A 72,089-nucleotide genomic window follows, 5' to 3' on the forward strand; every position below is an offset into this window, starting at 1 on the left:
TCATTCCCAGCTCCGACTTCTAACTTCAGGCAAATGGAATGCACCATTACAGGTGCGTTTGAATGCTGCTGGGAAAAAATGTATTTGCCAAATTGTGCAGGGAAATTACGGGGCATCGAACACAGTTGGGAGGCCGCTCGGAGTTTGCTGGGATTGGTCGAATTTGGGTTAATTGGCGCGAACGCAACATCCCAAAATCCTGGAGGGATTGATTAGGTGCAGTGGCACTTATGTCTTTATATGCTCTACTTTTTGACAGAAATGTACACCAAAAGTGTCGTAAACACTGCCTGTGTATTAGTCCTTGTACTCATGTGATCAAGTAGTGTTGTCCCGATACCAATATTTTGGTACCGGTACCAAAATGTATTCCGATACTTTTTGGAAATTTTCTAAATAAAGGGGACCACAAAAAATGGCAATATTGGCTTTATTTTAACAAAAAAATCTAAGGGTACATTAAACATGTTTCTTATTGCAAGAGTGTCCTTAAATAAAATAGTGAACATACAAGACAACTTGTCTTTCAGTAGTAAATAAAAAAAAAAGGCTCTTAGTTTAGTCATTTATCATTCTATTATTTTGTCAACATCATGAAGGATATGTGGTAGAAAAATGATTATTAATCTACTTGTTCATTTACTGTTAAAGGCCTACTGAAATGATTTTTTTTAAATTTAAACGGGGATAGCAGATCCATTCTATGTGTCATACTTGATCATTTCGCGATACTGCCACATTTTTGCTGAAAGGATTTAGTAGAGAACATCGACGATAAAGTTTGCAACTGTTGGTCGCTGATAAAAGAAGCCTTGCCTGTACCTGAAGTAGCGTGACGTCACACGTTGAAAGACTCCTCGCATTTCCCCATTGTTTACAATGCAGCGAGAGCGATTCGGACCGAGAAAGCGACGATTACCCCATTAATTTGAGCGAGGATGAAAGATTTGTGGATGAGGAACGTGAGAGTGAAGGACTAGAGTGCAGTGCAGGATGTATCTTTTTTCGCTCTGACCGTAACTTAGGTACAAGGGCTCATTGATTCCACACTTTCTCCTTTTTCAATTGTGGATCACAGATTTGTATTTTAAACCACCTCGGATACTATATCCTCTTGAAAATGAGAGTCCAGAACGCCAAATGGACATTCACAGTGACTTTTATCTCCACAACATTACATCGGCGAAGCTCTTTAGCTACGGAGCTAACGTGATAGCACATCGGGCTTAAATGCAGATAGAAACAAAATAAATAAACCCCTGACTGGAAGGATAGACAGAAAATCTACAATACTATTAAACCATGGACCTGTAACTACACGGTTAATGCTTTCCAGGCTGGTGAAGCTTAACAATACTGCTGCTAACGACGCCATTGAAGCTAACTTAGCAACGGGACCTCACAGAGCTATGCTAAAAACATTAACTATCCACCTACGCCAGCCCTCATCTGCTCATCAACACCCGTGCTCACCTGCGTTCCAGCGATCGACGGAGCGACGATCATAGATGCGGTCGGTGGCCCGGAGACGGAGGAAGTCAAGGTGGGTCGGCGGCTAGCGCGTCTGCTATCCATCTCAAAGTCCTCCTGGTTGTGTTGCTGTAATCCGCCGTTAATACACCGATCCCACGTACAACTTTCTTCTGTGCAGTTTTCATTGTTCATTAAACAAATTGCAAAAGATTCACCAACACAGATGTCCAGAATACTGTGGAATTTTGAGATGAAAACAGAGCTTTTTGTATTGAATCCAACGGGTCCGAATACTTCCGTTTCAACGATTGACGTCACGCGCATACGTCATCATACATAGACGTTTTCAACCGGAAGTTTAGCGGGAAATTTAAAATTGCACTTTATAAGTTAAAGTATAAGTTGGCATGTGTTGCAATGTTAAGATTTCATCATTGATATATAAACTATCAGACTGCGTGGTCGGTAGTAGTGGGTTTCAGTAGGCCTTTAATATCTGCTTAATTTCTCTTTTAACATGTTTTATCTACACTTCAGTTAAAATGTAATAATCACTTATTCTTCTGTTGTTTGGATGATACCACAAATGTAGGTCTCAATCCGATACCGCGTCGTTAAAGGATCATACATTGGTCATATTCAAAGTCCTCATATCCAGGGACATATTTCCTGAGTTTATAAACATAATATACATTTTAAAAGAAGAAGCGGTATAGTACTGAATATGATTCATTAGTATTACTATACCAAAACCGGTATACCGTACAACCCTATATTTAAGTGACTCAGACTTTGCAAACATTTGTACCATTCGGTCTTTGTGGGACCTTTTGGATTGGAACAAAATACCACTGTTTTTGAATGTAAAAAACACTAAATTCTGATTAGTATTTATATCAACATGTTCATGTATTGTCGATGAGGTGCTGTGGGCAAATTAGGCTATCGTATATAAAAGTGCAACAAAACCAAAATGAAAGCATCGGAGCACATTACTGCAATGGGTTTGGAGAGTATGCACCAGGTGCCGACCATAAACTACCCAACATGACATTAGACACTGCAACGTGAACACCAACAAACGAGCTGCCGCATCAATTTACCATTGAGTGAATCGCAAATTTGCATAGCCCCCAGAAGTAATGTATCCACAGGTGCGAGAATTGATTTTTCATCACACCTGCAGTGTGCAAACACGAGCACTATAATTCTTTGGTTTGGATTCCTTAACTGTTGGCCATGCATCCCCGCTACCTGCTTCCCTTGGTGCCAGTTCAGATTTAATGGTCTCCCAAAAGCCTGACACTGATGATGAATTGGACTTATTTTCAGTGGTGATTTAAAATGAATACAACTGATGGGGCACCAGCTTCATAGAAGCCCTCTGTATACACTGTATACCGTGTATATATACACATACATAGCAGGTATGGAACAGAATATTAGAGATAACCTTACTGAGAGATTTGACTTTTATAACCCTTAAAATATAGTGTATGTCACGGGCCCCAAATTACATAATTTTTGAACGCAAAAATATAAGCATATGTTAGCATTAGTGGTTTAACACAGTGTTTCTTAACCATAGAGTCGGGACATATTGTTGGGCTGTGAGCGCCCCTGTGACGGTGCACTCTTATCACGCCGTCACTTGAGGACCGGTGTCGTGCAAAATTTTGTATCCCTAAAATATTTTGCATCCCCTGCCACGGGAGCGTGCATGGGGGCGGAGCTCTGTTCCTTGCTCAGACAGCGGCAGCACTTCCGTGTTATTAGCGATGTCAATGATACAAAATGTAGATTATTACGATCATGCTTTGATCGTCAAAAGTGTTGTTGGTGTAACAGGTGATATTCCGACCCGAATAAATGCTTTTGATCATCTGTACATTACGTGTTGTATTTGTATTCACATCGCTGCACAAGCTTCCCTATTGTATACGGTGTAATGCTGCAAAATGGTTGATCAGCCTACCTATTTTGTTAAAATTACATTAATAACATCCTGTAATTTGGTTTATTATTTATTTCATCTTCTGATAGATTACAAAATAACACCAATATAATGGGAACAAACACTACAGGGTAGACTCAATTCCATGTTAAAAAAACAACAAAAATACCCACATATTTAATGCCACAAAATGTGTCCCACTTATGTTTATTTTCCTCAAGCAATGTAATAACATCATGTGGATTATATGTACAGACTTGGCATTGTACAAAACTTGTGAATTTGGACTCATTTTATTAATGACAAAAATAGTTAGTAGGGGATACAAAATATTTCAGCATATTTCTGTGCTGCCATAAAATGTGTCCCCCTTCTATTTCCCTCAAATTATGTAGTAACATCGAGTGGTTTATTATGTACACTTTTAGTATAATTTCCAGCTAAATGTGTACATTTGGACTAATTGTATTAATTATAAAAAAGTTAGTAGGGGATGCAGAATATTTCATCTTATTCTGTGCTGCCATAAAATGTGTCCTCCTATTTCCCTCAAATTATGTACTAACTTAATGTGGTTTATTATGTACATATTTAGCATCATCAACAAAAAAACTGTGAATTTGGATACATTTTATTAATCACAAAAAAACATTTGTAGGGGATACATAATATTTCAGCTGACTTTTTTTGTATTTTTGTGATGTGATTCCCACACTTATAAAAAAATTATGAAAATGTTATTGTTGCATAAAAAAGATAGATCTTGTAGAAAAATACACTTTAAAATAGTTAGAACTTTAACAATGCCTCTCAAAAGTACCGAACAATAGTCATACAAACAATATCACTATTGCTTACAATTGGTTTTTGGGCAACAACACAAGTGAAATATAAATAAGAACAACAAACACATTGGCACAAAAGTTTAACAATCTATACATATTACTAGGAACTGGGGCTGTCAAAATAACAAGTTAATCACGTAATTACCGTATTTTCCGCACCATAGGACGCACTGGATTATAAGGCGCACTGGCGATGAATGGTCTATTTTTGATCTTTTTTTATAGTACCGGATTATAGTACCGGATTATAGGGTGCAATAAAAGAGTCATATTATTTTAATTTTTTTAAAATTGAAAACACTTCCTTGTGGTCTACATCAGTGTTTTTCAACCACTGTGCCGTGGCACACTAGTGTGCCGTAAGATACAGTGTGGTGTGTTATGGGTGATTATCTAATTTCACCTATTTGGGTTAAAAATATTTTTTGCAAACCAGTAATTTTAGTCTGCAAATTATGTTGAGTGCTGTCTAGAGCTCGGCAGAGTAACCGTGTAATACTCTTCCATATCAGTAGGTGGCAGCATTGCTTTGTAGATGTCGGAAACAGTGGGAGGCAGCGTGCAGGTAAAAAGGTGTCTAATGTTTAAACCAAAAATAAACAAAAGTTGAGTGCCCATAAGAAAAGGCATTGAAGCTTAGGGAAGGCTATGCAGAACGAAACTAAAACTGAACTGGCTACTATGTAAACAAAAACAGAATGCTGGACGACAGCAAAGACTTACTGTGGAGCAAACGTGGCGTCCACAATGTACATCCGAACATGACATGACAATCAACAATGTGCCCACAAAGAAGGATAAAAACAACTAAAATATTCTTGATTGCTGAAACAAAGTTGATGCGGGAAATATCGCTCGAAGGAAGACATAAAACTGCTACAGGAAAATACCAAAAAAAGAGAAAAAGCCACCAAAATAGAAGCACAAGACAAGAACTAAAACACTACACACAAGAAAACAGCGAGAACCTCAAAATAAGTCACGGCGTGATGTGACAGGTGGTGACGGTACACCTACTTTGAGATAAGAGCTGTAGTGATGCATGCTTGGTTATGGTTTAAAGTCATATCCAACAATTGCGACGACTTTCGAGTTTTGTTTTTTTAATGATTTCTGCTGGTGGTGTGCCTCCGGATTTTTTTACGCAAAAAATGTGCCCTGGCTCAAAAAAGGTTGAAAACACTTCCTTGTGGTCTACATAATGTGTAATGGTGGTTCTTTGGTCAAAATGTTGCATAGATGATGTTTTACGGCGCATCCTGAAGCGACTGTCAGAAAGCGGCTTGAAGATGGTCTGTAAACCATCATCTATGCAACATTTTGACCAAAGAACCACCATTACATGTTATGTAGACCACAAGGAAGTGTTTTCAATTTAGAAAAAAAAAAAAATATGACCCCTTTTAATGTGCCCTATAATCCGTAATCTTTTGTATGAAAAAAAACCTGACTAGACCAGCTCATCGGCAGTGCGCCTTATAATCCGGTGCGCCCTATGGTCCGGAAAATACGGTACTCATTTAGATTGCCAGTAATTGTCTTCAATAAAAGACACACTGAATGACTGAACACAACACAGTGTGTCGCTGCATTACGTACGTACTTAGGCGGGACAGGAAGTAGTTCCCACAAAACGCGTTTCATTTCGACAAAATCTCAATGATTTAGTTACTTTACACTGTATTCCTCTGAATATTATACATGATCTCAAATAACTTAAGTAGCACAAGTATCAATGTTTTGATTTTAGAATCGATATTAGAGCATAATATCTGGTATCAATATTTCAGTATCTAGCCGCATATCACTATATGACGGTGACAGTTCTCTTGGATTGGCTATGACCAAAAAACAGATGGTGTTTAAAGTGAATTCAGGAAAGAGGAAAGTTGCTGGGTCGTCTGTTCAATGCCCGCCACTAAGTGCCAAAAAGGTGAAACGTCACAACTGTGGAGAAGAGAAAGGCACGAGCGTTCCTTAACGGTTCTCTTATCGTTTCTTATTTTGAAAAAAAAAATGGTGGATTCGCCTCAATTTTGTTTAGTTTAGAACTAACATGAGCTTACAAAGCCTTAAGTGAATTCACATACGTAGCATAGAAGAAAAACATGTTAATATATATTTTTTTATGAATAAATATTCTCCTGTAGAATTAAAAAAATAAGTAATGTGGAAATTACACAAGAATGTAACATTTTGTAACATGTGATATTAACTTATTACATGCAAAGTGGTGGTGGTAAGCTACTTTCGTAGCCACAGCTGCCCTGGAGTAGACTGACGGAAGCGTGGCTGCCAATTTGCGCCTACGGCCCCTCCGACCACCACCTATCATTCATTCAACATTCATTCACCGGTGTGAGTGGCACCGGGGGCAAGGGTGAAGTGTCCTGCCCAAGGACACAACGGCATGGTAAGAGGCGGGGAGCGAACCTGCAACCCTCAGGTTTCTGACACGGGCGCTCTACCCACTATGCCATGCCGACTTAAGGCACGCCCCCTCCAGGTCCGTGCGGACTTGAGTGAGGACAGCCTGTCGTCACGTACACTTTTCCTTCATATAAATAGCGTGCCGGCCCAGTCACGTTTTAACATCTACGGCTTTTGGAGAGTGCACAACTGCACACACAACAAGAAGGAGACAAAGAAGAGACAGTCATGGCGACGACGAGTGACAGAGAATAGAACGAAGATGGACAATTCAACCCTAAACTCACTCCTTTCCTGCAAGTTAAATTTCACAGATGCTGCCTGTAATAGAGTAATCTAAGTTGTTTGTTGCCATCTCCTGGTGAATGTTGGGTATAATGTTCTCTGGTTACTTTTTGGTTGGCCAACGGTTTACGTTGTATTGCGCACCCTAACGGCAAGTGTGGGAGTCGGTTCAGAAGTATGAAGTAAAGAGACGTAACTTCATTACCTCGCCTGGTTATTGACGCCAACCCAGAATATTACACTGCCCATACCTATGCTCCTTCAAAGGCTGTGCTACTGGCTGCAAAGCATTGCACTTTCAAATACAACAATGAGTAGAGGAGTGTTATGTGTGTATATGTGTAAATAAATGAACACTGAAATTCAAGTATTTATTTTATTTATATGTATATATATATATATATATATATATATATATATATATATATATATATATACATATATATATATATATATATATATATATATATATATATATATATATATATATATATATATATATATATATATATAATAAAATACATACAGTATATATAGCTATAATTCACTGAAAGTCAAGTATTTATTTATTTTATATATATATATATATATATATATATATATATATATATATATATATATATATATAATAAAATACATACAGTATATATAGCTATAATTCACTGAAAGTCAAGTATTTATTTATTTTATATATATATATATATATATATATATATATATATATATATATAAGAAATACTTGAATTTCAGTCAAATCTAGCTATAAATATACTCCCCCCCCACCCCAACCCCACCTACCTCAACCCCCCCGAAATCTCCCGAATTCGGAGGTCTCAAGGTTGGCAAGTATGAAAGTGAGATATGTCAAGCCTTTATTGGTTCTAATTTTGATGATTGTGGCTTACAGTTTATGAAAACTTTGAATTTAAAATCTCAGAAGATGTAAGGTTTCAAAAAGTGTAAGCCAAGCTCATCAAAATGATATTAAAGGCTTGACATATCTCACGTTGCATGTACTGAGTTAATATCACATATTAGTTTCACATTTGAAGTTAATAATGGACTTTTACACCATATTCAAATTTTTGGAGTTCTAGCTGTATAATTTAATGACTGAGAGAAAATTTGGTGTCTGACTACAATTAAACATTCACCTACTGAAAATTAGGAGTGTGTACTGTAGCAAATAGACCACAAACTTAGTCGCTGCTCGGTGACATTTGTCTCGCGGCAGAACGTGAACTGGAGCGGGAATTGCTCGCCTCGGAGCCAGTCAGAATCTGTCTCTCGTCATGCTCATCTAAACGCGAAGGCATTTATTTTCATTTTGTGGCGTCTAAATCAAGTGTAAAAGTTATATGATATATTCGTGTTTGAGGACGTAGTATAAGCGGTCCAGAAATTGATTATGTATTTTTAAATCATCCATGTTTGTCTCAATATAGCTGTGATATTTTGCGAAACTCCGTATGGAACCATACTTACTTTAAAATTTAAGTGTAGCCGTATTTATTATTTATTTTTCAGCATTTGAAAGTAAAACCTTACATCTGATTTATCTTTTTCGTTCTATATTATGTTATAGTTGGACTCATGTCTTATTGTGTGTATTATTGTATTGTTAAGTGTTATTTTGATCTGTATACATTAATAAACTATGTGCTGAAACTCCACATAACATTTACATGTACATTTGAAAGTACGTGGACCTTGGGGTGTTGTGTTTTCCCGGAATGCACAGGAAAGTTGGCGCGGGCAAGGCGTGAAGGTAAGGACAGTATTACACTAACAAAAAGAACAAACGAAAAGCACGCACAAGGCGGAAGTACAAAAACTTGGCTAATGAAACAAAAACTTTGCACAAAGGCAATTAACTATGAACATGAAACAAAAACACTTACTGTGGCATGGCATGAAGCATGAATTATAGTAAACAGGAATCTCATGGGTAGCAGAGGTAGAAAGGATAATGTCACCAGGACGATCAACAGAAACAGACAGGCTTAAATAGCAGTGACATGATTAGTGACAGGTGCGCGAGTGCAAAGCGTGAGACAGGTGCGTGACATGAGGACAGGGGAAAACTAATAGGTAGTCATGGAAACAAAAACAATGGAGCGTAAACAGAAACTAAAGAGTCCAATAACTAAACAAAACAAAACATGACTAAAACAAAACATGATCACACAGACATGACAGAGCCCCTCCTTTAAGGACAGAGACTAGATGTCCAAACAAAAAAAAAATGAACAAGAGTCATGGGAGGGCGGGAGGGGGACATGGCGGTGGGTCGCCAGACCAAGTGGCCCCGAATCCACCGAGGCATAGTCATGTGGCGGCGGCGAGTGGAACGCCGCTGCAGCAGGCGAGGCGGGCGACCCGGGAACGGCCACATCCGTGGCCGACAAGGAAGTCGGCGCACTTGGCGTGGCGGACGACCAGGTAGCGGCCACTTCCGTGGCCGACGAGGAGGCGGGCGCGTCGTCATCGTGGCAGGCATGGAATTTGCGCGCGTCCTCGTCGTGGCAGGCGGCGGGTCTTGGCATGGCGGGTCTTGGCATAGGTCTGGGCTTGGGTCTTGGCGTCGTGGAGCTGCGACTGGCGGCACTTGGCGTTGTGGAGCTGCGAATAGCGGCACTTGGAGTCGTGGAGCTGCGACTGGCGGCACTTGGCGTCGTGGAGCTGCGACTGGCGGCACTTGGCGTCGTGGAGCTGCGACTGGCGGCACTTGGCGTTGTGGAGTTGCGACTGCCGGCACTTGGCGTCGTGAAGCTGCGACTGGCGGCACTTGGCGTTGTGAAGCTGCGACTGGCGGCACTTGGTGTCGTGAAGCTGCTACTGGAGGAACTTGGTGTGGAGCTGCTACTGGAGGAACTTGGCGTGGTGGAGCTTGGCATGGTGCGGCAGGACATGTTGCTAGCCTTGGAGCAGGGCGTGGAGCTAGCCGTGGCGTAGGTGCTAGCCTTGGTGCTGGTGCTAGCCTTGGTGCTGGTGCTAGCCTTGGCGCTGGTGATAGCCTTGGTGCTGGTGCTAGCCTTGGAGCTCGCCGTGGTGCTAGCCGTGGTGCAGCAACAGGTGCTAGCCTTGGAGCAGCTAGCCGTGGTGCTAGCCGTGGTGCATGTGGAGGTGGCCTAGCTGGGGGTTGCGGCCTGGCAGGCCGAAAGACCGGTGGCGGCGGCCGGGCCAGAGGTTGCGGCTTAGCCGGCCAAAAGACTGGTGGCGGCGGCCGGACTGGAGGCTGTGGCTTGGCAGGCCGAAGAACTGGTTGTGGCGGCCGTGACGATGCTGAGCGACCCCACCTGAACAGTTCCCAGCCCTAGCCCCCCCCTCAAGGAGCGGATACCAGACGCGCTCCCCACGGTCTGGAACCTTTTTTTGGGGTGGGTGGAGGGAGGTCAGGAGGGGGGCAGAATCCTCCCCTTTAAATTGTCCAAAAAGTATTATTATTTTTTTTTCTACCTGGGATTGAGTGGGCGAAAAAAAAGAAGAATTTTGTGATGTGGGCGGGGCTTGAGGCATGGGGGGGCGGGGCATGAAATTCAGATGGCTGTGACTGATTAGCTCTGATTTTTAGAAACATGTCCTGATAATGTTTAATCATGGTCTTTGAGTCTTTTGTTGGAGGTGGGTGATGAAAAGTAAAAGAGTTGAAAAAAAAAATCCTGGTCTGTGACGTCATCCTTGAGCTGCGGGGCTGGCAGCGGCCTGCTTCCGCCCGTAGTGGAAGGCCTCCCCGACGTCCCTCGTCTTGAGTGGCGCTTCCGTGGCTGAGGAGACGCGGCAAGATCGTCAGGGCACACAGAGCTCAATGGCACCAATTTACAGCCAGGACCCCAGACCAGGTCCTTACGCTCCACGGAGGAATAGCGCAGCGTCTCGGCCTCCATGGCGCGCAGCACCTCCCAAGAAGCCTCATCCAAACTGTCCAACTTTCTTGTGGAAAAACGTTTTTTGCTGGTGACATTCTGTCAAAACGTGGACTGTGAGGGTTTTGTTTTCCCGAGATACAAGTAAAGTTGGACTGGACAAGGCGTGAAGGTAAGGACATGTTTATTATTACACTAACAAAAAGAACAAAGGGAAAGCGCGCACAAAGCGGAAGTACAACAACTTGGCTAATGAAACAAAAACTTTGTACAAAGGCAATTAACTATGAACATGAAACAAAAACACTTACTGTGGCATGGCATGAAGCATGAACTATAGTAAACAGGAATCTCATGGGTAGCAAAGGTAGAAAGGATAATGTCACCAGGACGATCAACAGAAACAGACAGCCTTAAATAGCAGTGACATGGTTAGTGACAGGTGCGCGAGTGCAAAGCGTGAGACAGGTGCGTGACATGAGGACAGGTGAAAACTAATGGGTAGTCATGGAAACAAAAACAATGGAGTGTAAACAGAAACTAAAGAGTCCAATAACTAAACAAAACAAAACATAACTAGAACAAAACATGATCACACAGACATGACAGAGCCCCTCCTTTAAGGACAGAGACTAGATGTCCAAACAAAAAAAAAATGAACAAGAGTCAACATATTTTTAAAACATCAACTGCTATTTTGTGTGCAATGTGGAAATAGTGTCAAAGCGCTTTGAGTACCTTGAAGGTAGAAAAGCGCTATGCAAGTATAACCCATTTGTAGGGCTGAGGGATTATTTAAAACTTTAAAGCAATTACTCATATCTGTTAGTTATGATACAGTTTGTAGAGGATTTAATCATTATAAATGTGAGTAATTGCTTTAAAGTAATGTATTTGCTTTGTAAAGAGAATGTCTGCATAGTAATAAATTAAACAATTTAATAAATAACAGAAATATATCCTAATAACCTTTTAGTGCTGAAATCTACTGCATATTTAAAACCAATTTTGGAAGTAACAAAGTTGACCAGAGTGCACTACAAAGTAATCAAAGAGTAATACAAGTAGGTCACTGTATCATGATTACAAATACAAGATTTCTCTGAGCAGGAGATGAATCTGCAGACAGCAACACATACAGGTCTACTAAAAATAAATGTAAAAAACAACTTTTGCTTCATAATTTCATGTTTTGAAGCTTCTTTAAACTTAATTCAGACACCCTCTGTCCTCCTTTCTTCTTCTACTGTGTTGTACTTATATTGCCCAAGTCCAGTAAAACTTCTTCCGAGTAAACTTGTTATAAGCCACAGGCACGTTAAAACACTGCCTTTAGTTTGAAACCGTAAAAAAAAAGAAGCAAAACGGGGGGGGGGGGGGGGGGGGGGTCATGGCTGTCTTGTTTTTCTAATACTTTCTACAACTCTTATTTTTTTTGTGATAGAGTGATTGGAGCACATAGTTGTTTGTCACAAAAAACATTCATGAAGTTTGGTTCTTTTATGAATTTATTATGAGTCTACTGAAAATGTGACAACCATGCTTGACGGTAGGAGTGGTGTTCCTGGGATTGAAAGCCTCACCTTTTCACCTCCAAACATATTGCCACACAGAACTGTGGTCAGTTCTGACCACAGTTCCGTCCCACCTTCAAACACCTGAGATTGAAGGTGTTCCTTTAATCCCAGGAACACCAATCCTACCGTCAAGCATGGTGGTGGTAGTATTATGCTCTGGGCCTGTTTTGCTGCCAATGGAACTGGTGCTTTACAGAGAGTAAATGGGACAATGAAAAAGGAGGATTACCTCCAAATTCTTCAGGACAACCTAAAAATCATCAGCCCGGATGTTGGGTCTTGGGCACAGTAGGGTGTCCCAACAGGACAATGACCCCAACCACATGTCAAATGTGGTAAAGGAATGGCTAAATCAGGCTAGAATGAAGGTTTTAGAATGGCCTTCCCAAAGTCCTGACTTAAACGTGTGGACAATGCTGAAGAAACAAGTCCATGTCAGAAAACCAACAAATGTAGCTGAACTGAACCAAGCAACCAAGCATGCAACATGCAAAATGCAACATGCGCTAACTACAAGCACTTGTTGTTTGTAAAACAGGGTGTGTGTGATGCCTCAGTACAGTAGCACTGCGTAGAAGTGCTTGTAGTTAGCGCATGTTGCATTTTGCATGTTGCATGCTGCTTCTGCCTGCTACTGTCTGCTTTCAGCTACTGCCACCCGGTAGCCCTCCTTACAGGGGGTGAAAAGAGGAGCCGAGCGCGTAGAGCCTCCTCTTGCCGGTACACAACCTCTCCACCACCAAGACTACTACAGTGCCTCCGCGCGGCCACACACGGTAACTGGGACCTCGCGGTCTCAGGTTAAACTGTAGGGGATCTCGGAGCAGCAGTGGGCCCCAGAGGCGAGGTGTGCAGGCCCACCGGTGTGTGGACACGCCCTGGCATCAGCCAACCACTTCTCCCCACCTACGTCATCCCCCCTGCCCCCACCCGCTGCCTTGTGGTACTTTTGGGAGAAGGAAAGGCTATGGGAGTAAACCCAGACAGAAAATCAGGAGTGGAGCCCCTGAGGCGGCTGGGTGTCATTGCTGACCCCCTGCCGGCAGCTCCTGCAGCCAAACCAATGCCAGATGTATTGCCTTGCTTTCCTCTGGGCCACATCGTCACGGCCGAGAGGGAGATCTTGATGTCTGGGCAACCAAAGATCTCCATACTTTCTGCCCAGGCCTGCGCCACGGAGAGGTCACTCCAGCCTCCCTGACAAAGAGAGGAAACAACACGGAAGCTGGCAGTCTTAAGTTCCACCCGATTGCCGCCAGCTTCGATGGTGGGAGGAACCATTGACTAATGATTGGCCACCGCCCGCCTCAAGCCGGGCAGCCCCTGGTCAATTAGGTGCCAACCCGCCAGAGCCGGCATCATCCTGGTGGGGAATAGGGTAAAGCACGACTAGCAAACGTCAACAATTGCACCAAAGATAATCATAAAAAAAGCGAAAACTGTGAGAAAGAAAACGAAGATACCAGCTCTTTGAGTATCAAGCTAGAATGTCAGAACAATGCGCACAGGGCTCTCAGACAGCCTTGATCTCATTGATGACTCGCGCAAGACCGCTATCATTGACCGTGAGCTCCACCGACTTAATGTCGACATTGCTGCGCTCCATGAGACACGTCTTGCTGACTTTGGCTCTCTGAAGGAAAAACACTATACTTTCTTCTGGCAGGGAAAGAAGGCAGAGGAAACCCGGGAATATGGTGTGGGATTTGCAGTGAATAACACTCTGCTTCCCATGATGGACCCACCGACAGGAGGCTGAGCGGATCCTTGTAATCCACCTTTCTACCAGCAGCGGACCAGCAAACCTGGTGTGTGCTTATGCCCCGACCCTCTGCTCACCACCAGAGTCAAAAGACAAGTTCTACGAGGAGCTCGACGCGGCTGTCAAAACCATCCCAAAAAATGAGCATCTGCTCCTTCTAGGAGACTTCAATGCCAGGCTAGTGCCGACCACAAATCCTGGCCAGACTGCCTTGGTCACTTTGGAGTGGGGAGCATGAACGGAAATGGACGTCTGCTAGAGCTGTGCTGTTATCACAAGCTCTGCATCACAAACACCTTCTTCCAGACTAAACCTCTGCACCGGGTATCCTGGAGACACCCCAGATCTAAACATTGGCACCAGCTCGACCTCATCATCACGAGGCGAGAGGCCCTTAACGGCGTGTTTCTCACAAAGACGTTTCACAGTGCTGACTGCGACACGGACCACTCACTAGTCCTCAGCAAGGTCAAGCTTCGACCAAAACAGATCTATCACACCAGGCAGAAGGCCCGTCCACGCATCAATGCCAGCCGTTATACCAACCCGGCTGTCACACAACGCTTCCTCACCTCCTTTGACCAAGCACTCTGTGGACCATCAATCCGGCAAAGTGCTGTGGACAAATGGAAATGCTTGCGTGATACCATCTACGACCAAGCCATTGCAACATATGGGAAGAGAACGAAAATAAATGCAGACTGGTTTGAGGCTAGTGCTGCAGTGATGAAGCCAGTTATAGAGGCAAAGCGTACCGCTTTCCTCAAGCACAAGGGAAACCCCTCACAGAGGAACCTTGACGCCTTGAGAAAGGCCAAGAGCGAAGCCCAGTGAATGGCACGTAGCTGTGCCAACAACTACTGGCTCGAGCTCTCCTCAAACATACAAAGGGCCTCGGACACGGGAGATATCAGGGGCATGTATGAGGGGATAAAGCAAGCAACCGGCCATCAAGAAAACAGCACCACTGAAAGCCAAGTCTGATGGGAAGATGGGCCGAACACTACACGGAGATATATGCCACTGAGAGCATTGTGTCAGAGGAGGGTCTGAATGGAGTTGCAAACCTGCCTGTTATGAAGGAGCTTGACAAGGAACCCACGCAGGAAGAGCTCAGCAAAGCTATTGACAACCTCGCGTGCGGCAAGGCCCCAGGTGCTGACGGGATAACACCTGATGTCATAAAACCTGGGAAACCTTCCTTACTGCCACACCTTCACAATCTCCTCTGCCTCTGTTGGAAAGATGGAGCCGTCCCCCAGGATCTGCGTGACTCCAAGATTGTCACACTGTACAAGAACAAGGGAGACCGTAGTGACTGTAATAATTATCGCGGCATCTCCCTGCTTAACATTGTGGGGAAAGTCTTCGCTCGTGTCGCCCTTGCTAGACTCCACCTCCTTGCAGAACGTGTCTACCCTGAGTCACAATGTGGCTTTAGGGCAGCAAGATCCACAGTGGACATGATTTTCAACCTTTAGCAGCTGCAGGAGAAGTGCCGGGAACAGAGGAGACCCTTGTATCTCGCCTTTGTCGATCTCACTAAAGCATTCAACCTTGTCAGCAGAGATGGTCTCTTCAAGCTGCTTGCAAACATCGGCTGCCCCCCAAAACTCTTCGCCGTCATAAGATCGTTCCACGAAAACACACAGGGTTTCCGTCTGTTGGGAAGGAGGAACATCAGAGGCCTTTCCAATCTGCAGCGGCGTAAAACAGGGCTGCGTTCTTGCGCCGACCCTCTTTGGAATTTTCTTCTCCCTCGTTCTGTCTACTGCTTTCGGCACATGTTCTGAAGGTGTCTCCCTACACACTAGAGCTGATGGGAAACTTTTCAACCTTGCCCGTTTGCGCTCCAAGACCAAAGTGACCAGTGTCCTCCTGAGGGAAATGCTTTTTGCTGATGATGCAGCTCTAGCATTCCACAACGAGTCCGGGCTCCAGAGGCTGATGGACAGGCTTTCATCTGCCTAAAGAAGACCAATGTCATGGGCCAAGATGCTGAAACTCCACTCTCTATCTCCGTCGACAATCAGACTCTGAAATGTGTCAACACCTTTACATGCCTTGGATCCGCAATTCCTGTGACTTGTCACTCGACACAGAACGTGCCACCCGTCGTGCGACAGCCGCCACAGTGATGGCCAGGCTGTCCAAAAGAGTATGGTCGAACAACCAGCTATCCACGCGCACTAAACTCCAGGTCTACCAAGCCTGCGTCATTAGCACACTGATGTATGGCAGCGAGGCCTGGGCCACCTACACCAGACATGAGAAACAGCTAAACAGCTTCCACCTGCGCTGTCTTCGCCGCATCCTGGGAATGTCATGGCAGGACAAAGTTCCCAACATGGAAGTCCTGAATCGTGCTCACTCCACCAGCCTGTTCACCATGCTCAGTCAACGCCGCCTCAGATGGCTTGGCCATGTTCGCAGGATGGACCCCAGCCGGCTCCCCAGAGATGTCCTGTACGGAAGATTGTTAAAAGGCTCCAGACCCCTTGGTCGCCCCCGTCTGCGGATGTGTGCAAACGTGACATGAAACAGGCAGGCATCGACCACAACAACTGGGAGGAAGCTGCAAAAGACCGCAACGTTTGGAGGCAGACTGTTGCCACAGGAACCTGCCGTGCCGAGGAGAAGCACATCTCCTTGTTGCAGTTGAGGAGACAAAAGCGGAAACTGCGTGACGCGGGACCTGCTCCTGTGTCAGAACCCTCCCCATACGTCTGCGCCAACTGCACCAGAGACTGCCCCTCCAGAGTGGGGCTGTACAGCCACAGCCGCCGCTGCAAGAAATAACAAACTCCCTCAGGTGCAACCCATCGTCACTACTGATGGATGGATGCCTATACTATATATATATATATATATATATATATATAATATATATATTATATATATATATATATATATATATATATATATACACTACCGTTCAAAAGTTTGGGGTCACCCAAACAATTTTGTGGAATAGCCTTCATTTCTAAGAACAACAATAGACTGTCAAGTTTCAGATGAAAGTTTTCTTTTTCTGGCCATTTTGAGCGTTTAATTGACCCCACAAATGTGATGCCAGAAACTCAATCTGCTCAAAGGAAGGTCAGTTTTGTAGCTTCTGTAGCGAGCTAAACTGTTTTCAGATGTGTGAACATGATTGCACAAGGGTTTTCTAATCATCAATTAGCCTTCTGAGCCAATGAGCAAACACATTGTACCATTAGAACACTAGAGTGATAGTTGCTGGAAATGGGCTCTATACACCTATGTAGATATGCACCAAAAACCAGACATTTGCAGCTAGCATAGTCATTTACCACATTAGCATGTATAGAGTGTATTTCTTTAAAGTTAAGACTAGTTTAAAGTTATCTTCATTGAAAAGTACAGTGCTTTTCCTTCAAAAATAAGGACATTTCAATGTGACCCCAAACTTTTGAACGGTAGTGTATATATATATATATATATATACACTACCGTTCAAAAGTTTGGGCCAGTTATATATATATATATATATATATATATATATATATATATATATATATATATATATATATACATATATATATATATATATATATATATATATATATATATATATATATATATTATATATATATATATATATAAATATATACACTACCGTTCAAAAGTAACTGGCCCAAACTTTTGAACGGTAGTGTATATATATATATATATATATATATATATATATATATATATATATATATATATATATATATATATATATATATATATATATATATATATATATATATATATATATATACACTACCATTCAAAAGTTTGGGGTCACATTGAAATGTCCTTATTTTTTACTTCCACTTCTTTGTTTGTAATGTTAGGATAAGACAGACCAGAGGGTCTATACACACACACACACTCACACTATATATATATATATATATATATATATATATATATATATATATATATATATACATATATATATATATATATATATATATATATATATATATATATATATACATATATATATATATATATAGAACTAAGAAAATAAGAGGGCTACAAAATTATGGAGAATGAGTAAAAAAAAAGTCCAAAACTGTCCAAAATCGCCTCCTTCGTGCCGCAAATGGCCGTGGGGTTACCATTTGTTAATGACTGTGCCAGTTCGCACGGAACGTCCAGACTTGCTATATCTGACAACAGCCTCAAATCGTTTCAGGCTTGATAAATCATATCGCTAATTGATTATATTTGCATCTCATCCTCACATCAGCATATATTCTGCATGAACAGGAAGGAAAACAGGCTTAATGCATTCTTCTCGCTATTTTCCTCATTTAAGAGACACAATCCTAGCTGGTAGTCGATCAGCTTTACAGGCGCTATCAAGTTTTCACGTGTTTTAATACACTCAGACCTTTCGTAGATCAGTCCCAGAGTGTATATGCCCTGGTGAATCCTCCGAAATTAAAGCAGAAAGTCTACACTTCAATCACATTTGATGGTTTTATTTCAAATCCATTGTGGTGGCGTCCGCGTAATGCAAAATCATGTTACCAAAAAAGCAATAGGAGCCAAATACTCATCTCAGTTTAATACTTTCCCTGGCTCCAATTTGTATGCAGAATGCACCTGAGCAAAGACTATGGAGAGAAGTTTAATAATGGCAAGCGATGTAGTGCTATAAATGTGAGTGTTAATGACAGCGTTGTGTGTATCTAATAACAGGCATCATGAGAATAAACAATAGCAGAATGATGAAGGAAATGAAATTCCGATGCAAGAACTTCACGACCCAGAATTGCAGTTTGTTTGGCTAATGGGTTTTGTGCTGTTCATTTCAACTTGCTAATATTATTCCTCTAACCGTATACCGAGTCTGGCAATAGATGCTTTCCTCCGCTTGGCCTGTAAATATTTGTTTCTGATGCAAGATTGCGTGGCGACGCCAACAGTTATCACCCGTGAATCTTAAAGAGCCGTGTGAGAACCGAGCTTGCTGCGGTGGCCTAAGGGGGACCAGGAAATGTAATTATAATGGCTTGATTTATTTTAATGTAAACAACATTTTCAAGAGTTGCGAGGGATTGTTTGTTTATCCATTTTGTCCCCAGTGTCAGTAGTCATTGGGGGTGTAATTGAAGCTAAAGCTAGACGGCAGCCATTGGCGGTGCATGAATTATTCATCTACTATAAGTTACAGCTGATGAGATATCAATTAGATTTAAAATACAGACTCTGGGAGTTTGTTGTTGGTGTTGGGGAAGACGTCGCGGTGAAAGAAAAAATAAATAATTCTCAAGTGCAAATATTTCCGCATAGAAACAGTAGACCGAAGATCCTGAGTGAACATAGTTCACTCCCATAGTAAGCATCACGTCTCTGGCTTCCCTCCCACGTACTTGATCTCTCTGTGACTCTAGAAAGAGGTTCTGCAGCCTCCGAAGCAGAACCTCCAGGTTCTGTAACAGCTTCTTCCCTCAGGCCGTAAGACTCTTGAACGCATCCATCCATCCATCCATCTTCTTCCGCTTATCCGAGGTCGGGTCGCGGGGGCAGCAGCCTAAGCAGGGAAGCCCAGACTTCCCTCTCCCCAGCCACTTCGTCTAGCTCTTCCCGGGGGATCCCGAGGCGTTCCCAGGCCAGCCGGGAGACATAGTCTTCCCAACGTGTCCTGGGTCTTCCCCGTGGCCTCCTACCGGTCGGACGTGCCCTAAACACCTCCCTAGGGAGGCGTTCGGGTGGCATCCTGACCAGATGCCCGAACCACCTCATCTGGCTCCTCTCGATGTGGAGGAGCAGTGGCTTTACCTCTGTCATCCTCCCGGATGACAGAGCTTCTCACCCTATCTCTAAGGGAGAGACCCGCCACCCGGCGGAGGAAACTCATTTCGGCCGCTTGTACCCGTGATCTTGTCCTTTCGGTCATAACCCAAAGCTCATGACCATAGGTGAGGATGGGAACGTAGATCGACCGGTAAATTGAGAGCTTTGCCTTGCGGCTCAGCTCCTTCTTCACCACAACGGAACTCTTGAACGCATCATAATTAAATTATCCCCTCAACTCCCCCCAAAATGGATTAACTCGCTGGAATAAAAAAGACAATATAACATACATCCATAAACGTGGACGCATGTGAAAAAGTGCAATATATTTATCTGTACAGTAACCTATTTATTTATTTATATATGCACCTTATTGCTTTTTTATCCTGCACTACCATGAGCTTATGTAACGAAATTTCGTTCTTATCTGTACTGTAAAGTTCAAATTTTAAAGACAATAAAAAGGAAGTCTAAGTCTAAGTCAGGGGTCGGGAACCTTTTTGGCTGAGAGAGCCATGAAAGCCAAATATTTTAAAATGTATTTCCGTGAGAGCCATATAATATTTTTTAACACTGAATACAACCTTTGGCTCATAGGACTCCTGAGGCAGCAGACAGGTACCGACAGGCCAAGCGGTGTGCGGCTTCAGCGGTCGCGGAGGCAAAAACTCGGACATGGGAGGAGTTGGGGGAAGCCATGGAAAACGACTTCCGGGCGGCTTCAAAGCGATTCTGGACCACCATCCGCCACCTCAGGAAGGGGAAGCAGTGCACTATCAACACCGTGTATGGTGAGGATGGTGTTCTGCTGACCTCGACTGCGGATGTTGTGGATCGGTGGAGGGAATACTTCGAAGACCTCCTCAATCCCACCAACACGTCTACCTATGAGGAAGCAGTGCCTAGAGAATCTGTGGTGGGCTCTCCTATTTCTGGGGCTGAGGTGGCTGCGGTAGTTAAAAAGCTCCTCGGTGGCAAGGAGATCCGCCCGGAGTTCCTTAAGGCTCTGGATGCTGTGGGGCTGTCTTGGTTGACAAGACTCTGCAGCATCGCGTGGACATCGGGGGCGGTACCTCTGGATCGGCAGACCGGGGTTGTGGTTCCTCTCTTTAAGAAGGGGAACCGGTAAGGTCTATTCAGGTGTGCTGAGGAAGAGGCTACGCCGGATAGTCGAACCTCGGATTCAGGAGGAATAGTGTGGTTTTCGTCCTGGTCGTGGAACTGTGGACCAGCTCTACACTCTCGGCAGGGTCCTTGAGGGTGCATGGGAGTTTACATGTGCTTTGTGGACTTGGAGAAGGCATTCGACCGTGTCCCTCGGGAAGTCCTGTGGGGAGTGCTCAGAGAGTATGGGGTATCGGACCGTCTGATTGTGGCGGTCCGCTCCCTGTATGATCAGTGCCAGAGTTTGGTCCGCATTGCCGGCAGTAAGTCGGACACATTTCCAGTGAGGGTTGGACTCCGCCAAGGCTGCCCTTTGTCACAGATTCTGTTCATAACTTTTATGGACAGAATTTCTAGGCGCAGTCAAGGCATTGAGGGGATCTGGTTTGGTGGCTGCAGAATTAGGTCTCTGCTTTTTGCAGATGATGTGGTCCTGATGGCTTCATCTGGCCAGCTTCAGCTCTCACTGGATTGGTTCGCAGCTGAGTGTGAAGCGACTGGGATGAGAATCAGCACCTCCAAGTCCGAGTCCATGGTTCTCGCCCGGAAAAGGGTGGAGTGCCATCTCCAGGTTGCGGAGGAGACCCTGCCCCAAGTGGAGGAGTTTAAGTACCTCGGAGTCTTGTTCACGAGTGAGGGAAGAGTGGATCGTGAGATCGACAGGCGGATCGGTGCGGCGTCTTCAGTAATGCGGATGCTGTATCGATCCGTTGTGGTGAAGAAGGAGCTGAGCCGGAAGGCAAAGCTCTCAATTTACCGGTCGATCTACGTTCCCATCCTCACCTACGGTCATGAGCTTTGGGTTATGACCGAAAGGACAAGATCACGGGTACAAGCGGCCAAAATGACTTTCCTCCGCCGGGTGGCGGGGCTCTCCCTTAGAGATAGGGTGAGAAGCTCTGCCATCGGGGGGGAGCTCAAAGTAAAGCCGCTGCTCCTCCACATCGAGAGGAGCCAGATGAGGTGGTTCGGGCATCTGGTCAGGATGCCACCCGAACGCCTCCCTACGGAGGTGTTGAGGGCACGTCCGACCGGTAGGAGGCCACGGGGAAGACCCAGGACACGTTGGGAAGACTATGTCTCCCGGCTGGCCTGGGAACGCCTCGGGATCCCCCGGGAGGAGCTGGACGAAGTGGCTGGGGAGAGGGAAGTCTGGGTTTCCCTGCTTAGGCTGCTGCCCCCGCGACCCGACCTCGGATTAGTGGAAGAAGATGGATGGATGGATGGATGGATGGATAAATACAACTGGGCAAGGCAAGGCAAGGCAACTTTATTTGTATAGTACTTTTCATACACAAGGCAGATTCAAAGTGCTTCACAGACAACAAAGTGAAATGAAAGAAAATAAAACCAAAATTAAAATGCAGACAATAAAAATAAAAATAGATGCATGCATTTTTAAGTAAGACCAACATTTTTAGAGTATAATAAGTCTCTTATTCTTTTTGATAACATTGCTATTCTGAAGCTAACCAATAATAAATAAAATACTTCTTACCTTTAATGCGACTTCTTGAACAGGTGCGGTAGAAAACGGATGGATGGATTAAAATGCATGAGAATGTTTTATATTTTGAAGGATATATTTAACACTGTGATTACCAGCTGAATTATTCATTACTTATAGTGTTAAGCAATGTCAGCTAAGATTTATCTGAGAGCCAGATGCAGTCATCAAAAGAGCCACATCTGGCGCTAGAGCCATAGGTTCCCTACCCCTGGTCTAAGTCTTCCCTGTTCCAGTGTCTTATGTCCCTTGTGTCTTCCTGCAGTGCTTCCTGTGTCTTCTGTGATCGAGCTGTGTGCCTTGACTTCCCTTTTGGACTTTGGACTGCCTCCCTCGATCCTCTACCCCCTGCTTGGACACGGACCTTGTTGCTTCTCTCCAGCCCCCGACCGCTTGCTTGCCCACGGACTGCCTTCTTGCCTTGCCCCTTTTGGTCTGACGAAGGATTCATCAAACACACGCATACAACAAACTCTGGTAATATTCACATTAACTCTACACATCGTTTTGCACCAAACACTTAGAGTAGCATACACATCCCACACACTCATCAAAAGGTCAAATAAACCTGTTGAACTGATTCTTGCTTTGGTGTCGTCTCCTTCCCCCGCCGTACGTAATTTTTACCGCAAACGTATTCCTAGCACAGTGGCAGTAAGGGAAGCTAATTTTCAGTTACTTTCTAAAGACGAGCACAGTCTCCAATACCAGATTAAAGATATACAGATGCTAGATTTTACAAAGAAAATGTTGTTTGAAATTTTATGTTTTGTTTATGTTTTTATCACCATGGAGCAACAGGTGAAACATGAAAATTGCTCTGGCACTGGTTTATATTTCAAGATCGCTGAGTCGCTCATTTTCCTGTCAATCAAAAAGGGATTTCAATCCAATCATCATGCAGAAGTCGGGCTTCCAGGCAAGTCGAGGCCACGCCCACTTCCCCTCACACCATGGCAGCTTCCAATAGTATGTGAGCAGTTCCAGCTTTTAGCCACCCTTTGCTCTGATTACTGCTTTGCACTTTCTTAGCATTCTCTTGATGAGCTTCAAGAGGTAGTCACCTGAAATGGTTTTCACTTCACAGGTGTGCTTGAGGCTCATCGAGAGAATGCCAAGAGTGTGCAAAGCAGCAATCAGAGCAAAAGGTGGCTATTTTGAAGAAACTAGAATATAAAACATGTTTTCAGTTATTTCACCTTTTTTTGTGAAGTAAATAACTCCTCATGTGTTCATTCATAGTTTTGATGCCTTCAGTGAGGTGGGAGCTGTTGGCTTGTCTTTATCTTTGTTGAAGTGATGTTCACTTGGGGGTGGTGCTGCTTCAAATGGGTTAGCATGTTTGACCTGTTGGCAGAAGCATGCCTTACCGCTGCTGAACAATGTCGGCAAACCACCGTCCTCCATTGTTGTATCGCACCGCGCAGCCGAATTGTTCCCAAACGGGAGATCTTAACGAGGCAGGAGGGTCTTCCAGCTCTGGCTTTTACATGTTGTCCTAGCCCGGTCGTTGCTAGCATGCTGTGTGTTGTGCCTCAGTGTGCATTGTTTACACAACGTGCGCTACACTACTTAATATGTCGGTACACCTTCGAACCGAACTGAAGCCCCCGTACCGAAACGATTCGATACAATACACGTACCGTTACACGCCAAATATATATGTATATATATATATATATGTGTGTATATATATATATATATGTGTGTATATATATATATATATATATATATATATATATATATATATATATATATATATATATATATATATATATATATATATTAGGGCTGTTAATCTTTGGGTGTCCCACGATTCGATTCAATATTGATTCTTGGGGTCACGATTCGATTCAAAATCAATATTTTTTCAATTCAACACGATTCTTGATTCAAAAACTATTTTTTTCCCAATTCAAAAGGATTCTCTATTCATTCAATACATAGGATTTCAGCAGGATCTACCCCAGTCTGCTGACATGCAAGCAGAGTAGTAGATTTTATAATTGTAAAGGACAATGTTTTATCAACTGATTGCAATAATGTAAATTTGTTTTAACTATTAAATAAACCAAAAATATGACTTATTTTATCTTTGTGAAAATATTGGACACAGTGTGTTGTCAAGCTTATGAGATGCGATGCAAGTGTAAGCCACTGTGACTATTGTTCTTTTTTTTTTATTATTATAAATGTCTAATGATAATGTCAATGAGGGATTTTTAATCACTGCTATGTTGAAATTGTAACTAATATTGATACTGTTGTTGATAATATTCATTATTGTTTCACTACTTTTGGTTTGTTTTGTGTTGTGTTTGTGTCTCCTCTCAATTGCTCTGTTTATTTTAGTTCTGAGTGTTGCTGGGTCGGGTTTGGTTTTGGAATTGGATTGCATTGTTATGGTATTGCTGTGTATTGTTTTGTTGGATTGATTAATAATAACAAATAAAATAAATAAAATAAATAAAATAAATAAAATAAATATAAAAATCGATTTTTTTTAAATGAGAATCGATTCTGAATTGCACAACGTGAGAATTGCGGTTCGAATTCGACTCAATTTTTTCCCACACATATATATATATATATATATATATATATATATATAACGTGCGTTTTGTATGCATCACACCTTAAATCGGAATACTTTGTTTGGACATGCGCAGCACATACGTAAACGGAAGTAGAAGAAGAAGAAGCAGCAACTTCCGCTGTAAACAAACAAGGCTTTGTGCATTTCTGTTTGACCAACGTCACATTATTTATTCATTTATTTTTCCTTCTGTTTGCTAGTTTTCTTTTACCTCTCGTTTTAAAATAGAGCTGTTCTCTGCCGTGATATGTACGGGTTGCCGCGCGTCTTCATGTTACGACGTGCTGCGTACGTGCCCGGGGTTAGCAGTTAGCACTTGGAGTAGCTGTAAGGTTGTGAATAAAAAGCTTCTTTAGACAACAACTGGATCCCTTCTTTTATCGACACATGACACTCCAGACTGATACTTTTGTTTTTGTTAGTCTCATTTTAAAGCAACAAACTCAACAGCACATAACGCTATGTCTGTCTTGTTAAATGGGGGGAGACAGCAGCAAGACAATCGCTTCATTCCGAGACTTGTAAATTTAGCCCCCCTCCATCACCAAAGTATAGCTGAGGTCAAATACATGCGCAGTAAGGATCATTTTGGAATACGTGTTTACATACGCTCCAGTCTGAATGACTATCAGCATACACTTCGATCAGAATAAAATTTGGATCCGAACGTGTGTTTGGGTCTGAATATTCCGAATACCATGTTTACCTGAAGCATTTTTATTCTGGTTAGGCTTTTAATACGATTAATTGTGTCCATGTGCACATAGCTAATAAAGACTTTTCAAGGGGAAGTTTGTGTGCAAATGCCAGGAGTTTTTGATGAAGGCAACTTTGGCATTAGAAAATCTGAAAAATCAGTTATCTCAGTGTGAGGAAATGTTTTGCCAAGTTTTAAAGCGTCCCAGCTCGCAATCAAGCAAGCAGATGGTCGCCATCAAACCAACATAATCTATAATTTTCCTGCTGGGAGTGATTAATGTCACGGTTTATTTCAGTTCTTCAAGCAGAGATAGTATTTATGATACCCTCCCAAACTGTGTGTCCGTGTTTGCAACAGCTGTGTGTTTTGTTTGTTTTTTTGCTGTCAGTGGACATCACACCTGTTTTCTCATCTTCCTTGAAAATAAGCCATTTCCCAATAATTACATGGTGTCAGTCACAGTGTGACAAATGATATGTAATGGGATGTTCCTGCACAGGAACTCATCTCCAGCAGTCGGGGGTCTGTGGGACATTCAGCAGCGAGCCAGGAGATTGCTAGAAATACGCCTGGAGGAAATCACAGCTGATGAAAAAAGCTCCGGAGGGATGGATCATAGAGGATCAGTGTGCCTTTCAAGAAGGAGAAAATACATCTTCGGTGGCCCTATTATATGTTTTGAGGCACAATCAGAATATTATATAAACCAGAACTGTTGACCGTTCTTAAAATTAAAGAAGCTTAGAATGATTACTTTTAACTATTCAGTCCCTTTATATTTGCGCCATACCAAATGTCAAAATTCAACTAAACCCCGCGAATTATGTTCAGCCTTGAACTTTGTCAAATTACTGATACTTCCCTGCACTTTTTGGCCAATGAACGTCTTTTTTTTCTTCAAATAAATATGTCTCTGAACGGCGCCTTAAACGCACACGTCAACTGTCTAATCAAAACTTTTTTTAGTTTTTTGTGTGGACGAAACAGGGACAACAACATGTAACAATATACAACTCTTCATTGCTCAAACAGCACGATTGACGTCTGATTGTAACCCACTTCCTATACCTGTCTACGTGGAATATACAATACAAACATTGACTTCCTAGTAGGGTTGTACGGTATACCGGTATTAGTATAGTACCGCGATACTAATGAATCATATTCTGTACTATACCGCCTCTGAAAAGTACCGGTCCCCCACCCCCCGCGCCCTCGTCATCGTCACGTCGTGTCATTGCTGGTTTACGAGCAGAGGAGCATGTTCGGCGGCACACAATCACGGAGTACTTACAAGCAGACACAGTGTGTAGACAGAAAAGGGAGAATGGACGCATTTTGGCTTGAGAACTAACGATAAAGGTGAAAAGTTATAACACTGAAACGCCCACCGGAAGAGGTGCTTTAAGACATGGCTAGCTAGTTAGCGGCTAAAGTCCAGCCCCAGTCTGCAGTGTTTTAGCTACTTCTAAATCACTAATCCTCACCTCCATGGCGACAAAGTAAATTTCTTACAAGTATCATCACTGCAGAACGAGGAATAGCTAAACATGCTTCACTAAACACCGTAGCTCACCGGCGTCAAAATGTAAACAAACGCCATTTGGTGGATCTACACCTAACATCCACTGTAATGATACAAAGTACAGGCGCGTATAAAGTAGATACTACTATGATTACGTCAATATTTTTTGGCTTCACAACATCTTCTTTTGTTTTGTTTTTTATTTATATTATGTTTAAAAACTCAGGACATATGTCCCTCTGCACATGAGGACTTTGAATATGACCAATGTATGATCCTGTAACTACTTGGTATCGAATTGATACCGACATTTGTGGTATCATCCAAAACTAATGTAAAGTATCCAAACCACAGAAGAATAAATTATTTTAAATGATTTTATGATGAGGTGGCGACTTGTTCAGGGTGTACCCCGCCTTCCGCCCGAATGCAGCCTAGATAGGCTCCAGCGACCTCGAAAGGGACAAGCGGTAGAAAATGGATGAATGGATGGATTTTATGACATTTTAACAGAAGTGTAGATAGAACATGTTAAAAGAGAAAGTAAGCAGATATTAACAGTAAATGAACAAGTAGATTAATAATTTGTTTTCTACCACCTGTCCTTAATAATGTTGACAAAATAATAGAATGATAAATGACACAATATGTTACTGCATATGTCAGAAGACTAATTAGGAGCCTTTGTTTGTTTACTTACTAATAAAAGACAAGATGTCTTGTATGTTCACTATTTTATTTAAGGACAAACTTGCAATAAGAAACATATGTTTAATGTACCCTAAGATTTTATGTTAAAATAAAGCCAATAATGCGATTTTTTTGTGGTCCCCTTTATTTCGAAAAGTATCGAAAAGTACTGAAGAGTATCAAAATAATGTTGGTACCAGTACCAAAATATTGGTATTGGGACAACACTACTTCCTAGTTTACATGTATTTATATATTTATAAATAATTACATAATCTAGAAAGTATTCAAGTTTTGGTTATCCAGGGTAAGTCATTAAAGAACATATTGTTATTCTAAGTGTAATGATAATCTGTCACCCTTTTACCAACAAAAAAATTATATCTCTTTCAGCTATTTTTACATGAAAATGTTAGCATGTTAAGATGTTAGTTTTTGTTTTTGTTTTTTAGCAAATTTTGCAGATACACACCTTAGATCGGGGTCAGCAACCCGCGGCTCTTTAGGGCCGACCTAGTAGCTCCCTGGAGCATTTTTAGAAAATAATTGAAAATGGAAAAAGATGGGGGGAAAATACAAACAAACGCAACAGTTTGTTTACCTGTGAAATCTTCCACTCCTGCTTTGTCTCATTTTGTCCACCAAAAGTTTTACGCTGTGCGTGAAAGCAAAAAGGTGAACTTTGTTGATGTTATTGACTTGTTGGAGTGCTACTCAGGCATATTTGGTCAGAGCATGACTGCAAGCTAATTAATGCTAACATGTTATTTAGGCTAGCTGCATGTACATATTGCATCATTATGCCTTGTTTGTAGGTATATTTGAGCTCATTAAATATCATTTACTTTTATCCTCTTTGTATATTATTTAGTTTTGCATGTCTGATGACACATTATCTGTATGTAATATTGGCTGCATTTCAGATAGTTGTTTGTGTGCCATGTTGTTCCAGACCACAGCAAACATTACATAGCTTGACAAAGAATGTAGCAAATATATCGTAAGAAGACAGCTTGCCGTTTCCTTTAACTTGGACACACACATCTATACCTTTGGCCATTACAAGCCAGTAATTTAAGCAGTTATCTCACCTTCTGAGTAGCCTCTGATATACTAATGGTTTCTAATATTGTAAAAATGTGTAGAATAAATATAACATTTCAACATTTCTGTCAACAAAGATTTGCTTCTGCCTGCGACACATAATCATTTTGATAGTAGGCTATTATAGCTAATATAGACACTTACATCGTCTGTTGCCTTCATTATAAGACTTAAATACAGCTTTTAATTTTTTGCGGCTCCAGACAGATTTGTTTTTTGTATTTTTGGTCCAATATGGCTCTTTCAACGTTTTGGGTTGCCGACCCCTGCCTTAGAGTCAGATATTTTGTTACTTGACAATATCTTGCTCGCGCGCTAAGGGCCTAAATTTACTAAGATCCAAATACCTTGCGCTAAACAGCATGTGTAATCTATAAAATAGCGTGTACTATTAGTGGGTGTGTTGCGTGTGATTTGCTAACACTGCTTGTGTAATTGTAAAGTGGCAGACCGTCTTATTTAAATTAAGATTTTGCGTGTATTATACGGGGCGTCACCACGGAGACACTCCCATTTACTGCACATTCATTTTATAATGGTCCTACCTGTGGCCTTTTGCTATGTTTTCAAACAAGCAGGAGACATGTATAACTTTTTATGGGCATTTTAGAAGCAGTCCTGCAGAGCATCTACAATGAAACCACATTTTATTTTTATTTTTAGAGCTGAAGGTGCACTCATTGAAGAGAGGATACACTCAGTCTTCTGAAGATGTAAAAAAAATGCACACATAAATACGTTTTTTTCATATAAGAAATATTTAAATAATACTTATTCTATATGAAAAAAACAAACATTATTATTTTTTATTTTTTTGTCCTGTCCAGCTTCTCAGGCAAATCATATAGTTGATGTAGATGCCCATATCGGCTGTTCAGATTTACTTTACAAAAGAGAAGTGTAGGATTCTTCTCTTGTTGCCTTATTTGTATTTGACTTTATTAAATGTATTTATATTACCATTTGGTGCAGCCGGGCCGGAGCAGGAGGGGATAGAAAGAGAAAAAAAAGGAAGACAGAGGGGGGAATTGTGGGGACAAGAGGGGGATTAGACAGAGAGACAAAAACAACAACAGCAAACACAACAATAACAACAACAACAATAGAGCAACATCAGCAAATACGACATGTACAAATATGATGGTAAAAGTGATAGCAAATAAGCAGTTAGCGAAAAATCTAAAATAATACTGAAATGACAATGAGCATTATTACACTACAAATGGAGCAATACAAATAATAATAGAAATAGCGCTAATAATAATGAACAATACCAATAATTTACCTTTATTATCAACAATACAGCTGTTCAAATGCAACAATACATATACGTAATGATAACTAGAGATACGAAAGAATGCAGAAAAATGGAGGGGAAGAAAGAAAAGCAACTTATATTAACCTTGTAGATTGTTATAGGAACAATAGGTTAAGCTTTGTCAGTGTGCGATGTGTTATCCAGTTTACCCTAAGGCAACAACGTTAATATATGTTTGATGAAACGTGATTATGTGCATGAGTGTATGTATACTTGTATATGTACAGAATGTGTATATGCATGTTTGTACAGTGAATGTATATGTACAGTATGTGTATGTGTATGTTTGTACAATGAATGTGCGTGTGGATGTACGAACTTTGAGTATGTAGATATGTACTGTATTTGTGTATGTATGTGGGAGTGAAGGTACCTATGTATGTATGTATGTATTTATGTATGTATGTATGTATGTATGTATGTATGTATGTATATATATGTGAATCTGTATGTGCAATACATTTGACTCCCAGTGTGTGTGGGAGCCAGAGTACGGCCCAAGCCCCCAGAGAGCCCAACCCACAAACAGTAGGTGTGGCGCCCAGGGAACCAGGGACCACCGCCCCCACGCAGCCAGGCCGGCCAGCAACAGGAACCCCAGAGCCAGACCCACGCGCCGCCCGTAAGAGCCAGCAGCAGGCCGCAGACAGACGCACCCGGCAGAGGACAAGGCACGAGAAAAGCAGGGGACAGCCAGACCCCAAGCCAGCGAGAGACCACACCCCACACGGGCAGAAAGGCGGGACGCCCCGCCCGGGGGGCCCAGAGACTCCCCGCAACCGGACGGGAAGACAGCCCCCGCCCCACCGGCACCCAGGCCCCCACGAGCCCACTCCCCACCCCCGGAGAGCGCGGCGAGGCCCGCCCCCGGCCACCCTACCCAAATTGGCCGCTGCAGGACCACCCAGCGCGGGGCCACGGGAACCACCCCCCCCACCTGAAGGGACCCCAACGATGGAGATGGAACAACCAGCAACCGCCCTGTCGAGTTCCCCCCCTGAGGGAGGGGGAAAATAAAAAATAATATTAATAAAAAATTAAAAAAAATAAAAACTAAAAAACAATTAATAAAAAAACATTAAAAAAATTAATAAATACATTTAAAAAAAAATAAATAAATAAAAATAAAAATAATACAATTTAAAAAAAATAATTAAAAGAAGATCACGGACATGCTGACACATAAGGTCACTACCCCAGCAGCTGGCCGACTCGCAGCACCTCGGAATACCTTGCAGCACCAAGCTACCACAATAGACGCAGGGACTAGACCCAGCAGGCCCCAACCAAGACAGGCACCCGGAAAGGATAGACGGTGGGACACAGGAGCTCCAGACACGCAGTCCGGATGCAGTAGCCTGAGGCGCCGACCCCCGCCTGACAAGCAGGCCCAGAGCGTTCACCCAGAAATATACATACATACATATATACATATACATACACATACACATGTACGTGTACACATACACATACATACACACACATACATATATATACACATACACATATATATATATATATATATATATATATATATATACATACATACACATACACACATATACATACATAAACACACATGCATATATACATATACACACACACATCTATAAACACACACACACACATATATACATACATACACATACATACCTACATCCGACAAGCCAACAAACACGACAATAAACGAGTATGAGGCCGGCAAGTTCATCAGCCCCGAAAACCACCACGCGCGTGCGCTGCCACCAGTCACAACATCAGCCACCCCTCTGCACCAGACCCAGCAGCCACGAGCGCCCACACCACAAACAAACAGCAGCAGAAACAGCAGCTGCAATATCCCCAGACAGCCAGCACCACTCAATCACATCAAAGCGATCGCAAAAACTGCAACCACACGCCAACAGGATCACGGAGACCAGCCAGCGCCAGCCCGCCAGTCAGCCCAAACGCCAACATGCAAACAAGAGACACTAACACCTCCCCCACCAAAACACCCCACCACCCCAACCCAAACCCGCACAAACACACCACCACCCAAACAACCGAGACACAGCATCCAGACCAGACATGGGGGCCGCGCTGCCACCACATCAAGTCACCAACAGAGACCCAACAGCGCAGGGTCACACGGGCACACATTATTTTTTTAAATACCAAAGGACACCGAAACAAATTAATTATTTTGTTTTAATCAGCCACTTAAAGAGTACCAGTAGAGTGGGAAAACAGGTTGACATTATATGCTTATTTGTGTTTCGTCGTATTCATTAAACCATATCCAATTGTATTGACAATTCACAAAGTGTGTGAAAGACTGTTTAAACATCACAAAATGACACAAATGTTGTCGACCATTTTGGATATTCCGCTCCGAATACCTTTGGCTATTTTCGGAGATTGACATCACAGTAGTAACATTTCTGCACTCTGACAATGTCATCAGATCAGTCATACTAGAAATATGCAAAAAGTAGAAAGAGATGTGGTGTTTATCATTCACAATCCTTATGTAAGACAAGAACACACGTTTGGCTTTTTTATGCATTCGAAATCGTAAATGAATAGCTAACCATTGAGTCAACAGATTGAAGGTCCTCTATTGCGGCCATTACACCTGCTCTAAAAACATCCAGAAAGCGCCAACAATATTCCATCTACATGTGGTGACCTGAAAATTAACCAAATATGAGTGATACTGTTATTATAAGCGCTCACGCAGACGGTCTACTTTAGCAGCGCATTGAAAGCAGTGAGCTAATGCTAGCTTACGCTGCTATTGTTGACACACTGAGCCGGCCGCTGCTTCTGCTTCGTCTCAAACTTGCTGAAGGTAAATTTTAGATTATAATTCATGCATCTCACACCTGGTACAAGAAAAATGTGGCCATGGACCGACAGGCTGGTCGACTTTCTAATCCCAGAAGTGGCGAAAACGACACAAAAAGACGCTAGTTGTACCAACTTTAGTTTTTAACATTTTGTGAGAATTGTGATTGATTCTTCGTCCAAACAGAATTATTTGAGCGTTCCGTCGGTCAGCATCCCAGCGAGAGTGGAAATATTACAGTAAATGTTTGTTTTATTATGGTGTATTATGGTTAGTTTGTATGTTTAACACCTAACAATGCTGCTGATGTGATGTGTTTCAATGAAGCTGCATCGGTTTAGCAGTCAGCTTCAAAAACGTATTGCTCATCCTCTTTGGGTTCGGGCTCAAAAATATAACGTTCTGGAATATAATTTTTCCCAAAGGTAATCGTTGTTGGCTCTCACAAAGTCTCCTTGATTGGCATTGTTGTTGATGGGGAAGGGATCTGTGGTTCCTAAAGCTACATCACTGATCATGTGACTGGCTTTCTCACTATCACGTGAGATTGATACTGTTTGATCATATCTATTTAATTGCATTTGGCAGCATGGTGTAACAGTGGTTAGTGCGTGTGCCTCATTGTAAGAAGGTCTTGGGATCGATTCTCGGGCTCAGATAATATTGTTTTCCAATGATTTTGATAATAACACTACAAGTGGTCTACTTAAAACAGACGTTAGTGATCATTTGCCAGTTTTTACAATATATGATGAAACTACAAGAAGAACATGGAAGACAAAAGGACATTTCGAAGACTGTGCACAGAGAAGAGGATGACTGCTTTCAAAATTGAACTACAAAAGCAAGATTGGGACAATGTGTACAATGAAAAAGAGGTTGATGAAGCATATGAACATTACTTAAACAAGTTCATAATACTTTATGACGAATATTGTCTATGGAAAGAACTCAGTAGAAAGCAGAGAAAGAATAATCAACCATGGATGACAAAAGGATTAAAAATGCTTGTAAGAAGAAGAATACACTATATAGAACATTTATAGCATATCTCTCACAAAGTAAATTGTCATTCAAGACAGCTTTGAAGATACACCTATTGCAACTGCCCACATGATGTGAATTTTTAATACTGGTTTTAACTAGCTTTTTATCTTATGTTGTATTTTTCCATTGTATAATGTCTGGTAATGCATGTATTCTTTGTATTTTAATTTTGTATGCTCCTATATGGACCCCAGGAAGACTAGCAGTCGCCTTGGCGTCAGCTAATGGGGATCCATTCAATAAACAATAAACAATAAACAATAGCACAACGAACTACAGAGGCAGAAATTAAGTACAAAAAGTATAAAAACAAGCTAACAAACATACTACGATCATGTAGAAAATAATATTACAGTGAATTATTGGACAGGAACAAAAACAATATGAGAGCAACATGGGGCATCCTCAATAGCATTATTAAAAATGGCACTAAGAGGGATTACCCCCAATACTTCTTAGACGGAAATAAAAATAATGACAACATAAAGGAAGTAGTTGAAAGCTTCAATAATTACTTTGTAAATATTGGACCAAAATTGGAAGAAAGGATTCCAGACCCAGTTTCAATTGAGGACTATAATGATACCATAGAGCGAAATCCCAACTCCATGTTCCTCAGTAATGTGACACAAGAGGAAATAGTTATAATCGTGAAAAAATGCAAATCTAAGACTTCAGCTGATTGTAACGGAATTGATATGGAAACGATAAAAAAGGTTATTGAAGAGATCTCAGGACCTTTAATGTATATTAGTAACCTATCATTTCAAACAGGTAAATTTCCAAACAAAATGAAAATAGCTAAAGTTGCACCAATTTATAAGACTGGAGACAAACATCAATTTACAAATTATAGACCTGTTTCTTTACTTCCACCGATCCATCCATCCATCCATCCATCCATCCATCCATCCATCCATCCATCCATCTTCTTCCGCTTATCCGAGGTCGGGTCGCGGGAGCAGCAGCCTAAGCAGGGAAACTCAGACTTCCCTCTCGGGGGATCCCAAGGCGTTCCCAGGCCAGCCGGGAGACATAGTCTTCCCAACGTGTCCTGGGTCTTCCCCGTGGCCTCCTACCGGTCGGACGTGCCCTCAACACCTCCGTAGGGAGGCGTTCGGGTGGCATCCTGACCAGATGCCCGAACCACCTCATTTGGCTCCTCTCGATGTGGAGGAGCAGTGGCTTTAATTTGAGCTCCCCCCGGATGGCAGAGCTTCTCATCCTATCTCTAAGGGAGAGCCCCGCCACCCAGCGGAGGAAACTCATTTTGGCCGCTTGTACCCGTGATCTTGTCCTTTCGGTCATAACCCAAAGCTCATGACCATAGGTGAGGATGGGAACGTAGATCGACCGGTAAATTGAGAGCTTTGCCTTCCGGCTCAGCTTATTCTTCACCACAACGGATCGATACAGCGTCCGCATTACTGAAGACGCCGCACTGATCCGCCTGTCGATCTCACGATCCACTCTTCCCTCACTCGTGAACAAGACTCCGAGGTACTTGAACTCCTCCACTTGGGGCAGGGTCTCCTCCGCAACCCGGAGATGGCACTCCACCCTTTTCCGGGCGAGAACCATGGACTCAGACTTGGAGGTGCTGATTCTCATCCCAGTCGCTTCACACTCAGCTGCGAACCGATACAGCGAGAGCTGCAGATCCTGGCCAGATGAAGCCATCAGGACCACATCATCTGCAAAAAGCAGAGACATAATCCTGCAGCCACCAAACCAGATCCGCTCAACGCCTTGACTGTGCCTAGAAATTCTGTCCATAAAAGTTATGAACAGAATCGGTGACAAAGGGCAGTCTTGGCGGAGTCCAACCCTCACTGGAAATGTGTCCGACTTACTGCCGGCAATGCGGACCAAGCTCTGGCACTGATCATACAGGGAGCGGACCGCCAAAATCAGACAGTCCGATACCCCATATTCTCTGAGCATTCCCCACAGGACTTCCCGAGGGACACGGTCGAATGCGTTCTCCAAGTCCACAAAACACATGTAGACTGGTTGGGCAAACTCCCATGCACCCTCAAGGACCCTGCCGAGAGTCTAGAACTGGTCCACAGTTCCACGACCAGGACGAAAACCACACTGTTCCTCCTAAATCCGAGGTTCGACTATCCGGCGTAGCCTCCTCTCCAGTACACCTGAATAGACCTTACCGAGAAGGCTGAGGAGTGTGATCCCACGATAGTTAGAACACACCCTCCGGTTCCCCTTCTTAAAGAGAGGAACCACCACCCCGGTCTGCCAATCCAGAGGTACCGCCCCCGATGTCCATGCGATGCTGGAGAGTCTTGTCAACCAAGACAGCCCCACAGCATCCAGAGCCTTAAGGAACTCCGGGCGGATCTCATCCAGCCCCGGGGCCTTGCCACAGAGGAGCTTTTTAACTACCTCAGCAACCTCATCCCCAGAAATAGGAGAGTCTACCACCGATTCCCCAGGCACTGCTTCCTCATGGGACGACGTGTTGGTGGGATTGAGGAGGTCTTAGAAGTATTCCCTCCACCGATCCACAACATCCGCAGTCGAGGTCAGCAGAACACCATCCTCACCATACACGGTGTTGATAGTGCACTGCTCCCCTTCCTGAGGCGGCGGATGGTGGTCCAGAATCGCTTCGATGCCGTCCGGAAGTCGTTTTCCATGGCCTCCCCGAACTCCTCCCATGTCCGAGTTTTTGCCTCCGCGACTGCTGAAGCCGCACACCGCTTGGCCTGTCGGTACCTGTCCGATGCCTCAGGAGTCCTATGAGCCAAAAGAACCCGATAGGACTCCTTCTTCAGCTTGACGGCATCCCTCACCGCCGGTGTCCACCAACGGGTTCTAGGATTACCGCCACGACAGGTATCAACTACCTTGCGGCCACAGCTCCAATCAGCCGCCTCGACAATAGAGGCGCGGAACATGGTCCATTCGGACTCAATGTCCAGCACCTCCCTCGTGACATGTTCAAAGTTCTTCCGGAGGTGGGAATTGAAACTCTCTCTGACAGGAGACTCTGCCAGACGTTCCCAGCAAACCCTCACAATGCGCTTGGGCCTGCCAGGTCTGTCCGGCATCCTCCCCCACCATCGCAGCCAACTCACCACTCGGTAGAAAGCTCCGCCCCTCTCTTCACCCGAGTGACCAAAACATGAGGCCGCAAATCCGATGACACAACTACAAAGTCGATCATGGAACTGTGGCCTAGGGTGCCAAGTGCACATATGGACACCCTTATGTTTGAAATGGTGTTCGTTATGGACAAATTGTGACGGGCACAAAAGTCCAATAACAAAACACTGCTCGGGTTCAGATCCGGGCGGCCATTCTTCCCAATCACGCCTCTCCAGGTTTCACTGTCCCTGCCAACATGAGCATTGAAGTCGGATTGTTCCCTACTCTGCATCTGAGTCCCATTTTTGACCAAGCCTGACAAGTGCTGTATTGCACAATAACAAGGTCCCTTTAGGAACCGTTTAATTTAAAACGAGAGCTGCAGTGATCAATTGATTTAATCAATTAATGTGATAAGAAAAAAAGCTTTGATTTAAAGTTAAAGTACCACTGATAGTCACACACACACTAGGTGTGGTGAAATTACCCTCTGCATTTGACCCATCCCTTTGTACCACCCCTTGGGAGGTGAGGGGATCAGTGAGCAGCAGCGGTGGCCGCACTTGGTAATCATTTTGGTGACCAGTTGATCTGCCGTCTCTTTTCTGCTCTGCCCCCCTCCCCTGCGTGGAGAGGTTATTAGGTGACCACAGATGATGCGTTAGCTGTTCAAAGGCGGGACTTGGGGTGGACCACTCATATGTGCTTCAGTTGAGGACATCTCTGCGCTGCTGACTTGTCTCCACTCAAGATGATCTCCTGCTGGACCCACTATGGACTGGACTCTCACACTATTAACTACATCCACTCGACGTCCATTGCACCGGTCGCCCAGGGGGTGGGGGGTCCCAACATCTGTGGTCCCCAACAAGGTTTTTCATTGTTTCCCATTGGGTTGAGTTTTTTCTTGCCCTGATGTTGGATCTGAGTCGTTGTGGCTTGTGCAGCCCTTTGAGACACTTGTGATTTAGGGCTATATAAATTAACTTTGATTGATTGATTTAACCCTCAAATCCCACCCTTGATGCTGAGTGACAAGCAGGGTCCCATTTTAATAGTCTTTGGTATGACTCGGCCGGATATATGTATATATATATATATATATATATATATATATATATATATATATATATATATATATATATATATATATATATATATATATATATATATATATATATATATATAAATATATATATATATATATATATATATATATATATATATATATATATATATATATATTCCTTTGTTTTGATTAATCGTTTTGTAGGAGTGTAGGCAGAGAAACGACGGAGATTTATTCCTCTTTGGAGAGCCAAGTAACACTCCGTTTATTTTCAGAGAGAACAACCACAAACCTGTCGCACAGGTAATTACGTCAGCACCAGAGAGGTGTGTCTCAACACTTCAAAGTAAAAGCACCTATGCACCTATGCAAGTAAACATGGGCTAGAACGCAGTGAATTATAACCGTAATAATTAATAAGTGTCCTGTGTGTGAATATCCACCACACACGTCCCCCCAGAATTCACAAGAACTGGCCCAGTGAAACGACCAGGGACCCGAATGACCCGCCCAAAGCGATTCCGAAGCTCCTGGGCAGGCGGAGGGGGGTGAAGCGGGAGGGTGACAGCCGGCTGCTGACGGCGAGCAGACGTCGGTTGGCAGTGTGGGGGTCGACCGCGACGTGGTGCCTGAGCCACCTCAACTGAACGGCCCAAATCCAGGTGGGCTGGCTTCAGCCGGTCCACTGAGACGCGATCCAGTCTGCCCCCAATGTCAATGACAAATGTCTTATCCCCAGCCTCCACAACCCGATAAGGACCGTCGTATGGTGGTTGCAAGGGCCCCCTATGGGCATCGTGGCGGATGAACACATACCCCGCTGCTCGCAGGTCAGGGGGAATGTGCACCTGGGGCAAGCAGTGGTGCGAGGTTGGGACTGGTAGGAAGGTACGGGCAGTGTCCATGAGGCTACGCCGCTGGTCAGAAGCAGACCAGGGGACTGTAGTGCGGGGTATAAATTCACCTGGGACTCTGAGGGTCTGGCCATAAACTAACTCCGCTGAGGAAGACAGGAGGTCCTCCTTAGGCGCAGTTCTAATCCCCAGCATCACCCACGGGAGCTTGTCGACCCAGCCGTCGTCTGTGAGAGAAGCCTTAAGGGCGGCCTTCATGTCCCTGTGAAAACGTTCACACATGCCGTTTGCTTGAGGGTGGTATGCTGTAGTGCGGTGGAGTGAGACACCCAACTGACAGGCAACAGTGTTCCAGAGCTCGGAAGTAAACTGGGGGCCACGATCAGACGAAAGGTCAGATGGGGCACCATACCGGGCGACCCAGGTACCAATGAAGGCCCGGGCCACATCAGCTGATGTCGTTGCCGACAGTGGGACAACCTCCGGCCAACGGGTGGTCCGGTCCACCATAGTCAGAAGGTGAGTAAATCCCCTGGAGGGAGGAAGGGGTCCCACCAGGTCAACGTTGACGTGGTCAAAACGCCTTTCGGGAACTGCAAACTGCTCCAACGGGGCCTTAACATGGCGATGGATCTTAACGCGTTGGCATGCCACACAGGTCCTGACCCAGTCGCGAATGTCCTTCTTGAGGCCATGCCAGACAAACTTTGCTGCCACGAGACGCTGTGACGGCTTGCTGCCTGGGTGCGAGAGGCCATGTATGGCGTCGAAAACTTGCCATCTCCAGACCTGCGGCACCACAGGACGGGGCAGGTCCAGAGATACGTCGCAGAGCAGCGTTGTGCCGGCATCGCCGAACGGGACGTCCGCCAACTGGAGGCCAGTGACCGCTGTTCTGTACGCCTGAATGTCGGGGTCCGAAACTTGGTCCACAGCCATTCGGGCATAGTCTATTCCAAGGTGGACAGCACCAATGACCACACGGGAGAGGCAGTCAGCCACGGGATTGTCTTTTCCTGACACATGTTTAATGTCCGTGGTAAATTCAGAAATAAAAGCTAGGTGGTGCTGTTGCCTGGCAGACCATGGTTCCGACACCTTGGCCATGGCGAAGGTCAAAGGCTTGTGATCCACAAAGGCAGTGAACGGACGGGCTTCCAGCAGGAAACGGAAATGACGGATGGCTAAATACAGGGCGAGGAGTTCACGGTCAAAAGTGCTATATTTCTGCTCACTGGACCTAAGTTGGCGGCTGAAAAAAGCGAGAGGTTGCCAAACACTATTGACCAACTGCTGGAGAACAGCACCAACAGCATAGTCTGAGGCGTCCGTGGTCAGAGCAACAGGGGCGTCAGGCACCGGGTGAGCCAGCATAGTTGCGTCCGCGAGTGCATCCTTTGTAGCAGAGAAAGCTGCCAACATGTCCGTGGACCAAGAAAGGGCATGCTTAGAAGTTTTTTTTTACCCTTGAGAGCGCTGTATAGGGGGCGCATAAGGTCGGCAGCCCGAGGCACAAAACGGTGGTAAAAATTGACCATGCCGCAGAACTCTTGTAGAGCCTTGACAATGTGAGGCTGCGGAAGCCCCAACACTGCCTCCACCTTTGACGGCAGAGGAATCGCCCCTGCTGTAGTGATGTGGTGGCCCAGGAAATCCATGGAAGACAGTCCAAACTGGCATTTCGCTGGGTTGATGATCAAGCCGTGCTGCTGGAGACGACTGAAGAGAAGACGCAGGTGTGATAGGTGCTCTGCCTCAGACGTGCTGGCCACTAGGATATCGTCCAGGTAGACAAAAACGAATGACAAGTCACGCAGCACCGTGTCCATCAATCGCTGAAAGGTCTGGGCAGCATTTTTTAGTCCGAATGGCATCCGTAGAAACTCACAAAGCCCGAATGGGGTAATCACCGCTGTTTTGGGAATGTCCTGAGGCTGAACTGGTACCTGGTGATAGCCCCGGACGAGGTCCACTTTAGAAAAAATAGACGCACCCGCCAGGTGGGCAGAAAAGTCATGGATGTGTGGAATAGGGTACCGGTCCGGCGTAGTGACAGCATTAAGGCGTCGGTAGTCGCCGCACGGGCGCCAACCACCATTGGGCTTTGGCACCAGGTGAAGGGGGGAGGCCCAGGGACTGTTCGACCGGCGGACGATGCCAAGGCGTTCCATGGCGTCGAACTCAGCTCTTGCGATACTGAGCTTGTGTGGGTCAAGGCGCCGGGCTTTGGCGTGCACAGGCGGGCCATTGGTGGAGATGTAGTGCAACACACCATGTTTGGCGGAGGCGGAGGAGAAGGTAGGTGCGGTGATGTCTGAGAACTCCTTGAGGAGGTGAGAAAAGTCATCAGCGGGCGAGAGGGCACTGGACAGCTTCGTCGGGGCAGTGTCACTGTGTTCACAGGGAAATGAGCCGAATGTTTCAGCATGGACGAGGCGGCGGTTCCTCACATCCACTAGAAGCTTGTTGGCAAAAAAGAAATCAGCACCCAACAGGGGAGTGGACACCTTTGCTGACACAAAATCCCAGGTAAAACGCTGACCAGCAAAACTCATTGTCACAGTGCGTGTGCCAAAGGTGTGGATTGTGCTGCCATTTGCGGCCAGAAGGGGGGGGGGGCACACGGCCCTGCGCGAATGTCTGTGGCTGATGCTGGCAGCGCACTCATATGGGCACCTGTGTCACAAAGAAAGCGACGACCGGAGAGGGAGTCAGTAATAAACAGCAAGCCGCTGGTACGGCCGTCACCCACGGCTGCTAATAGGTGGCGGCCGGTGCGTTTCCCGACGCACTGAATGTACAGGGGGGAAGGCATTTCTTGGCTTTGTTGCCAAACTTGGCGTGGTAGAAACACAATCCTCCTGACTGCTTTGCACGTCGGGGCACAGTAGTGGTGGCAGAGATGGAGTATGGCTGGTGCATATGATCATCACTGGTGGCAGTAGACGTGGAAGGGGGCGTGGCTGCAAAACATTTCTTCCCAGCTGAGAAAAATTTGTCCGCCTCCCTGGCCAACTGGCGAAAATCAGTAATAGATGAATTTGCAAGTGCCAAACGAACCTGTTCTGGAAGCTGCTGCAGGAATAGTTCTTTGAAAAGAAAACACGGCTGATGGTCTCCCAGCAGAGCCAGCATGTGATCCATCAGCTCAGAAGGCTTACTGTCGCCGAGACCGGGAAGTGAGAGGAGTTGGCGCGCACGTTCGGATTCAGAAAGTCCAAAAGTCTCCAGTAGATGCGCCTTCAGAGCGGCGTATTTGTTGCGTGCAGGAGGACGTTCTAGCAGACTCACCACTCTCCCCGCAGTCGAGCTTGTAAGGGACGCCACCACATGATAAAACTTTGTTTCGTCCGCCGTAATGTCTTTGATGGCGAATTGAGCCTCCGCCTGTGCGAACCACGCAATTGCGTTCCCTTCCCAAAAGTCGGGCAACTTTAGTGTAGCAGACATGTTCAGTAAACTCTGGAAACGTCCAAGAGTAAAAAGGGGTCACCAATGTAGGAGTGTAGGCAGAGAAACGACGGAGATTTATTCCTCTTTGGAGAGCCAAGTAACACTCCGTTTATTTTCAGAGAGAACAACCACAAACCTGTCGCGCAGGTAATTACGTCAGCACCACAGAGATGTGTCTCAACACTTCAAAGTAAAAGCACCTATGCACCTATGCAAGTAAACATGGGCTAGAACGCAGTGAATTATAACCGTAATAATTAATAAGTGTCCTGTGTGTGAATATCCACCACAGTTTAAAGAATAACACTAATGAACATGGATTGAATTCAGACCACATGGATTATCTGGAACTTTAAATACGCAGACATAGTTTCCCCACAGACGCTGCAGTAGAGCGCACATGAAAGCGGTGGAGTGTGGGTGTCATGATCCTTGTGGTGGCGAAGGGCAGAGTTTGTTTATTTTTTATTGATGCACACATTTTAAAGGGAAATTTCTATGTTTATTATGTGCAAATAATTAAAAAAAAAAAAGTTATGGCAAGCAGAATTTAAAAAAAAAAAAAACATTTTCCCTTAAATATGCATTGGGGCTATAAACTGGTGTGTTATCTGATAACTCGATTAATTGAACTAACTAATCGGTAGATTATTACTAAAATAATCAACAGCTGCACTCCTTCTCTCTATCAGTTTGTGGGGTATTTGGCCGGAAAGGTACAAGACTTCTAGAGGGCTTATTACTGTATTTTTCAGACTATAGAGCGCACCGAGATATAAGCCACACCCACTAAATTAAAAAATAAATACAATTTCTTATACTCGCCGCACCGGACTACAAACCGCAGATATATAAGTTGGGAAATGAGTTATTTACACAGATTTTGTAAATGTTTATATACATACCTTAATTGTTTCTAAACGATGCCTGTAACATGGCAGTAAAACGGCTGATCAAACAAAACATAAGTCATCGTCATGGACCCACTAGCTGCGGAAGCTAGCTCTCCAATCAGCTAAAAAGACTCAATAACTCCACGATGACGTTTTGGTGAATATATTGAGGAAACAATACAAAAAGAATGCCACTGTAAGTTAATATTACTAACACAGACACCTGTAAACGTGTTAGCATATTAGCTGATGCTAATGACACGAGAATCATTACATTACGATAGCACCTACAAATATGTATGTAAACACTCCTACAGACATTACACATGGGACGGTTTGATAAGTATAAACAGTTTTAGTTATACTGTAAAACTTACAAACGTTGCTTGGAGTGTTGAATGAAGAATCCATATGAGTAAAAACGCTATAGACGGTTAGAAGACTGAACAACACTTTGGTTGAAATAAAAAAAGCACTTCAGGCAAATGGAAGGACACTGCAGCACCTGCAGTGAGCGAACTTCTCCAAAAGATGGCGCCATAGTAAAAACAATAAAACCCTCTCAGTGTTTTTGTTTGTTTTTTTAAAATATATATATTTTTATTATAGCCGCCAGCGAAGAAAAATCCATAAATTAGCCGCTTCAGCTCATAAGCCGCAGGGTTTAAAATGTAGGAGATAAGTAACGACTCACAGTCCGGAATTTACTGTAGTTAGTTCATTCAGGGCAGGACGGTGGAGCAGTGGTTAGTGCTCGTGCCTCACAATAAGAAGGTCCTGGGTTCAATTGTTTCTGTGTGGAGTTTGTATGTTCTCCCCGTGACTGCGTGGGTTCCCTCCGGGTACTCCGGTTTCCTCCCACCTCCAAAGACATGCACCTGGAGATAGGTTGATTGGCAACACTAAATTGTCCGTAGTGTGTGAATGTGAGTGTTGGCCCTGCAATGAGGCAGCGACTTGTCCAAGCTGTACCCCGCCTCGCGCCACAGTGCAGCTGGGATAGGCTCCAGCCACCCTGTGACCCCGAAAGGACAAGTGGTGGAAAATGGATCGATGGATAGTTCTTTCAGAACATCATTAGCTACAGCTAAAAAAATAAAGCCAAAACAATTTTCATGCAAAAAGAAAAAACACTAAAAACACATTACCCCCCAAAATTGAATAACATTACAAAGTATTTCAAAATAAAACAAAACCAAACATTAAAGTGATTTTTTCTCAAACTAAAGATATAACAAGAACAACTAGTTTGTTACAGAACATATAAAAAAAATAAATGCCATTATTTGTCACAATTGAAACATTTCCAGGGAAAAAAATAAATATTGTCTCTGATTGGTTTTACACATACTGTATTTTTCTGACTATAAGGCACACTTAAAATCTTTTCATTTTCTCAAAACTCGACAGTGCGCCTTATAACCCATTGCGTCTAATGTACTGTATAGTTGTGGTTGTGCTTACCGACCTCAAATCAATTTTATGTGACCAGTAGATGGTACTCTCACATAAGAGATACGTGTAGACTGCAATATGACGACAATAAACAACAGCACAATTTTAAATGTTCCATTGAAAATAAAGAACATTACACACAGCACTCAAAAATCTGTCAAATTGTTTTAGTATGACTTTGAAGCTGCACCAATTGATGGATTGTCTGCCCATTACGACTACCGTAGTCAGAGATACAAGCATCACTATTGTGTGTGTATAAGGACCGCAAAATGGCACCCATTAGCAGACAAATGATCTGGCATTTTGTTTCACAATAGTATGCAAAACTTTTCTTACCTTCTGGTACCTGCTGATGTGTATTTAAGATCTGCATAAGTCCTGAAAATGTGCGCATGTCCACCACTATAGTCCATAAGCTTCTATTTTTTCACTATCTTCTTGTTATGGGGCAATCACCCTCTGCTGTTGCCATTTGTAATATAAAGTAGCGTAAAGTTCTAACTTATATCTCGCTATGGAAGCGCTAAAAACTACCGGTGTAGTGAGTTTACATAATTCACCCACGGAACTTGAATTATTAGAGAGTTCCGGTCGAACATCTTTTCACGGGACACATTTCCGGCGTTGTTGCACTAGTGAGCCACGGATGAGGAGATGCTGCTCCGTTATTGATTTAAGTAAAGTCTGACCGTCATTAAAACAGTCAGCTCCATCTTTTGACACTTCTTTCACTCCCGTCCTTGCACGCTACACCGCTACAACAAAGATGGCGGGGAGAAGACGCTGTCAAAATGGAGCCACGTAAATAAAACCGCCCACAAAAACGGCTCATCCTGAAGCGACTGTCAGAAAGCGACTTGAAGATGATCTGTAAAACATAATCCATGCAACATTTTGACCAAGGAACCACCATTACATGTTATGTAGACCACAAGGAAATACTTTCAATTTAGAAAAAAATCATATGACCCCTTTAATGCGCCTTATAATCCGGTGCGTCTTTTGTATGAAAAAAGACCTGAATAGACCCGCTCATCGGCAGTGTGCCTTATAATCCGGTGTGCCCTATGGTCCAGAAAATACGGTACTCAAATACAAAAAGGTAATGAGTGCGATGTGTTCAGTTTCGAAACAATCTCCAAAGTGCAGTACAGAAATAAGTGAAGGGAACATACAAGCAAAAGTATAAAACAAATCTCATTAAGTTTGCAATTTCAATACGTGTGTGTACTGTACAATTGATGGCTCAGTATTTACCCCAAAGCAGGAAAACAAATTACTATAAAATATCCCCTGGTCTTTGTTTTTGCATTTCCGACAGCAGGTAAATGTTTTGTCCCCACTTACGGTATTTAACTATAAATGAAGTTAAGTGTGGACGTGTGCTTGGTGTTTGCATTCTGTGCGAATTGAAATGAGCCCATGTGAGCAGTGAGATGAAAAATCTAGGTGATGAACTATTTTGGTGCAGACAGTACATGACAACAACTGATGGTTCTGTCACAACTGTCACACAAGGTCCAAAGACTCAACTGTTTGGGGACCATGTTTTCACTAAAAATAAACATTGGCCATCAAAATCAATCAAACAAAACAAGTAAATATGTTTCTTGCTTGTGCGCATTGTTTTGTTATACCTATTTTTAATGTGAAGTCAAAGGTTACAGGTTTCTATTTTAATGCACTTAATTCAAAGTGGCCTGATATCGAGGACTTTGGGGGGGGGGGGGGGGGAATAATATCAAGTATATGATCCGAAGAATTCACGAGGGACACAGGACATTAAAAAAAGAGCCGAGCCGTGTGAAGCTGACAGTGAATGAAAGATATTTAGCTCTGTTGTCACAAAAGCATAACTCTTGAGAAGTAGATTTTGTTGTGAAACTATTGTTTTTATGCAGTCTCTACATTCAAACCCAACCTTTTCCAGACTTTTCTTGCATAAACAAATATGTGGCACTTTGTGAGCTGAGAGTGTGTGGAATGACCGTAAAATCTTTGGAGGGCGTCAAGGAATTAAACAAGCCCAAAGGTGAGTCTGTTGTATAAAGCGGAGCATGGTGGTGAGTGCTTTGTGCAGAGAAAGTGGCCTCAATTTAATTTAAAAAATTGTTTTCAAAGAGAGCGCCTCAAATTTGGGTGTCTAAGCAAAAAAATATTTAATTCGAATGAACTGAATGAGTGACTGCAGATGTTGGCTCTGTTACTGGTTCTGTTTTGGCTTTAGTTGTACCGTATTTTTCGGACCATAGGGCGCACCGGATTATAAGGTGCACTGTTGATAAGCGGGTCTTTTCGAGTCTATTTTCATACAAAATGCGTACAAGATTTTGGTCAAAATGTTGCACAGATGATGTTTCACAGACCATCGTCAAGCCGCTATCTGACCGTCTCTTCACACACTAAAAAATGCTGGGTTATTTTCATATCCCAATTTATGAGATGTGAGTGTTTTTTTTAGCTATAAGGGTATTATTTTAACTCAATTTCTGGGTTTTCAAAACTATGAACCATTTTTGGGTTGTTTTTTAATGAGTAACGCATTTTTGGGTAAAATGCTTTTTTTTATAGGCTTTATTTAATTAAAAAGGTACTTTTTTCTTGAAGGGAATTTTATCAAGGAGTAATCTCATTAACATTATTTACAATCACACATCTTATGTACATAAAAATATTTCAGCATGCTGTATAGAACTACTAATGTCATTTTTATTTCGTTTTTGATTCCCTCAGTTTTGAGCACCCCTGGGTTTGTGTTTTAGTTGCCATGACTGCAGATTGTTTTCACCTGCCTCTGATTAGTGTTCGGGATACTCACCTGCTCCTGGGCACTAATCAGGGAGCTACTTATTCCATGCTTTTCGCCACACTCAGTCTGGCTTTCTTATTTGCTCCCATGCAACTGTTACGATGGCTACTAATTTGATTCCTGAGCTAAGCTTCGCCTTTTTGTTTGCCTGTTTACATGCTGAGCTTTTCTTGTTCACTATTCCGTTAGCTTCCCGTGCTATCGACACGCTGGTGCTCTTTTGTTTGTATCCCGCGTGATTTATGGAAAATAAATCATTTCCTTACCTGCACCTTGCCTCTGGAGTCCCGTCAGCATCCTGGGAGAACGATCCACGCAGTAAAATGCGACCCCACCGTGACAATACATGGCAATTCTTGCTAGACACCGACATCTATTTAATAATACCACCTTAACATTTGACAACCAAACAATTAAACAAGGCGACTCGGTAAAGAATCTAGGTATTATCTTCGACCCAACTCTCTCGTTTGAGTCACACATTAAGAGTGTTACTAAAACGGCCTTCTTTCATCTCCATAATATCGCTAAAATTCGTTCCATCTTGTCCACTAGCGACGCTGAGATCATTATTCATGCTTTCGTTACGTCTCGTCTCGATTACGGTAACGTATTATTTTCGGGTCTCCCTATGTCTAGCATTAAAAGATTACAGTTGGTACAAAATGCGGCTTCTAGACTTTTGACAAAAACAAGAAAGTTTGATCATATTACGCCTATACTGGCTCACTTGCACTGGCTTCCTGTGCACTTAAGATGCGACTTTAAGGTTTTACTACTTACGTATAAAATACTACACGGTTTAGCTCCAGCCTATCTCGCCGATTGTATTGTACCATATGTCCCGACAAGAAATCTGCGTTCAAAGAACTCCGGCTTATTAGTGATTCCCAGAGCCAAAAAAAAGTCTGCGGGCTATAGAGCGTGTTCTATTCGGGCTCCAGTACTCTGGAATGCCCTCCCGGTAACAGTTAGAGATGCTACCTCAGGAGAAGCATTTAAGTCCCATCTTAAAACTCATTTGTATAATCTAGCCTTTAAGTAGACCCCCCTTTTTAGACCAGTTGATCTGCCGTTTCTTTTCTTCTCTCCTCTTCTCCCCTGTCCCTTTGGAAGGGGAGTTGCATAGGTCTGGTGGCCATGGATGAAGTGCTGTCTGTCCAGAGTCGGGACCCAGGGTGGACCACTAGCCTGTGCATCGGTTGGGGACATCTCTGCGCTGCTGACCCGTCTCCGCTCGGGACGGTTTCCTGCTGGCCCCACTATGGACTGGACTCTCGCTGATGTGTTGGATCCACTGTGGACTGGAGGACTTTCACAATATTATATCAGACCCACTCGACATCCATTGCTTTCGGTCTCCCCTAGAGGGGGGGGGGGGGGGGGGGGGTTACCCAAATATGCGGTCCTCTCCAAGGTTTCTCATAGTCATTCACCGACGTCCCACTGGGGTGAGGTTTTCCTTGCCCGTATGTGGGCTCTGTACCGAGGATGTCGTTGTGGCTTGTGCAGCCCCTTGAGACACTTGTGATTTAGGGCTATATAAATAAACATTGATTGATTGATTGAATTCTTGTAAAAAAATGTCACTCATATCTTGCTTTTGAGTATATTTTAATGGAATAAAAATAATTTTGATCAGTAGTTGGGAAGGAGTAGGACAAACCAGCAGTAAAATGTATCATTTTTAACCAACTATTGGGTCAAGGAGCGCTAAATTGCGCAACCCAATAGTTGGGTTTGGAAAAACCCAACATTGTAGTGAGCATAACTCAGCTTTTGTGTTAAATAAATTCAACCCAGTAGTTGGGTTATGAATCAGCCACTCAACTTGTGGGTTAAATAATTTAACCCAATAGTTTGGTTGGGAATAAGCCAACATTAAATTACCATAACTCAACTTTTTGGTTAAATAATTCAACACAAAAGTTGGGTTGAAACAATTAACCCAAAATGTTGAGTTAAAAATAACTCAAATAAGGGGTTTGTCCTTTTATGAACCAGCAGTTGGGTTAAAATTGGGTAATATTTTAACCCAACATTTTTTAGTGTGCAGGATGCGTCATTTTGTGGACAGTCTTATTTACGTGCTTCAACTCCGACAGCGTCTTCTCCCTGTCATCTTTGTTGTACCGGTAGTTTTTAATGCTTCCGTAGGGAGTATGGAGCTTATCGACTACTGCACGGACTACAATGGCGGACTCAAGCAAATGTTCTGGACTTATGCAGACCCCAAATACACATCAACAGGTATCAATAAGTAAGAAAAGATGGTTTTGCAGCTGAGATAGGCTCCAGCACCCCCCGCGACCCCAAAAGGGACAAGCGGTAGAAAATGGATGGATGGGATGGAATTCATGCAAGTGACTTGCTGTGGCTAACCCCTAACTACAGGTCGTCCTCGGGTTACAAACAAGTTCTGTTTTTACGACTGTGATGTAAATTTAGCCATAGCGTAAAGTGTAACTTACACCTAAATTTTAGCTGAATCAACACCTGCGTAAGTCAAACTGTGTTACTGTAGAACAGGGGTCACCAACCTTTTTGAAACCAAGGGCTACTTCTTGGGTACTGATTAATGCGAAGGGCTACCAGTTAGATACACACTTAAATAAATTGCCAGAAGTAGCCAATTTGCTCAATTTACCTTTAACTCTGTTATTATTAATAATTAATGATATTTATCTTTGTGGAAACACTGATCATCTTAATGATTTCTCACAATAAATATATATAGAAACAGATAAATATCAATATGCAACACTTTATTTTTATATTTTCTCTAAGTGCACATTTTTCAAATTGAACATTTTCAAATGATCACTTCTAAGACAGTCTTGTGAAATCACAATATCCCATTTTAACTAGCTAGCCACTAACATTTTTTAACAAATCATGAATTACTTTGCACCATGTTTGTACAAATAATAACTCATGTAAAATACAAAAGTAAACTCTCAAATTTTTAAATCATGTCACACTTTGAACTGGACACCAAATCTGCTATCTGTTTCTTTGTCAGTTAGTGGGAAGCCTGGCATTGCATGCTGTTAACTAGTGTGTTGTACTCTGGTGTGTAACTTGACACTGCAACTCTGAGTGAGTCTTGCAGATGTGCATCAGTGAGGCGTGTTCTGTGTTTGTTCTTGATGAAGTTCATGTCAGAAAAGGCTGATTCACAAAGATAAGATTTTTCCTCATTGTTTGCGGAACCTTCTTAATCTTTTGGACATATGTTCACAGCAATCTGGCCTTAAGCTTAATTATAATAAATGTAGAATGTTAAGGATCGTAAATCTAAAGGGAACGTCCTTTCGAATGGAATGCAAAGTGCCTGTTTTGTGGACAGATGGACCAGTTAACATACTTGGTGTTGTTGTCCCAGAAAATCTGGAAGATCTAGGCTCAGTAAATTATGATAATCGACTAAGAAAGCTGGACAAAATTATGCAATTATGGAAAGGGAAATCCCTAACCTTGTATGGTAAAATGTCTATTGCCACCTCGTTAATTATTCCTCAATTTATTTATTTGTTTTTGTCATTACCAGCTCCATCACAAAACTTTTTTAAGATTTATGAGCGGAGGGTCTTCGATTTTGTCTGGAACGGCAAACCAGAAAATATTAAAAGAAAGGTTTTGTACAAAGAGTATGAAAATGGGGGCCTGAAACTTCTCAACCTTGAAGCTATGTGTCTGTCTTTAAAAGCATCAATTGTTCCAAAGATGTATTTAAACATTGAGTGGTACACACATGTCCTGTTGGACAAAAAACATGTACTGTATCAAAAGAAATTGTATCCTTTTTTACAAGTGATCCCCTCCCAGAGAGTCTGCTGGGAAACATGGCGGGGTTCATAAAGGAAACAATCCACTCATAGTGGTGTTTTCAATTTTATGTGCCAGAAAAAAGAGACGATATTTTGCAGCAGTTAATATTGTTTTGGTATTGTCATATTGTGTCTTTGTTTTGGGTGGAAGTTGACAAAATCTGTTTAAGGATTGGTTTGTTTATGAAGCGTAATGTGGTTTCTGTTATTTTAGGAGAGTTCATTGAAAATCATGATTTAGTCAATTTAATTATAGTACTCGGTAAAATGTTTATTTTTAAGGCCAAAAACAGATATTCACTTAGTATTACTTTCTTTAAAACATTTATTCAGTATTTTCTAACTTTAGAAAGTTACATGGTTGAAAACGATAATGATGACAAAAAACATTTAAAAAAGATGAGAAGTCCTCAAAGGCTTATTTTGAAAGTATAATTATGTTTATAGATTATATGATATCTGTTGTTGTGTTCCCTAATTTGAGTGACCTGGACATAATCTGGACTGTACATAAATGCTTATTTTGAAAATGTAATTTTGTTTATAAATTATATGCAATCTGTTGTGTTCCCTAATTTTTTTCTGTGTACATGAATGAAGGTGTGTGTTGCTGAGTCCGACTTGGACATTATCTGGACTGGGCCTGGTTTAAAAAACCCTTTAAACAAATCTAATTTCATTGACAACCTGGTCTGTTGAAGATAAGGCCCTTTTTTAAAATAAATAAAAAACATTTTCTTGGATAAAAAAGAAAGTAAAACAATATAAAAATAATTACATAAAAAATAGTAATTAAGGAAAATGTTAGTGGACCAGCAGCCTATACAATCATGTGTGCTTCAGGGACTGTGTCCCTTGCAGATGTGTTGTCTATGTTGTGGGAACCAGAATATTGGTAGCAGAAAGAAATAACCCCTTTTGTGTGAGTGGGTGTGGATGAGTGTGCATGGGGGAGGTTGTTTGGGTTGATGCACTGATTGAAAGTGTATCTTGTGTTTTTTCTATGTAGATTTAATTTAAAAAAAAAAAAAAAAAAAAAAAAAAAAATTTTTTTTTTTTTTTTTTTTTTTTTTTTTAGAACAGGCCCGCGGGCGACTCATCTGGTCCTTACGGGCGACCTGGTGCCCGCGGGCACCGCGTTGGTGACCCCTGCTGTAGAAAAATTAATTTTAAAAAGACAACAATTCCTTACTTTTATTTGTCTGGTTGAAGCATTACAAGGGTGGGGGATATAGGTGCAATAATGACACCCCTATACTGCTTAGCAAACAATTTCCAAGATTGACATTTTTGAGCGGATTTAAATGTACTTTTACTTTTGTTATGCACCACTACCATAAGAGTCTACCTTACGCTCCTAAACTAAATAAAGGTTAAAGTTAACTAAAAAATAATAGTGACGTCCTTATCCATGTGAGCCTTATGAATATTAGTGCACTTAAATGTTATTTTGATGTGGGTTTTTTTTGTGTATAGTAATAATTAATGGCAGTGCGTTTGTAATCATGAAATGTCACAACACGTAACATCACCTGTAGCACCTGTACATGTAAAAGTAACAAACAATAGTCTTTCTTTCGTTATCTTGTCCAAAGGGGACTATGTCTTAAAAGCTGGTGACTCATCAGTGATGGCCATGTACAACCAAAAGATGAAGTCTGGAGATGCTTGCTTGGATGATTTGTTTGGCTCCTCGTACATACCAACCAGTGTTGGGTTAGTTACTGAAAACCAGTAACTAGTTACAGTTACTAGTTACTTTATTTCAAAAGTAACTCAGTTACTAACTCAGTTACTTACACCAAAAAGTAATGTGTTACTGTGAAAAGTAACTATTTAGTTACTTCTTCTACTTTTTTTTTTTTAAAGCTCCCATTAATGCCCTTTTAGCCTTCATTTCAGTACTGTTATTGCACTGGAGAATAATACAATGTGTTGATCAACTTGACATGCATTTGCATCACTGAACTCTGCTAAGCAATGTGGTCTACATACAACACACAAAGACAAAGATATGTTTCAAAGGGCCAATTTATTTCAGGCCAGAACAAATTGACAAAACTATTTTAAATAGCTGCAACATAACATACATAAGTAACAAACAGCATAATAACACTAACACTAACACTAACCAAGTTAAACCCAAAGTCCGAACTAACAAAGGTCTTAACTCATTCTCTTTCTATGCCACATCAATATGGAATGCACTCCCAACAGGTGTAAAATAAAGGGCATCTCTATCCTCCTTCAAAACCGCACTAAAAGAACACCTCCAGGCAACTACAACCCTAAACTAACACCCTCCCTTCCACATAATACCTCTTCAGATTGTAAATAATCAAATGTAGACACTTTTTCGTATACTTTCTAATCTCTCTCTCTGTGTCCACTACTTGCTGTACATATCTTACCAAGTCAGTCCTACACTGTTTCAATGTCCATTTCTCTGATGATGCAATTGTTGATGACTGAAGTGTTGATACCAACCAAACCTAACCCCCGCCCCCTCCATATCCCACACCCCGGATTGTAAATAATGTAAATAATTCAATGTTTATACTCTGATGATCATCTTGTGTGATGACTGTATTATGATGATAGTATATATCTGTATCATGAATCAATTTGTGGACCCCGACTTAAACAAGTTGAAAAACGTATTCGGGTGTTACCATTTAGTGGTCAATTGTACGGAATATGTACTGTACTGTGCAATCTACTAATACAAGTTTCAAGCAATCAATCAATCAACAATATAGCTGTAAACCTGGCTTCACCTAAGGAAGGCACACGTGACATACACAAAGCCTAAACAGGCAGATTTGAATTGTTGTTTTGGGCAGTAGACGGGATCTTTGATCCAAGACACAACTTACATTTAACTAAAATGTTATTTTCTTTGTGCTCGACAAAAGAAAAGAAGTGAGAATATTTCATACTTGCCAACCCTCCCGAATTTCAGTGCCTCTCCCCGGACAACCATTCTCCCCAATTTCTCCCGATTTCCAGCCGGACTTAAGGCACGCCCCCTCCAGGTCCGTGCAGACCTGAGTGAGGACAGCCTGTCGTCACGTCCGCTTGGCCAACCAAAAAGTAACCACAGAACACTATACGGTATAGTGTTTTGTGGTTACTTTTTGGTTGGCCAACGGTTTACGTTGTATTGCGCACCCCCCTCCCCTTCCCACCCACACCCAGACACACACAGAGCGCAGAGGAAGAATCAGAAGCATGTCACAGCAGCGCTGCAATAAAACACACTTAGATCCTCTGTTTCTAGCCGATACTACATAAAAAATAACGTAAAATAACGCAGTAACGCATCATGTAGTAAGGGTAACTGAGTTACTGAATATAAAAAATAACGCGTTAGATTACTAGTTACCGCCGAAACTAACGGCGTTACAGTAACGCGTTACTTTGTAACGTATTAGTCCCAACACTGATACCAACACTGGATGTCTTTATTGGTTTGGAAGATTACATACTGTAGCATAATACTGAAATAGTTTGGTGCCTTGTCAGAAGGCGTCGTCGTAATGCTCAGAAACCAGTCCGACATTTGAGTACATTTGTCATGATCTCACATGACAGTTATTAAGTTATATGTGTTGTTTTCTGTTAAGCGCTTTGCTTTTATTTTTGATTCTACTTCCTATTTTACTCCGATTGCCACAACTTTTGTCTAAGCGCTGGCTCTCTGCCCTCTCCCAGACCAAAGACAGGACATACCTGTCATGCTGTTTCTTATGCCAACCCCGTTCTTTGGACTGGGCCAGATAATTTCTGCTTTGTGCTTTGTACCTTTATGCTGCATAGCTTTCCTTAAGCTTCCTGTGCACTTCCCTGCTGCATTATTTTTGTTTTGTCATTGAATACATGTTTTACCTGCACTCCGCCTGCCGTCTCTGCAAACATTAAATGTTTGCATTGCTTGTGGTATATTAGGTCTTTGTATTGCATGTTTGAGATTTTTGCTTTTTTAAATGATGTCCTGATCTTACTGACTGCAATAGGGTACTAATAAAGTAACCTTACGTAACCTAAACTATTCTTCTTGATACATACCAAATCTTCTGCTTTATAGTCCAAAGCTAATCAAGCCAAGCTCTTGAGGAAAAAGCTACTACAATCTTGTTTCAGGTTTCCAAATACCAAATAAATACCACGCTTAAGAGTCCAGAATGTCATCTATTAATACAGCCTGTGCTATTTGCAAATAAAAAGGAGATGTGATAAATTATAGACAACTAGGACATTGTTAAATTTAGTGTGTTGATGAATGGAAGCTGAGTGCAGAGACAAAAGCTTTCATTTCACTCTGTTGTTCTTATCAGATCACATACCAGTGAAATAACTCTAGTTTCTATGACTGGTGTTTATTATTAATATTATTGTTATTCTTTTGGACTATTTGGACCGATCTCTTGGGGGAAAAACAATACCCTACCTACTTCTGTCACCGCATGCTTGGCATTAAAGCTCACAGTCACTGATGTGTTTGCACAGACAAGGTTTGTTGCTGGCTCAGCGGCTACATCCTCTAAAGCATAAAAGCACAAAATGATGGGCTTTCTATTCATGGACGCGTTGTTTGCGGAATCATTTTGCTTTTAGATATTTGGTGACAGGCTGTGTGCTATGGATCTAGGATGCATTTGTCAATTTCTACAGTATGTCCAAAAAATTCAGAAAATACATCAGAATTACACGAAAACATTTTGTAACATGTTAAGGCATTCATCCATCCATCCAAAAAAACAACAACAAAAAAAAAACCATCCCCTTGTTCACCCCCTGGGAGGTGAGGGGAGCAGTGGGCAGCAGCGGTGGCCGCACCCAGGAATCATTTTTGGTGATTTAACCCCCAATTCCAACCCTTGATGCTGAGTGTCAAGCAGGGAGGTAATGGGTCCCATTTTTTATAGTCTTTGGTATGACTCAGCCGGGGTTTGAACTCACAACCTACCGACCTCAGGGCGGACACTCTAACCACTAGCCTACTGAGTACGTGGATATTTAGGATTTTACTGCATTTGTCTCTCCTCGTGTTCGGCTATATATGGTGACTTTGATGAATAATAGATGCGAATCCTAAAAGAATAATGGTTTAAGAGTGCTGTGTTCTTTTGTTTGTGTTGAATATGGAACAAATGTTGCACTGTCTGGTATTGTAGATGTATTTGTTTTTCCCACCTCATCAAATGTTCAGCAACTAAGACTCTTTTTTTAGTTGAGGAGTGCAGTTGCAGCACTTGATTAGAGTTGAAAATATAAGTCTGAAGATATTTAGGGAAGAGAATATTTTTTTTCCTGGCATGTTTCTCTGTCCTTTTAATGATTTGTTTCTCACTTGTGTCAGAACTCTGAGCTGTGTCAAAGGTTGCAAACTAGGCTGCATCACTTTTATTGACGGTGTAACAAAAGTTAGTTTTGGGAAAAAAACTACTTACACTCTCTGCTTGAAAAGAAGAAAAGAAAATCATATGTGTAAGAATATCAGCCAAAATAGTGCTTTCAGTAAGCCCTACTAGGAACGTTTCGTTTTGTATGTAGCTTTATTGCTAATGAGCTATGTTTTTAACTCCAATCATGTTTCACAACTTAAGGCATCACAAAAAGCCGTGAGATTGCCCGTATCTCCAAATACTCATAGGTTAAGGCAGTGCTTTCAATCAATCAATCAATGTTTATTTATATAGCCCTAAATCACAAGTGTCTCAAAGGGCTGCACAAGCCACAACGACATCCTCGGTACAGAGCCCACATACTTTCCAACCTTTTTTGAGCCAAGGCACATTTTTTCGTTGAAAAAATCCGGAGGCACAACGACAGCCGAAATCTATAAAAAACAAAACTCAGTTGACAATAAAAAGTTGTTGTCGCAATTGTTGGACATGACTTTAAACCATAACCAGCCATGAATCACTATAGCTCTTGTCTCAAGGTAGGTCTACTGTCACGACCTGTCACATCACGCCGTAACTTATTTTGACTTTTTTGCTGTTTTCCTGTGTAGTGTTTTAGTTCTTGTCTTGCGCTCCTACTTTGGTGACTTTTTCTCTTTTTTTTTGGTATTTTCCTGTAGATAGATAGATAGATAGATAGATAGATGGATAGATAGATAGATAGATAGATAGATAGATAGATAGATAGATAGATAGATAGATAGATAGATAGATAGATAGATAGATAGATAGATGGATAGATAGATAGATAGATAGGTCTTTATTGTCATTGCAGAAGTACAATGAAACTTTGTTTTCAGCGCAAACCTGTTCAAGATTAGACAAACAAACAGTGTACAGGGTTACAGAACAGGAACGCTGATTAGTCGCCACAAGGCGCCCCGTAAAAGATGGGGAAAAAGGTAAAACGCTGGGGAAGAATGAGTAAAATAATACAATCTAGACTGGGCTCCTGAGGGGGCCCAGTCTGGAGTGGGAAAAAACCTCCATAGCAAAGCAATATTACATATTACATACTACTTGTAATACTTCTAAAATTACATATTACAACGTACATCTCGAGATATCTAGTAACAGAGGGAAGGGAGTGCGAGGTAATGGTGGTAGGCCGCAGCTCTCGGCTCTGACCATCCTTCCATCACCCCTATTGGATTTGTGTCGAGGGCGTTGGGTTGGAGGCGGTGTGTGTATGTGTGGCGTATATTTTTGTGGATGGATGTTGTTTGTGTTTATTCCTACAGTGTGTCTCTGTTCCGCAGCCTTGATCTTGTGCAGCCGATAAGTCCAAAGTCAACAACAACAGGTGTGTGTCCATGAGAGACAAGAAGGGAGTTTGTTGTGTCTTCGCCGCACTGTCCTTCTGGAGAGTCTCGAAGCAGGGAAACAATCCAAGTTAGAATGTTTTGTGGCGTTGTTGTTTCTTCCGTTCAGTGGGATGCATGTTTCGATGGTATTAATGTCAATTTCAATTTCTTTTGATTGCAGAAAGTTGACCACTTGCTGTTCTGCTGAGATCATATCCATTTCATCTGGTTCACCTTCATTATTCACAGCTTTCGCATAGGATCTTGGTTTAATTCGGTGCCCTGTCACAATGATATCATTCATTCGTTTATCCTGATCCATTTCATCTATGATGTTCCTCAGCATGTTGTTGTCTTCTTGAAGGATCTTCATTTGTTTGCTCATTTCAGTGGCTTCTTTATTTCTGGAGTTGTTTTCTTTTTTCATTTCTTTAATTTCTTCTTTCATTTCTTTCATATCCTCTTTCCATCCATCAATCAATTCTTCCAATTTTTCTATCATTTCTTCTTTAAATTCCTGGAGTATTTTTTGTAGTATCCCTTCTTGAATCCCATCATGTCCTGTGCCCAGCTTCAAATCAGTCTTTCCAGTCAATCCTTTAACTTTTGGCATCGCGGCAGTCACTGACGTCAGCGCCTCTTATGTCTTAAGGGCAGTTACTTCTTTAGCAACTTGCGGCACTTTTAACTTGTTTTTTCAACAATTTCGTACTTTGCGCCGTTCAGAGATCAATTTGAGGTGTCAGCCTGTCAACTTATATCACTCTGCGACGTCGGGATCACTTTAAAACAGCAGATTAATCATCCATTTTCTACCACTTGTCCTTAATAATGTTGACAAAATAATAGAATGATAAATGAGACAATATGTTACTGCATATGTCAGCAGACTAAATTAGGAGCCTTTGTTTGTTTACTTACTACTAGAAGACAAGTTGTCTTGTATGTTCACTATTTTATTTAAGGACTTAACTGCAATAAGAAACATATGTTTAATGTACCCTAAGATTTTTTGTTAAAATAAAGCCAATAATGCAATTTGGTCCCCTTTATTTAGAAAAGTATCAAAATCATTTTAGTACCGGTACCAAAATATTGGTATCGTTACAACACTATTGTGCACCCTCATCAGGATCTTGGCAGCACTGTTTTGAATATACTGGAGCTCCTGAATGCTCTTGCCAGGGATCTTGATGAGGAGTGCATTGCTGTAGTCTAACCTGGAGGAGACAAAGGCGGCAGCAACATCATGCTAGGTTAGCATACTCACTAATTAAAAAACTAAGTGATTAAACCTACAGCGCTCCTGTTTGGAGATGACCGATAGTTGGCAGAGCTGTAGGCTTTATTTTAAAATGTGTAGCAAAGCCTGTTTTTGTTTTTTTGTGGGTGTGTTTTTTTTTTATTACAAAGCAGTCTTCTGTGAAGTGGTCATCAAGCTGGGGCTGGTCAGAGGCACTATCATGTCCATGAGAAAGACAGTTTTTCATTCATAACATTGTGAAAACTACAGAACTTGACAAGTGACCTTTTGCGCACCTCTTCTCACAGATGATTATGATTGGTGCTCATTAACAGGCTTGACGGACATATATTACAGTTATAGCAACATCCAAAGTACAGTACACAGTAAGTAGTTATGGACTGTCATCAATTATTAATGCTCATTTACACAGGTCAACGTTTTATTTTAGTCAAGGTCAAATTTGGTGTGTTTCTAACTAGGGGCTAAAATGTAGTCTTGTTTTCCAAAGTTATGATCATTTTCACATAGATAAGCTCAGTATTTCAAGTCTATTGAGTATTTCAAGTATATTGAGTGACAGTGTTGTAGTTACAGTGTTGTAATGTACACCTCCTCTTGTTTCATAAACCATAGAGAATGTTATACAATTGGTTTATAGGATTATCTACTTACTGCTTCACCACACTAACTTATTATTATTATTACATCATTATGTTCCCATACACTGTAGATTAGGGACAGTTGGAAGTCCATGGGCTATAGGTGCAAGTCCCCCTTTTAAGAAAACAAAAATAAACGTTCTCCCAGCTGCATTAAAAATAATATATTAAAAACATGGGTCATATCACAGTTTAGAACACACAAGTATCTACAAAATTAAAAAAAATACATACTGTAACTACAACCCGATAAACTGGAGGGATGGAAGGAGGGGGAAAGCTGCAGTGATGAAAAGTAGAAATGCACAGACATCGACAATGTATTCATAACACATCCTGTTGTTCATGATACTGTATTATCATATGAGTAATACCATACCAGTACCATTAACAATACACCTCCACGTTAAAATAGCACATTATCAGAATTTAAGAAATAGACAACAGTTATTGGCTATGTTGCTAACACACAAAATTCAAATGTGATCCACGTTAAATAGGTGACCTGTGTTCTCTGACTAATCACTTAGTGGATGTACATAAATATCATAACAATGTACTCATGAAAACTGCAGCGTCCTCTGCAGTGGACTTTTTTTGTCTGTTTTTTTTTGTCAGAGTTGCACATTTCAGAATGAAATACATTTGCAAAATAGAAATGTCCACTGCAGAGGATTGATTGCTTAATTGATATTCCGTACAATTCACCACTAAATGGTAACACCCGAATAAGTTTTTCAACTTGTTTAAGTCGGGGTCCACATTAATCAATTCATGTTACAAATATATACTATCAGCATAATACAGTCTTCACACAAGTTAATCATCAGAGTATATACATTGAATTATTTACATTATTTACAGTCCGGGGGGTGGGATGCGGAGGGAGTTGGGACGGGGTGGTTAGGTTGGGTTGATATCAGCATACTTCAGTCATCAACAATTATATAATCTGAGAAATGGACATTGTAAGAGTGTAGGTCTCACTTCGTGGGATATGTACAGCGAGCAGTGAACATAGTAAGCTCAGAAAGCATAAAAACAAGTATATACGTTTGATTATTTACATTTGATTATTTACAATCCGGAGACGTGGTGGGGGGAGGGGGTTAGGCTAGGGTTGTAGCTGCCTGGAGGTGTTCTTTTAGTGCGGTTTTGAAGGAGGATAGAGATGCACTTTCTTTTAATAATAATAATAATACCTGGAATTTATATAGCGCTTTTCTAAGTACTCAAAGTCGCTTTACATGTTGGGAGTGCATTCCATATTGATGTGGCATAGAAGGAGAATGAGTTAAAGGCCTACTGAAATGATTTTTTAAAATTTAAACGGGAATAGCAGATCCATTCTGTGTGTCATACTTGATCATTTCGCGATATTGCCATATTTTTGCTGAAAGGATTTAGTAGAGAAAATCGACATTAAAGTTCGCAACCTTTGCTCGCTGATAAAAAAAAGCCTTGCCTGTACCGGAAGTAGCGTGACGTCACAGGAGCTAGTATTCCTCACAATTCCCCGTTGTTTACAATGGAGTGAGAGATTCGGAGCGACAAAGCGACGATTACCCCATTAATTTGAGCGAGGATGAAAGTTTCGTAGATGAGGAACGTTACAGTGAAGGCCTGGAGAGGCAGTGATGGACGTATCTTTTTTCGCTCTGACCGTAACTTAGGTACAAGCTGGCTCACTGGATTCCACACTCTCTCCTTTTTCTATTGTGGATCACGGATTTGTATTTTAAACCACCTCGGATACTATATCCTCTTGAAAATGAGAGTCGAGAACGCGAAATGGACATTTAAAGTGACTTTTATCTCCACGACAATACATCGGTGACACACTTAGCAACTGAGCTAATGTGATAGCATCGTTCTCAAATGAAGATAGAAACAAAAGAAATAAACCCCTGACTGGAAGGATAGACAGAAGATCAACAATACTATTAAACCATGTACATGTAACTACACGGTTAAAAATTCTCAGCCTGGTAAGGCTTAACAATGCTGTTGCTAACGACGCTAAGGCTAATTTAGCAACTTAGCAACCGGACCTCACAGAACTATGATAAAAACATTAGCGCTCGGCCTACGCCAGCCAGCCCTCATCTTCCCATCAACAGCCGTGCTCACCTGCGTTCCAGCGATCAACGGCGCGACGAAGGACTTCATCCGTGGGTTTGGCGGCAAGCATCGGCTAGGCGTAGTAAGTAGTCCTTGTTGTGTTGCTGTAAGTATTGTACTTAGCCGCTAATACACCGATCGATCCCACCTACAACGTTCTTCTTTGCAGCCTCCATTGTTCAATAAACAAATTGCAAAAGATTCACCAACACAAATGTCCAGAATACTGTGGAATTTTGTCGAAGAAAACAAGAGGTTTCTGTATCGGGTTCGATGGGGTACAACCACTTCCGTGGATTTTGTGACGTCACGCGCATAAATCATATCCAAAGGAGTTTTTCAACCGGAAGTGTGGCGGGAATTTTAAAATTGCACTTTATAAGTTAACCCGGCCGTATTGGCATGTGTTTCAATGTTAAGATTTCATCATTGATATATAAACTATCAGACTGTGTGGTCGGTAGTAGTGGCTTTCAGTAGGCCTTTAAGACCTTTGTTAGATCGGAATCTGGGTTTGATGTGGTTTGTGGAGCTCCCCCTGGTGTTGTGGTTATGGCGGTTCTGGACACTGGTTTTCAGGAGAATATTTACGACTGTCACCGCCATGCTTTGGGTTAGCTATTATTAAGGATGGCAATCTTACAACTCACGATTCGATTCGATTATGATTCCTGTTATGACAATTCGATTCAGAATCAATTCTTTACAGGTTAAAAAAGCTACTCTTGGCTACTGACATAGTAAGTGCAGCAATAGCCCTTTGAGACTTCTGTGATTTAGAGCTATATAAATAAACATTGATTGATTGATTGAATAGCCTAAAAAATATCCTTTGGAAAATAAAAAAATAAAAAAAGATTAATATATTTTTGCAAATTTTGAATCAATTTAGAATCTCAATGAATAATAATTGTGATTCGGATGTGAAGGGATTTTTTTCAGCGCTCCTAGTTATTATCTCTGTTAAATGTATTGTGGCAGTTTAACTTGCAGCATTTTTGTAAAACCTAATAATTTAGTTAACATTACATTTATGATTGTGCAAAAACAATATTAACAATGTCACATAACAACTGTAAGACAACACTGAATATCCTGTGGACATTTGTGTTTTGCATTATATATATACCATGTGTAACTCTGACAAAATAAATAGACCAGAGCCAAATTAATATATATTTTGAATATTTGTAAAATTCAAAAAACTGGTAGATTGCAATCAAAAATATTTTATTTCTGAAATGCCTGACAGCTGTTTGATAACTAACTAAATTGTAATAATGACTTTTTTTAAAAATTTCATGTATCATTACGTCATTTAACTCAAACATTCCAAACCAAAATGAAACCAAATTATTTTTAGTAATGAACTTCTCCCCCTCTGCTTCAGCCTTTAACAAAACACAAAAAAGATTAAATCTAATATTTTCATATAATCTTGGGATATGTATAGTAACACCGACGTGCAACATGCAATGACATAAAAGCTGCTAAGAACAGCTTTTTTAAAATGCAGAATCTGAATCGATCACTGAGTGTGCAGGTGTACTTAATGTTGTGACCGGGTGAATCTATTTCATGTTTATGAAGTTTGTTTTTGACCAAGTCTGGAAATAAATAATGTTTTTAACCGTATATTACTGTAAATGGAAAGACGGTACATTTGTTTTTACGGTAGACAAACTGGCAGCTAAGTTTCCTGAATAAAAAAATAACTTGTACTGTTTTTCCATTAACAAAATAATGTTGTAAAAACCAATGTAAATTTAACACAAAAATTGTAGCAACTAACCTGCGAGCTTTTTCCGTAACCCCCCCCCCCCCAACCCCCCCCCCCCCCCAAAAAAAAAAAACAGTGGTACCGTAAAATATTGTTAAAATTTAAACAAAACACTATATTTTACAGTAACATTTTGTAAATGTAAAGTTTTTACTGAAAAAACTAGTTAAAACAATTTATATAATTAATAATGAAATCCAGAGGCAAATTCATACATAATTCGCTGTTACAAGCGGCCCTATGATGGTAGTCATAACTGCCATGTGGCCCTCAATGAAAACACGTTTTTTTTTTTTTTTGTCCTGTCCAGCTTCTCAGGCAAGTCATATAGTTGATGTAGATGCCCATATCGGCTGTTCAGATTTACTTTACAAAAGAGAAGTGTAGGATATTTCTCTTGTTGCCTTATTTGTATTTGACTTTATTAAATGTATTCATATTATCATTTGGTACAGCCGGGCCGGAGCAGGAGGGGATAGAAAGAGAAAAAAAGGAAGACAGAGGGGGGAATTGTGGGGACAAGAGGGGGATTAGACAGAGAGACAAAAACAACAACAGCAAACACAACAACAACAACAACAATAGAGCAACATCAGCAAATACGACATGTACAAATATGATGGTAAAAGTAATAGCAAATAAGCAGTTAGCGAAAATAAAAAATAATACAGAAATGACAATGAGCATTATTACACTAAAAATGGAGCAATACAAATACCAATAGAAATAGCGCTATTGATAATGAACAATACCAATACTTTACCTTTATTATCAACAATACAGTTGTTCAAATGCAACAATACATATGCGTAATGATAACTTGAGATACGAAAGAATGCAGAAAAATGGGGGGGAAGAAAGAGAAGCAACCTGAATGAAAACGAGTTTGACATCCCTGACCTAGATGGAGGCATCTGTATCGTGTAAGAATGAAAAAAGACTGTAATATTAGAAGTCCCTTGCCTCTCACGGCCCCTCAATGTCTCCAAAAAGATAGCTCGTCATAGCAGGCAGAGTGAAGGTCGAGGACGCAGACGCCAAATTAGGTTTAAAACAAAAGCATCAAGTTGAAATTAAAAGTCAGGTGTATATTTGCTGTAACATTCTAACAGAAGTGTGTTCATAATACAGAGCACTACAGTTGTGTCCCTTTTTGGGAACAGTTCAACCTTGGTAGAGGTCTCCCCGCACAAATGGATTGCACTTCCATTGTGAGATGACTGTGAATGTAGGGATTCTTCGCAACGAAAAGTTGTTGTTTAATTCTTTCACTGGTGTATTTTTTTTTTTTTCTCTGAAGCTGCAGGAGCGAGTCATCAGAGGACACAGCAATTTAAGTGAGGGCCCTAAATGTCACCATGGCAACATCAGAAAATGAGCCAATTACAAAGTACCCGCCTGAAGGCCCGTGACACCCCCCCCCCATCCCCCCACATAAACGGTAGTTTAAATGTTAAGTAAAGGTCATGCCACTGAAAGTACAAATATAAATAAATAAAAACATTGTCTGAATTGTGACGTTTTATCTTGTGTTGTGCGGTTATTAGCTGTGGGATGAAAATTGCTTTTCAAACTGCACGCTGGATTTCCACTTTTATTAATAAAGAATTTGCAGAAATTAATCCTCATCAATGTCATTCTGTTCCTGTGTTTATTTTCTAGTCACCTGATTGTAATTTCCACTGTACGAGTCTGCATGCATTGATCAAAAAAAAAAAATATATATATATTTTTTTGACAATACGTCTCTGCTGGGACCGTAGAAGACATTCGTATTGGCATCCTAATATTTGTGTTTATTTCAGAGTTAATGCAGATCAATTTAATGTAAATAGCCATAGTTGTATTTGAATTTAAATGACTTGATTTCAAGAGACAAATAAAGAAAATGTAACAATGCCACATGAAATGTAGAAATAAAAGCACATAAAGTATCCTTGCATTGGCAATAAAATATTTCATCCATTATATATGCTTGTCAGAATTTCATATTTAGTGATATATTTGGTTGATTACTTTATAATATGACACAATTGAATGTTTGGTGTTGGAGAAATATACTTTCACTGAAACTAGTATCACACAAATAGATACAGAGACAAATTTGTTTTATTATGGATGGCTTTTTTTCTAACTGGAATTTTTTCCAAGTTTATATGTGTAATATTTTTTATTTTTTTATTGTCAGCATTGGTAAACTACTATTTGTACAAATCTTGTATGAAGTCAAGTCTTGTTAAAAAGCTTCCTTATTTGGTTCTTGAAGGAAACAGATGTGTCATGATCCGCTGCCCGGATCATGTTTGTTTAGTTTTCGATTCCCTCACTTCCTGTTTTGAGCACCCCTATTTTTAAATTGAAGGAACAATATGATTAGGTTATATATACATGCGTATATCCTACATAAACAATGTGTGAATACATTAGATATCTATATATCTTAGGGACCTATAGACTGTATCTCTGTTGCTGCAGCAGCAGAGAGTTTATTCTGTCTTGACACTTTGTATTGATATTTTGTATTACATTCTTTGTATGGATATTTTCTAAAACATTCTTCCCTTAAATGATAATGTTTACAGTGATTGTTATATATGTATTTTTTTATGTACAAATCCTGTTTCCATATGAGTTGTGAAATTGTGTTAACGGAATACAATGATTTGCAAATCCTTTTCAACTCATATTCATTTGAATATGCTACAAAGACAACATATTTGATGTTCAAACTGATAAACTTTTTTTTTTTTGCAAATAATCATTAACTTTAGAATTTTATGCCAGCAACACGTGACAAAGAAGTTTAGAAAGGTGGCAATAAATACTGATAAAGTTGAGGAATGATCCTCACACACTTATTTGGAACATCCCACAGGTGAACAGGCAAATTGGGAACAGGTGGGTGCCATGATTGGGTATAAAAGTAGATTCCATGAAATGCTCAGTCATTCACAAACAAGGATGGGGCGAGGGTCACCACTTTGTCAACAAATGCGTGAGCAAATTGTTGAACAGTTTAAGAAAAACCTTTCTCAACCAGCTATTACAAGGAATTTAGGGATTTCACCATCTACGGTCTGTTATATCATCAAAGGATTCAGAGAATCTGGAGAAATCACTGCACGTGAGCAGCTAGGGCCGTGACCTTGGATCCCTCAGGCTGTACTGCATCAACAAGCGACATCAGTGTGTAAAGAATATCACCACATGGGCTCAGGAACACTTCAGAAACCCACTGTCAGTAACTACAGTTGGTCGCTACATCTGTAAGTGCAAGTTAAAACTCTCCTATGCAAGGCGAAAACCGTTTAACAACAACACCCAGAAACGCCGTCGGCTTCGCTGGGCCTGAGCTTATCTAAGATGGACTGATACAAAGTGGAAAAGTGTTCTGTGGTCTGACGAGTCCACATTTTAAATTGTTTTTGGAAACTGTGGACGTCGTGTCCTCCGGACCAAAGAGGAAAAGAACCATCAGGATTGTTATAGGCACAAAGTTGAAAAGCCAGCATCTGTGATGGTATGGGGGTGTATTAGTGCCCAAGACATGGGTTACTTACACATCTGTGAAGGCGCCATTAATGCTGAAAAGTACATACAGGTTTTGGAGCAACATATGTTGCCATCCAAGCAATGTTACCATGGACGCCACTGCTTATTTCAGCAAGACAATGCCAAGCCACGTGTTACATCAACGTGGCTTCATAGTAAAAGAGTGCGGGTACTAGACTGGCCTGCCTGTAGTCCAGACTTGTCTCCCATTGAAAATGTGTGGCGCATTATGAAGCCTAAAATACCACAACGGAGACCCCCGGACTGTTGAACAACTTAAACTGTACATCAAGCAAGAATGGGAAAGAATTCCACTTAAACATGTGTCTCCTTAGTTCCCAAACATTTACTGAGTGTTGTTAAAAGGAAAGGCCATGTAACACAGTGGTGAACATGCCCTTTCCCAACTACTTTGGCACATGTTGCAGCCATGAAATTCTAAGTTAATTATTTTTTGCAAAAAAAATAAGTTAATTATTATTTGCAAAAAAAAAAAAAGTTTATGAGTTTGAACATCAAATATCTTGTCTTTGTAGTGCATCCAATTGAATATGAGTTGAAAAGGATTCATTGTATTCCGTTTATAATTACATCTAACACAATTTCCCAACTCATATGGAAACGGGGTTTGTATGTCGCTTTAGATAAAAGCGTCTGCCAAATACTTAAACATAAACATATGTAAACACCTGAAAGTCTTTATGTCAGCTAAAACCACCAATCTGTTTCACTGGATTCAGAATAAAACCTAATTCTGTCTTACCCAACAATGTTAGTATTTGAATATTGTTACTTGAAGACTTATTCCTGGTTACAATTATACTGTTAAGAAAGTATTGTCTTATATTTTGCCTAAAATGAAAATGCATCATAAACAGTGGCGGCTGGTGAATTTTGTTTTAGGTGGGGCTGAAAGTTTGTAAACCAAACCCCTGTAGGGGCGTCATCCTCCCCCAGAAGATTTATTTGTGATTTTCACATACAAATATTGAAGATCTTTGCTCCTTCTCAACTCTGTGGTAATATTATTTTCATAAAATACAACCAATAGTACGTTAATGTTAAATCTTACTTGTGAAAAGTAATGCCCCGATTCCTATTTTCAACAGTCCACTCATTTGAGTAGGAAAACGCTGAACATCAGCCCGGCATCTTGGTTTTGTACCCGTCAACTGTCAGTTTAGGCTGCTCGCCGGCTCCTCATCACCACTTCAAGATGGCGGCCAAATTGCTCGCGTCACAGCAACCAATGCTGCGTCTACTTATAAGATGTCTATGGTTATAACGTCATTGCCAACACAGCAATCTGTTGCGTCCACTGCAGTTCGCTACCTTATTCATACTTTTTGTCAAGTGATTTTTTTTAAGCAGGGTTGCATGAGGTACCTACAATTAACGTTATGTTAGTCAATGTATCACACACAGTAACGTAACGTTAGACGGCGGTCAGCAGCACCGCATATTTTAGCCACCTACAAATAGACAAACATAGTCAAATAAAGGTCAGTTTAAATGTATACTATATTAAAGGCCTACTGAAACCCACTACTACCGACCACGCAGTCTGATAGTTTATATATCAATGATGAAATCTTAACATTGCAACACATGCCAATACGGCCGGGTTAATTTATAAAGTGCAATTTTAAATTTCCAGCTAAACTTCCGGTTGAAAACACCTTTGGATGATGACTTATGCGTGTGACGTAGCCAGTGAAACAGAAGTATCGGTACCCCATTGAATACAATACAAAATAGCTCTGTTTTCATCTCATAATTCCACAGTATTCTGGACATCTGTGTTGGTGAATCTTTTGCAATTTGTTTAATGCACAATGGAGACTGCAAAGAAGAAAGTTGTAGGTGGGATTGGTGTATTAGCGGCGCACTACAGCAACACAACCAGGAAGACAGAGATGGATAGCAGACTCGTTAGCCGCCAAACTCAACCTTAACTTCCTCCGTCTCGCCGACCGCATCTGTGATCGGGTGAAGTCCTTCATCGCACCGTTGATCGCTGGAACGCAGGTGAGCACGGGTGTTGATGAGCAGATGAGGGCTGGCTGGCGTAGGTGGATAGCTAATGTTTTTAGCATAGCTTTGTGAGGTACGGTTGCTAAGTTAGCTTCAACGTTAGCAACAGCATTGTTAACCTTCGCCAGGCTGGAAAGCATTAACCGTGTATTTACAGGTCCCTGGTTTAATAGTATTGTTGATCTTCTGTCTATCCTTCCAGTCAGGGATGTATTTATTTTGTTTCTATATGCAGTTAAGCACTATGCTATCAGGTTAGCTCCGTAGCTAAAGTGTTTCGTCGATGTATTGTCGTGGAGATAATAGTCACTGTGAATGTCCATTTCGCGTTCTCGGCTCTCATTTTCAAGAGGATATAGTATCCGAGGTGGTTTAAAATACAAATCCGTGATCCACAATAGAAAAAGGAGAGAGTGTGGAATCCAATGAGCCAGCTTGTACCTAAGTTACGGTCAGAGCGAAAAAAGATATGTCTTGCACTGCATTCTAGTCATTCACTCTAACGTTCCTCATCCACAAATCTTTCATCCTCGCTCAAATTAATGGGGTAATCGTCGCTTTCTCGGTCCGAATCGCTCTAGCTGCATTGTAAACAATAGGAAAATATGAGGAGGCGAACAACTGACTAAGTCACGCTACTTCCGGTAGGGGCAAGGCTTTTTTTTTATCAGATACCAAAAGTTGCGATCTTTATCGTCGTTGTTCTCTACTAAATCCTTTCAGCAAAAATATGGCAAAATCGCGAAATGATCAAGTATGACACATAGAATGGGTCTGCTATCCCCGTTTAAATAAAACAATTTCATTTCATTAGGCCTTTAAGAATATGTGTACATATTGCATAGGGCCCTGATATCTAAAAAGTACAACTATGTTCATTGTTTTGTTCATGTACTTATGTTTTCATGTGTACGCACACATAAACACACATACAGTATGAGATGAGATCAATGAGATAAGGTAAGAACAGGATAGAAACTGCTGTAGAACTTTTTATAATGCAATATGCCATGGAAATACAATGTTAACACTTTTGTACAAATAAGTACAGTTGCACTTGTTTTTGCAAATGGGTTTATTCTGTGAAGGAATGAGTTAAATGTTTAAAATGACTGGTTAATAGTGCTATTATGAAGTGCAATGTCAGCACTATTTTTTTTCCTGCAATTTCAAATGCTCTTGTTTTAATAAACAAATACAGCGTTTTAAAAGCATACACAATTTGTGTAAATATATTAGTCTGTGGTTAAAAGGACTTGAAAGGACTCGAAACTCAAAATAAAGGACTTGGGACTTGACTTGAGACTTTCCAGTCTTGACTTTGGACTTGACTCGGGACTTGCCTGTCTTGACTCGGGACTTGACTCGAGACTTGAGGGCAAAGACTTGAGACTTACTTGTGACTTGCAAAGTAATGACTTGGTCCCACCTCTGGTATTTATCAATCTATTCTACAATGTTGTGACAGTTTTAACTCGTCCACATATTATTTGTCGGCTTTATTATTTAATTAAGTCATTGTTTATCATATATTTAGTACTTTGCAACACGTCACAATGTCCGGCAGATGGTTCTTAAGACAAGCTGTCTTCATCAATGTTCCCTACACAAGTATGTCCTTTTTTGTGTTCTTACAGTCAAGCAAGTATGAACTCCCCAAAAGGAAGCAATGTTTAGCTGTAGGTAACAACAACAAACAAGTTTAGTTTTCCCTCTGGCTTCGTTGTTTCTGATCTGATGAATCCCACCATATATTCCCTGCTCAGTTTTAGTAAACGGCTGCCAACTGCCCTGGTTTAGTCAGCAGCATTTATCTGTGACACTTCCACAGGCCAGGTTCTAAATGAGTTATGGGGCTCAGTGGGAAAACAACAACTTAATTAGGGGACTACGACACCATGCTGTGCAATCTTTAATCAGGAATGTGCTTCAGTTTTAGGCGCCCTAACAACACACTCAAA

This window comes from Entelurus aequoreus, linkage group LG21, assembly GCF_033978785.1.
Source record: "Entelurus aequoreus isolate RoL-2023_Sb linkage group LG21, RoL_Eaeq_v1.1, whole genome shotgun sequence".
Classification (NCBI taxonomy): Eukaryota; Metazoa; Chordata; class Actinopteri; order Syngnathiformes; family Syngnathidae; genus Entelurus; species Entelurus aequoreus.